Consider the following 72,089-nt stretch of genomic DNA (forward strand, 5'->3'; position numbering starts at 1 on the left):
AATTTAGGTTTCTCATTCATTTAACACTGGAATGTCTTAACTTTTCTAGATACACACATCCCTTCTCTCTTCATAGGGGCCTTTCCCTGTCTTTTAACAGTGTAGAGTGAATGTGGATGCATTGCACATAATTACATGCTTGACACATGCAGAACTTTTTCAAACAGCTGACAGGCTTCTTAACAGATTGCCTACTCCAAGGAGAGAATCTTATTGGTTGTCTTAGGTCAGCTGACTATGGTAATTCAACCAACAGTATTGCTCTGTGTGCTGAAATGAGGTGATGGGAAGTAGTAGTTCTAGAGAAGGAGAGGAGAGAGTGTCCCATGATTCGTCAGCTGTCTATTCAATTTAAGTAGACCCCTTCCTACATTTCTAATGTCTCAGTGCAAGGATGTTTGCTACATTATATTCCTTGTTGAAATAAACAGTAATCAACACATCTCTCTTTGGCTAAAAGAAACATCACTTCTTAAAATGTTTTGTTGATTATTCCATTCACTTATAACATTGCATTACATAGTTTTCAAACTTTTCTTTCTGACCAACTGTAGGATGATCTACACAAAACAGAATTGTGGCTCTTATTTCCATATTTAAACTTGCCTCAAACATCAAACTTGTATCTCTGTTCCACTGGGTCCAGCCTCCTTCTTCCCCCTACCAAGAACCTCTGGTGACTTCACTGGTGTCTTCCACACAAATCCACTCCAAGGGGAGGCTTTGTATTTATTAAACACCACCAGCACGCGTTATGGAGGTGTTAAAAATTCAGATCCTTAGAGAACACAGTAGATCGAAATATTGACTCCTGTTTCTCTTTCCCCATCTGTCCAAACATCAATAAAAACAGTGTGTAGGGTGCGGAAGCACCGGGCTAATGTACCTTCCTTCGATCATAATTCCAAAGTCCGCCTTAATTAAGATTGATTTTTGCCCCTATGTTGTACATCTCTTAACTAACAGAAAAGTCTCAAGGGCACAGTCTAAGCATTAAGAATGTGTAGATTGAGGAGGAAGTGGGATCAGGTCCTGTGCTTATGGAGTTGAGACACTGCACAACTTGTATGTTTGAAATAAATCCTCATGCAGATTTCTAAGGCACTGGCAGAGCCACTTAAGGGCACTGGAGAAATGAATTGCTCCTCTGAGTCACTACCCTACCTAGATGCTGCCTGGGTATGTTGTTTATGGGAGGGAAAAAAAGATACTTGAGTATAGGTAAGTGAGGGCCACAGTAGGCCAAGCTATCTGCCTTTTTTTTCTTAGACATTTTGAGAAACATCACAGTCATCAACAGAATTCTATTGAGTGCTCACAATACTGCAGGCTCTTTGAGATTACTTCTACACCACAAAGGGAAAGTGTAGCCTCTGCCCTCAAGCCAATTACAATCTAGAGTAGAAAGGAGCCCTGGCATTAAGGAACAGAGGAAGTGAAACCCTGCCTTGTACAGGAAGAAACACACAACGCAAAAGGGTTTGGATTGGTCTTGACGCTGCACCTCCACACAGCTGCTGAGAGAGTCTTCTTTGGGAAATGACTTTGAAGTCGTTTGTTTTCATTTTGAGAGGACTTTGAATAGGAACACAACAGACTGGGAGAAATAAACTTCCTCTAAAAATTGTTAGCATGTCATGCTAGAACTTAGAGCTTTCTTTTGACTATGAGTCACTATAGGGGTTAAGGGGAACAAAATTGTGTGTGTGTGTGTGTGTGTGTGTGTGTGTGTGCAGCATGCTGAATACTGGCTCCAGAGATGTAAGTTTCCCTGTCCCCAAATTTCAAATGCTCCTTTTATAAACATTTAAATGAAAATTGTGATAAATTATTTTACCCCGTATTTTTTCTTTCGTTCATATATTATAAATTTATTTGGCTTAACTTATGTGTGAGAAACATATGCCAACACTCATGAACCTCTTAATGCCTATCATTAGAAAATCCTCATGTGCCCAATAAGGGAATAAATCTTTTTCCAATTTCAACTTTGATTCCCTCTGACCACATGACATTTTCTATTTTAATTGTGAATTTTTTTTTTGTGATCACATCTTGATAAATTAGGGTGAGTGTGCCTTCAAAAGATGGGCACATTTTTTTATGAAAAGAGATATCAAAATGTTGACTATAATCAATCTATGTATCTATCTATCTATCTATCTATGTATCTATCTATCTATCTATCTATGTATCTATCTATCATGTGTCATTATCATGTTTCTTCATTTCTTTCTCTCTTTATTTCCTATCTATGTGTCATCTATATCTGGCTTTGTCTATTTTTTGTAGCTATTCCTGCCTCTGCTCCCTGCCTTCCTTATGTCCCAAAACCCCTACCACCCCTCCTCTGAAATTACAAGTGACTATTCAACCCCCCAAAATGACTTCTTGAATGTGACATTCTCATTGTATAGAGGTACAGTTACCAAGATACAGATAGAGATATTTTTAGTTATCCCATCACTAACTATTTTACAGACCCTTCATGATCCTATGACTGTTTTCAGGAATCTGTGTCATAAAAGACACTTTAAAAAAGTTATATTTCAACTCCAGGTTTGTACTGAAGGCTGGGGCTAGGGTTTTACAACAGATGATCAAATTGCACAAACAGTCCTCCGCCTCTCTGTAAGAAGTTTCTTTTCCCAAGTCAGCTGGTTTTGTCTATCTTCTGTTTGCCCCTACAAAAGCACATACCACTTTTTTTATTGCTGTTACCCCTATCTTTCTGGTTGTCTGCTGCCAATGCTTTTGATCAGGAAGCACTGTGAGGAGAAATGTGAAGGATCCAGTGCCTTAGAACACGTATCACTGATGACCTCCAATGATGCTGTGACCTACACATCCCTGGTCCAAGGGAAATGACCCCAACTCTTCTCCAACTCTATCATCTTTATATTTAAATGTCATCTTTTCCTTTGGTCCAAACTACACTTCAAATGTGTAGCAGTTGTACATTTATCCAACTGCAACTAGTCATTTGTCTGCATTAGACTTTTATTGTTACTGTCATTTAAGTAACACATTTTCTTTCTTTAAATAATACCACTTGCTTTTTGATGTTAAGGATAATTTTTGTGGATTTGGTCTGGTAACAAAATTCTTTAAAAAGCCCACATGACTGTTGACATTTTTAGTGATATTTTAAATAAGACATACAATTGTTATTTTTAAGATGTAATGGTATTACACATCTAGCTTACTAGAGATTAGCATAAGCATAGTTTTACATGGAATGAGAAATATGAAAACCCCATGACTTTTTATTGTGACTTTCTCCTTTACTATAGCCATCTAGAACTAAGCCAACAACATCTTCCAGGAGCTTTTGTCTTTATTTGCCATCTGTTAGTCAGAATTCAGAAGCAGGTATTTCTGACCTACATCATGATAGCACTAGGAATAGATTCACAAGAAGCTGGAGAAATCTATTTTCTTGTCTTTGGGTTTTTTTTTTTTTTTATCTATTATCTACATTCCTTGCTCATTGCTTGTTCTCTCTTTCAGTTCTACCAGATGCTAATTTCTCAAATTGCTTTAACTTTAATATTTAGTCTCTCCCTAACTCCTGAGGTCTCCCTCCTCTCCCACGATCATATATAACGCCCACTAGATAAGCTAATATAAGTTAACTTTTAGCTTATCTCATTACCTAGCAGATATACCTTTATCTACAATCATATATAATATGTTTAGCATGTCCATAGACCCAGAATATCAGAATGAGGGCATCTTTTAGGAAGTGTTTCTTTCATGCCTAACAGACTTAAATTTTTCCCTCTGTTACCTATAATATTTGGCTCCTAATGCCAAAAACTAACCAGCTCCAGCATAACTTGACAAATGTCCTTGATTAGCATCTGCTAAAATAACATATTTTTATAATCAACATGCTTTCCTGACTCACAAAATGCTTTGATCTATCCTGATCAGAATAACTCTTCTGGTTTCAAAACTCACAGCCTGTAGGATGCCCTTGACAAATGAACTTGCTTCTGCTAGTTTCAGATTTATCATCAGTATCCTATTTATTTTTTATCAAAAGCTCATTGAATATCCATTTATAGCCAATAACTACCACTGATAAGCTGCTTAGTTTCTCTGTGCTGTATTTGATTAATTTGTTCTGTGTTTCCTTTACCCTTAATAATGCTGTTGATGGCATCATACAGGCAATCTGAATACTGGTTTTCTTGTTCTCAAAGGCAACATTTTGCTCATCTTTGCCCAAACATGCTTCTGAAACTTACTTTACATGGGCAGGGCTGCTTTGAAGAGAAGTTTCTTAGAGTACTTTATAATTAGTAGTGTAATCACAAACATTGGTCAACTACTTCTCTTCTCATTACTTCCCAATCCTTTTAAAGTGAATCCTTTGATAAAATTATTTCTTGATCATAAATAAATAAATAAATAAATAAATAAATAAATAAATAAATAAATAAATAAATAAACCAACTATTCAATATGGCATTTTCACATGTTGGCATTTTTCAAGGGTTTACTATAGTGATCTAATGTTGTACAAAAGATTTCTCATTTTCTCTTATTACTTCCAGAAAAAAATGTGTTATTCTTCTGTTGTCTAATTTACAGGGAGAAATGGAAATAAGGAAGGAGGTAACATTTTTAATGAACAGGAAGTAAGGAAAAGCTGGGCTTGACCTCAGCTTCTAATCAGAGACTCTAAAGTCTTGAGTATGACTATCTTGGGACATAGTTTTCCTGGGTCTCCCCTTATTCACTCAAACATCTGTTCATACAAATGCTGTCTATTACCCCACAACTTGCCTTTCCAATTCAATTCAGGAAGTGTTTATTGAATGCATGCTGCATTCTGGGTGTCATTTATGTGGGACTGCACAATGTTTATGCTAATTCAGCTTTAGAGGATTAGGCACTTCCTTCAAAGGTGGCCCTGTCTCAAGTATGGAAAGCTGATGTCAAGGGCATTCCTAAAATTGCTATCAATGCAGAACTTCTCCGAATACTTCATATGAATGTTGATAAAATGAAAACCCTGGAAAACAGTTGTACTTCATGAGGAGCAGGATGTCTCAGAGATGTTTGCATAAAGAAAAATTCATACAGGAGAGGCCAGTTGACTCCTTTGTAATGGCAAACAGAGAGGAAGGAAAAGGAAGAAAGAAATAGAGGAAGGAAGGGGGAGGACAGAGCTGACAATGGTCTGGACAGACTTTATTTTTCTCTATCCCTCTCACATGTACAGACATGTAGTTTGTATGGTCTGGGGATCATGTTTCTAATACAGTGCTGTTTCTCCTTTCAAAAACGCATCTAATATTAATTCAATCCTTTGGCTTCTGGTCACGGCTTCTAGAGATGGAGCAAAAGACAGAGAGTGAATACAAAGGAACAAAGGAGCCAAGACGTACCGAGGACAGAGTTCCTGTTACAAACACAGAGCCCTAGGTATGATTACTAAGTGTCTGTGGACTGAAGCTGGTCATTGAGAACGTACCCTAAATATCTGGTGGGAGGAAGCAGCCACAGAATACTTGAACGCACATGTCTGGGTGCTCATTTTTAGAAAATTCCCCAAAATTGTTTACACTTGTGAATTCTATTAATTTCATCCTCTGACTTTTCTCTCTTCATACCTAACAGCATCCTCCAGTAAGCTATAAAAATCTCTAGAGGTCCTTGAAGTAATGAGAAATTTGATGGTTTTTTTTTTTTCCTCTCTCTCTCTTGTCTAATAATTATCCTTTGATTTTTTTTCTATAACCACTTTAGGTTTTTAGCCAGGTTGTCAGCAAAACTTTTCTGAGCTCATGTCTCTCAGTCAAGTACCCTGCCTTGGAGTTTGAAGTCCCATCATCCCCCTTGGACCAGTCTTTTTTCCCCCTGTCTTCCTGGATGTGACTTGTCCACTAGGTGGAGATGTAACAATTTAGCTTAAGATCACAAAGAGAGACAGATTAAATTCACTGACCATTGTTCAGTACTCTGGGGCAGCTTGTTGCTATGGGCCAGAATTGCAAAGCAAGTGTAGAATGGGAAACTGGACAACAAGTCTGGTAACAGGAACACAATTGGAGGTACCATATTCCATAGGACACATGCTCACTGATTCCACAATTGAGTCTCTGTTGCATTGGGCCTTCTAGAACGTACTTCCCTAGTTCCTGTTTAGTTTGTGCTGGATATTTTTTAAAAAGAGGAAGAAGAAAAGAAAAAAAAAAAGAAGTAAAAACAAAAACAAAACTTTGTCCCAGAATCTGGAATCCTTGTCCTAGACCTAGCTGTGACATTCTCTTGGTATATGCCGTCATTAATTTGGGGATCATTTCCAAATAGAATCAGGATTTCATTATAAAATAGAAATCAAACTGTCACAGCTTTTACAAGAGAGGAGAAAGTACGACTATCAGACTCTGCTTGGGCCATATTTCTTCTGAGATACAAATGAATCTATGATTGCATATTGCTTCGTCTGAACAGCAGTGTTAGGGAAAGATGAAGATTATCCTCACTTCTGTTCCATTTGTATGGAGTAAGAATTTCATTAGAGATGTGCCATGTTGACTTTCTAAGTTGAGAAACAACACTAGCCTGCTGAGAAAAAAAAATATTACCCATTACCTGCTCCTCTTTCTGTAAGTTTCCCCACTACATTTGATCTTGGTTCAGTGCATCCTTAACCTTTATTTTTATAGGGTATTACATTTGAATGACCTTTAGATTGTGGTGAATAATGCCAGTGGGTAGGGGATCAAAGCTTAGAGATTTTCTCACTGAGAAGTTGATCATTCCATATTCCCTATTTCTGAGGGCTTTTCCCTGAGCTAGTTTTTCATGCTAAAGCAAATTGTTTCATTACTTTTAGCATTCAGGGGATACTAAACTTTATCTTCTCTATCATAGAACAAACAAGTATACACACACACACACACACACACACACACACACACACACACACAAACATGTCAAGAGAGGTTATATGTTTGATTAAACAGTGAAAACTGCTCATTCAGTCTGCTCTTGGGGAACCGTCAGCAGCATATGCAGAAACATACATGACCTGATAGATAATTTTATTTGTTTATTGTTACTATTTTTTCTGGAGGAGTGTTTGGTTAGTATGTATATCTAGGTAATTTATGTGCTCCTTGTGCTTTTGAGGTCAGAAGATGGTGACAGATGCCCTGAAAGTGTGTGTGTTTGTGTGTGTGTGTGTGTGTGTGTGTGTGTGTGTGTGTGTGTAATAAGAAGGGCATGAGAATCATCCTGACTAGCTTCCTTATTACATCAGCAAGCAATTGAAGACTCACATGTTAAACAGCTTTCCCAGATGCATGTGAGCATTTGCATGTGCATACACACACACACACACACACACACACACACACACACACACACACACACACACCCTCTCCTGTATTAATTTCAAAAGGAGACTTAAACCATCCTTTTCTCTACCCAAATATTTTCAAGAGTGTGACAAAACAATGATTTTGAGACTGTCCAGTGGTCAGCAAGCGTGATATGACCAAAGCAATTTCTCTAGTTTGTTGTGTGAACAATAGACATTGCAACCCAAAGAGCAGAAGAGGCCAGACTTCCAAAGATATCCGATGAACCTCTTTCAACAAAACAATAGACCAACCCATCTGTCCATCATATAAACTGTCACTGATGCCCTCTGAGGATGTTAGGTTTTCTGGGCTATTCTCCTGAACACTCCCCAGGCAGAACCGTGTTCTTCTCTGCTGACCTTATGGCCCATTTTAATCAAGCATCACTATGACAGTTCATATTTCTCCTCATTCATCAAAACCTCTATGAATATTTTTTTTAAATATACTGATAATTCCCCACCCAGGTTCTGCTTTTTGACTGCTTTTGTTTTATTGGGAGGAGAACACAATCATTTATTTTGCAGTCTGCCATGTTTTATTAATTACTCCCTTCCATTTTATTAGCTATCTGAATAATATTTCTACAACAAAATAAAAGAAAACCTCCTATATTTTACTTTACCAGGATCCACTATCCATGTACACTAACATCTTCTTTCTTATTTTCTGTATACTTTCTTCGCTGGTGAGAACTATGACCATGTTCCAGGTCATTGTCAGCAGATTCTTGTTGTCTTAGATTTCGTAGCTATGAGTGTATGATAAAAGTAGCCAGAGAAGAAGGAGAAGACCTCTGGCTGCACTTTTGAGGGACTGCTAAGCTGCCCCCACTGAAGCAAGCTCTGTAACACATAATGACTCCTAAGGAAGCACCTGTGACCAGAAACAGCAAGTTTGTTAATCAGTTGTACTTCTTATATTATTTGAAGAACCAATTGGCTCCCTAGATATATGTAGAATCATGTTTCTTTTCAGTAGCTTGGTGAAATGTCCATTTCAGATAAATAGGCGATATGATTGCAAAGCTTCTGATGTTAATAAGCACAGAGACATTCAGATCACCGAGGAAGGCAAACCAAGCTGAAGAAAAATAAATGCATTTAGACTGAAATCTGGAATGCAGTTTTGTACTCTGGTTCCTTTTAGGTTCTGGAAACACCTCATCCTAAGACTCATAACATGAGCCTAATGGGAAGAATTGGTTCTTCTACCTCCATGTCTTTACATTCAGAAGAACTAGATAAGAAACTTGGGAACAACACCCCTAAATTTTACTCTTCATGTTCTGGCTAGAAGAAACATCCAAATGATAGTCTCATTATTTCCAAATCTTCTGCCAGGTAGAGACGTTTTTTTAACATTCAGGTGAGAAAGAATTAGTAACCACACGGGGTTAGAAAGGGGGCTTTCCTTAAAATTAAATCAGTAAACAGCCAAGACAAGGATTTGTAGATAAGCACTACCAGCTATGTTGAATGAACTATATGAAATTGTCATATTCTCAAGACAAGAATCCTTACACGATCTCATGGATCTCACTATATAGCAATTTTTTTTTTCTATTTTATCATAAACCCGGCTACCATAGAAATGACCACATGGGATATCTTTAAATGTTTTATTTATCAAACCTTCTTGTCAGATTTAGTAATTTCTCCCTGGTTCTGTTCTGCCTCCAGTGTGTGTTTTCCATAAGTGAGCTGCTAGGTTTCTGTCTGAGGAATGGGACTACTTCTCATTGATTCAGAGAACAAAACCTACTGCCCGATCCACTCAGTGAGCTTGGAGCATTGGACTGGTTTTCAGTATAATCTCATAATGTTCACACATGGCACCATCCTATGTTGGAAGAGAAAACATTGGGGTAGGAGAACGTTCATTCAACTGATTCTTCTTTTTCTTTTTAATAGGATGCGTTCTCTCTTGAGGACTGAGTATAGATTTTATGCCCATTTGTTTTCTGGAGTTTATATCTAATAGTTTCATGAGGGAATCATGAGCTACTGAGAAACTTAATAAGAGGCTAGACAGACAGGATTGATCAGCTTTGGCCATAATTGACAAGCATTCTTTGAATACAGTTCCCATGATTTAACTTAAGAAGGACAACACAGAACTACAGTATAAGGAGAAGAAAAACTCTGCTTAAATTCTTTGTATCTTAAAATAATTTCAAGCACAGAGTTTAGCATTACTGAAAAAAACAGAAGGAAAATGCAGTATCATTATTTACTTTTGTCACCAATAATGTTCTATATTTAAATAAGCAACTAAAATGTCTAGCAGGTTTTATTAAAGATAGAATCTCAACAATTTCTAAAATCCTAAGTATACCATACCTTCCAGGACATGATGAGTCAAATAACTAAAAGTCATTGTCATATTTCATTCAAAGATTCATATACTTTTCTTTTTAGCATTTATTATAAAACAGTTATTAAAATATATTGACATGGGAGATTTGAATATTTAGCCTTTGGATACAGAGTAATTGTTATTATTAATAGTGATGATGTCATGTCCCTTGAGCCTAAGAAAAGATGCTCTTTCACTATGCTTTCACAGGTTTTAAGCTGTGGATTAGGATGCACTCCAGGACTGAAAGATACATCTAATGAGCACTTCTGAACTCCTAAGGTCAGCCAGGAGTTGCAGTTTAACATTGAATTTGCATCCAAGCAATAGTAGTTTAGTTTTGCTGTGGTTTTTATTTGTTGAACTTTTTGATCTGTTCAAATATTACTCTTGTCTGGGATGAAAACAATTCAGAATACAAGGTTGTCTTAGGTTCAGATAATGAATGACTTAGGCTATGATTACTATAACTATTGTATTGATGTTTTAAACTAAACCTGGCAAGCACCCGTAATTAAGGCTGAGATTCAGTTTGATCTGTTAGCATAACAAAACAGATGTTTTCTGTTGAAGAAACTCAGTGTTGAGTAGAGGGCAGGCTGAGGATACCTGGAGATCCACAGTATTGACAACTCAACCAGACAAACCCTTAGTGCTATGTTTGGGCTCACAATATATAATTACTAGTGGAGACACTCCAAAAGCCATGTAATCTTTAATCCATAGATCGGTAAGCATCTCAAACAAACAGACTTATTATGTCTGGTGTCTATAATAGTAATGTTTAAAAGCCACACTGCCTGGCTGCTCTGTGCAACACACACACTGTTATGTGCTGCTGTATCTACATGACACTGAAAGAAAAAGCAGAGGCAGTCAGTTTGTTAAAAAAAAAAAAATCAGTCAAACTTGCTCATTGCATTGTGTCAACTTAGTTAATTGACATCCTGTCCATCAAACAGTGAGCGCCTTGGCTGATTTCCTCCCTCCTCTTCTAAAGGAAGTGACAGGACGCACAGACTTCATGTGACAATCTTTTTGTCCTGGGTATTGTTTCTTCAATATTGGAATTTTTGTAATCTTTTTTTTTTTTTAGAACCGAGATTGACTCTATTCATTTAATGTCTACTTCTTAACAATAATTAATTTTTTAAAAATAGCCTTCTATACAAATAGAAGAGAGACAATTAGTGCTGAGAGACTTAGACACTGTAATGTATTACTTGAAATTCTAGCCCCTCTTTAAGGTGTGAGGAATCCAAGCGATAAAAAAAGTACGATTTCTTAACGCGGCATGTTATTTTCCAATTCAACTGAGTTTTTTCATTAGAATGAAACAAGCAGTAAGTTTCAAACTAACTCTCAACATAGAGTTTTTAGAAGCTCCTCTGATTTCCCTAAAGATCTGAAAAAGTCACAGTTAAAATACCGGCGTAAATGTTAGGAATTACCAGGATTCTAATTTTCCAGCTAGCACTCATCTTTCTATATCTATAGACACATAATTACAGTGAATCTATAAAATCTTAATAGAAACAAAAAGTGATCTGTGGCAATTGATCTTTGGGTAGAAGGACACCCTCTAGGAAGAATTTATTTTTAATCAAGTATAAGCACAAATAGTCTGTCTGGAGCCTCTGATGAATCTGTAGGAGGCCTCAGGATGAAATCCTTTGCATTACCTTAATATTAATATAACTAATATTTAGTAAGGAGGGGCTTTGATACTGCTACCATTAATGATCCTTCTATCTGAAGCTGTGAGCAAATGTCCATATCTAATGAGACGAAAGTCTTCAAAGTCTAAGCTTAGAGACACTTGCTTAATAGAACTTAAAAGGATCCAAGGCTGCACATGTTTCTGTACATCTCATTTTAAACCTGATAATCACAATCTACAGAGCCCATGATTTAAAGCTTGTGTCTCTTACAACTTACTGTTTTGTTTTTGGTTTATTTAGAATTTTTAAATAAAAAAGAAATCTGCAGTGCATTGTAGTAGTAATATGGGCAAAAGGAAAGGATACATAATCACCGATATTGGTGATCATAATAGTTATTGTGACTGGTATTCATAAAGAATTTTGTCATGAAGCATTGCGTATTACAGATGAAATTTCATATTTTACATAGTAGAAACTGCTTGAAATACTTCACTCAAAGCATGGGCAGCAGCAACTGGAATGGTAGACTGATACCCAAGGCTTTACCATGTCAATGTTCCCTGACGTTTGCTCTATGGTGTTGTGACTTCCTTCATCACTTGTCATTGAACTATGACAACCTTTAAAGCATTTTTAATTTTTTTCTTCCTTTGTGTTTTATTTCATGTGAATCTTTCTTGTGTTTCCAGAATGTGTATCTGAGAAACACATGATGCTCCGTGCATGCAGAGGCCAAAAGAGTTCATTTGGGGTTCTTTGAGACAGGAATTAGAGATAGTTGCAAGCTACTATGTGGGTGCCTAGACTCAAAACTGGGTTATCTCAGAGAGTAACCCCTGCCAGGCTATCTCTTGAGCTTCCACCCAGGTTTTCTGTTCTTTGTCTGTTTGCCCTTTTAAGACATGGTATCACTATGTAGCCCTGGCTAGCTGAAATTTACTGTGTAGACCAAGCTGGTCTCTGGTTCATAGAAATCTTACTGCCTCTGCCTTTAGAGGGTTTAGATTAAAGGTTTGTGCTACAATTCTTACAGTATCATAATTATTTTAAAGTATTTTTTTGATATTATGTTTGATAACGCATTTGACAATATGATATCACCAGAAGGAAATTTGGGCCATTCCCAACATGTTCCAAACAGGATGGACAGGGACAGACAGGCATATAAGCTAACCTTGGTAAGACTTCAGACGTTTACAGTTAGTGTTATATCAAGGAACTGACAGTATCAAAAATATTTTCATTTTCAATAAAGTAAAAAAGAAAAATAGAAGCCATAGATTTGATCACTTGTAGTAAACAGCCCAGACACTCCTGGAAGTTTCTGCAAAAGCTCTCCCTTGAATCTTCACACATGCTTACTTCTGTAAGTTGCTTACAGTTGAAGTTGACTCTCCTTTATCTTTCAAAGTAATTAGTGTGACTTTGGGAGAAGACCAGCCAGACACTTCCTAGAAAATTATTGTGCTATCTCTATGTTCCACCCTTGCAGCTCCCCTTCAAGAGAGAAAGAAAAATAATTTTCAGAATTGGCATAAAATGTAATAGTTTGCTATAATATTTCTAACTAAAGTGGTAGTTAATTGGGTCAGAGGTCCTTCTTCCTCTTCTATCCTACTTAAGCTGGTAGAATTCTCTGAGTTGTCAAGGCTTGCCTCTGCATCCTTCCATCTCTCTACAGACTGTTCTGAGACCCACCCTTATTCCACCTACTCTTTCCTGAAACTTAAGTTACTGAGATAAGCATGGTGGGCGTGTGGAGCTTGTCTCCTGAGCCTTCTATTCCAAAGATGCAGATAAACCACAACAAATAGAACAGCAGAAAGGCCGTCTATATACAATGAGACTGAGACTTCCTAGTTTCTTCTTGACTTCTTTAGAGCCTTACTGAGAGGAATAACCTTCACCATAGTGCAAACCTAATGAAGTTACTAGTATCTACTTGAAGCAGGAAAAGAAAATCCCCATCTCCCTTAAGACGAAAGTCAATACAGTTCAGAATTGTATGTAAATTATTTCCACAATAATGACCACAGCCCCAAGATTATGATTGTTCCCCTGAAAATATGTAACAGAAACATCATAACCTCTCCTGTTTCCTCGATAACCCACCTTCATATTCAACATGGAACCTCCTCCATTAAACTGAGCATCTGCACAATACAGTTTATTTTGGTCAAAGAGGGAGAATGGGCTAATAACCCCTGTGAATACACATGAGATCAGTTAAAGAGTATATGTAATTTTTAATCGTCCTTTTCCTGGGAGTTGTTAGATGTTTGGTAATATTAGCCATTGCTATTCTAAGTCTTCTCCAGACCCATGAGCCACAATCTCTTATCTCTCTGTCATAAGCACATTTAGCTACAGTATTGTAAAGATTAAAAGTCACATATTAAACAGACTGGTCAATTGAAGCCACGGTTCCTGAAGTAATATAGTCCTAATTCTCTTCTGGCTACAAAATCTTCTTGTCTGTTCCATAAGTCCAATTTGGTGCAGTATCTTTTATACTCCCATCTGAAAACAAAGAAAAGAGTCTTCTATAACTGGGTTAACAATGATATAATTATGTAATAGTGGCTGGATCCACAAAGAATCACATTTGTTTCCCCAGGACACTATGAGCCAGACCCTTTAGGAGTTTCCATTTTATAAGTGGATACCTTGTGGACAATATGAATTGACAACCAGCTCCAAACACAGCGTTATTTGCAGTACACCTGCAGTGTATGAACTCCCTACTTGTGACATGATGTTATTTCACAGAAAACAGATAGAGGTACATCTGCTGACTCTGACCATTAAATTTTGTTTTCTACCAAGAAGCTATAAACATAGGGCTCTGCCTGCCTTCCTTCCTTCCTTCCTCCCTTCCTTCCTTCCTCCTTCCTGGCAATCAGCATTGTCTTCTAAAAGCAAAATAATGTTTTCCTAGTGCTATCATCTAGTTTTCTTAAGGTGCTGAAATACTTCAGGTAGAGCAGCATTCAACGAAAAGGTTTACTTTCCACTTTTGGAGGTTTGTTTTCATCTCTGGTGGGGGGGGGGGCAGCTCCGTATGGTGGAGTACATTTGTAAAGAAGCAGTATATATTAAAATAAGAAGTCAGAGTGAGATTCATTGTCATGTTCAAGGTTTTATAACAACACACACCAGTGATAATTCAATGAACGAGACTAGTATTTCCTATTGAGGGCATGTTCCACATACCCTACTGTCTTTCTATCAACCTAGCACACCTGAAAGATTTTAGAGCACCTGACAGATCATGACTTCTAGAGACCGTCTTCTGATGCATAAACTGTTAAGAGGGCCAACAGCTTTAAATCCATAGTTTTTCAGTCTATGCAGCTGTATAGCTTGATGTCCAAGCTTCCTGTTCTTTACATCTTTCAGACCTTTCCTGCAGGTACCCTTAGATACCTTGATTATACTCACCTCACACTGCTGATACTTAACTCTGTTATACTCACAGAAGGTTGTTTAGTGTAAACTGACAAAGTTGCCATTCAGTTCGAAACTTGTCACACTCAGAACACCAATGACTTAGTGGTCTCTGTAAATTTTAAGAAATGCCTGAAGATTCAAAGTGACTCTTATCTGTTTAAGACAGGATATGATCTTAAGAGTTTGGCATTTTTCAAGCTGAATTTCACAGTTCAGTCCTAATTTAAATGATCTTTTTTTTTCAATTAATATATACTTAACTTTCTAGAAAGGAAACACACACACACACACATACACACATATACATACTCACACACACACATACACGCACACACACTCATACATACCAAGACTGATACAGGTGTAGTTTAATTGTTTCTCACCATGTTTTATCTCCCTTCTAGCGACATGACTTATCTTTCTGCTAAAAATATGAAACATGCAACTTCAGAGCTCCCTTAACTAGGCTGTGTTGGTTTCATGAAATAAATTAATAACAGAAAATCCCCAATTATGAAAAAAATGGATGCCCAATCACATACTGAAGATGATTGCCCTAGAGCTGTATGGTTTTCTTCTCTAACTATTTCTAGATGGTCCTCCCAAAGGATGTACCTCAAAGGACTCAATTCTTAAGGGTTAACATCAGCACCATCGAGCCAGCCCTTTACCTGGCAAATTCTATCAGTCTTCAGCATATGTCACTTGCACAACTTTTCAACTCTTCCCTTCCTAAGATAATGGGCCCAGAAGCTGGGTACTGCTGCGTGGCGGCACCTGTCATTTTGACATTTCATGCTTTCTTTAGAAAAGAGAAGTTGGTGGAATGTGAGAAAAGTGAGACTTTGACAGGTTGTCAGGGTATCTTGCAGCACAAACCAACCTGCCAGCCAGCCTGTTTTCTGCTATGTTTCAAAGTCTCCAAGCAAACGAACTGCCGCTACTGACTCAAGAACTGCTTGAGTCTGAAGAACCTTTACTTTGTGCAAGGCCGAAATTAAATTATTCTCACCTGAAATTGCTTTAAATAACAGGCTGCTGATGTACAATTGCCCATCGAACAAAACACACAACACATGAAAACAAAATGAATAGATGCGACTTAGCTGTCTCTCTAATGAATTAGATATGTGTGTGTGTTTATATATGTATATTCATACATACATATATGGATAAGACAGCCAAAAATCCCATATAGTTTATGAGACAGCCTTGTTTTTGTTGCAAGCAATGAATACTTTGTTTCTCCTTCCAAAAGAAATGATGATGGTATACAGATATTGGTAAGGGAGCAAGGGAAATAGGAAAGCAACCAGCGCTTTAAGGATCCCCTAGAAATGGATATGGAAATGCACCATCCCTGCAAGAGCTGTAAGGATGAGTATGTGGACACCTGGCCTGTATACAATCTGTCACCAAGAGCCAGGGTTCCTACAATCTCTCTTTTGAGATAAAAATGTTTCTTGTCATATATATATATATATATATATTCCAAAGGAAAATGATTATTACAAATTATTAATTGGGTGAGTATTTGATTTCACCTATATAAACCGGTCACCAAAAACATAGAAAAGGGGGAATAGCTTGTGTAACTGCCTTAGCAGAGAGGCATTTGTAAATTACCACCACATGTAACTTTTAGCCCTTTATGTCATTTCCCCCAATCACAGGCCAGGAACTACAAGTTCTTCTTTTATTCCCAATTTTCGGATGATGCACAGGCCTCTCAGTGAGACTTCTTTGTAAGTGTATTTTAAAAATAGAATAGTATTTGGTTTTTGTTTAAATGAGATTTTATGGCCTCCAAGGAATAATTAGAAGGAAGTAATGTTCATATTACTTCTGCAGTAAACGCTCATTTTCTCTTGTTCTTGTTGTTGAGGACTCACATGGATTAAATCACTATATTATAGATGATTCAGTCTCTGTACGAGTGACATGCCTAATGTTCTTAGCTTAGTTTATTTTTTACCAAGCAAAATGTTTAAGAAGTGTAATGTACTGCCTTAGATACACTGGATTCTCTGGGAATCTTCTTGGGAAATTGGTCTTAGACTCTAAGCAGGCATATTCTTTGGATTTCAAGACACAAATATAACTGTCCAGAGAAATGGCTGTCTGGTTGACTGTACTACTGCTGTACCAATGGCTAGCAATATACTCTCCTGAATGAAAACAAATATAGCAAGGAGTTTAAGCTGTGGGGGGCTGGAGAGAAGACATAGAATATAGAAAATATCAGTACTTGTTGTTCTTGTACATGATCCAAGTTCAAGTCTCTGTGCCCACTTGGTGGTTTATAACCATCCATAATTTTAAATCCAGGGCATCCTACATGCTCCCCTGACATCTGTGGTTGCCAGGTCTACACACAGCTCCCACTCATACACACTGGAAAATTACTCATACTCTTGAATAGAAACCCAAGAAATATTTTTAGAGGAAGTATGAGTTGGTACCATGTACAGCAAACACGCATGTGACAGAGAAATAATAACACAGAGGAAGTGGAAACAGTTGGAAATAGAAGTAAGGAGAAACACTGAATTCTACCATGCAAGCTTTAGAGGTTATTAGAGAAAATATATCTTGTGCCAGGGATATGGCTTAATGCACGAAGTGCTTGGCATGCTGGCATTCCGAGGACCTGAGATTAATCCTTGGTGTTCCCATGAAAGCTGGGTGGGGTAGCTTGGATGTGGGGCACTCACAGAATAATCCTCAGAACTCAGTGTCTTGCCGGCCTAGGAGAGATTCAGTGAGAGCCTCTGTCCTGGAATGATACAGGAGAGAAAAATCAAAAGGGTATTCAAGGTCTACCTCTAGGTCTGTGTGTTTGTACTTAACTTCACACACATGAACATGCATATTACACACACACACACATACACACACACATATACACACACACCCAATTTTCCTGAATGACTTGTGTAGATCTGTTCTTAATTTCAATAACCCTCTACAATAAAGCTTTTGACACAATATGAATCCACCCATCATATCATTGTCCTGGCCACTTGAGGAGTACCTTTCTGAAGACGCCACTCTTAATTTGATGGCCCCATCTGATTCTCTGCACACCTACCATATTTTTTATGTGTGTGGGCTGTGTTTTGCCTGAGCCACCTCTTTCCTCTTTTTCACGTCTGTGCTAACTCCTTAATTGTTTTGTGTCTGTGTATCAGCAGATAGACACAGATATTTTTCCTGTGAAATGACACACTCCATCTCTTAAATCTCTCTCTCTTTTTAAAGTTTTGTTTCTTTCCATGCAATTGTTTTCTGAATGAGGAGTATTTATGTCAGAAAGTTCTACCCTGTGATTCAAGGAACCTATAGCTGATCCTTTTTACAAATATGGGACTTGACAGCAATCAGCTCACCGCCCTCAATAGGATTGTTTTTCCTCTATACATGGGAAACAATATCACAAGCTTACAGCATCTCATTGTTGAAAAATCTAAATGAAATTGCATGCATAAAATTTCTTAGTACATTACCTGGAAATTGGCAGATGCCTAATAGCACGAAAGGAACATAAATCTGAGACTTTATTCACTCTTTGAGCTATATCCTCAGGGAACCACATACTCTCTCCATTACCTCGGTTACTGAGCATATTCTGTCAACACATATTTTATTGAATACCAGTAATAAATTACCACACTAATTTTTACTTACAAATTCTGTTAGGCCTCTTTTTTTATTTTTAAAGATGCTTTTTAAATCGAGTGATAATTAACATATATTAGACACCTTATATGCTATTAACTTCATCTACAAATTCTCTCAGAACCAGGGGGTCAAAAGTCTCTTCTCTCTTTCTTTAGAAATAAGGTAACTGAGGCAATTTGCATTCAAGTAACTGATGCAACCAGGAGTTAATATGACAGTTAAGATTTGGATTCCAGCAGAATTTACTCAAGAGCCTGAAACTTCAGCCACTAGGGTCCTCACCTTCATCCATGTTAAAGTTTTCTCTCCTCCTTCACTACCATACTACAAATCATTTTCAAAACTTTTTTTTTTCATGAGCACAATGAAAATTCTGTTTTATAGAATAGGTATCTTTAAAGTTTTCGACATGTCTCTTTAAAGAGAATATATTGAAACAAGGAGAGAGGCCATGTTTCAACCTGTGTATGTTAGTAGCATGACATGGGCGTAACCTTCAGGGAGCGTGGCCTTTGTCTGTACTATGAAACAGAAGTTATTCTCAGACAGAATATTGTTGGTGTTGGTGTGTGTGTGTGTGTGTGTGTGTGTGTATAATCTCCAGCAGGTCTATATCTTCATTGTTCTATGATATTCCACATCTGATTTTGAAACAAGGTCTCTCGGAGAACATGCAGCCCAAGAGTCTTAAGACAAGGAATGTCCCATCTCTTCCTGTTCACGCCTGGGATAACAGATGAATGCCCTATGCCCAGTTCTGAATGGGTCGTGTGGATCTGAACCCAGGTCCCCAATCTTCCATAGTAAGCATTGCTGACTTTACTGTTTAAAATATGCAGTTCACTAGTGTCTACTTAGCTCCCAACAGAGTAAAAAAAAAAAATATGCTTCCTAGATTTTCAGGCATTTTAAGAAGGCATAATGCTTATTAGAAATACACCTTTTATTCTATGTTTTCTCATTGGGTGAAACGTAATTGATTCCTTCTCACCCAAGTAGGAGAACAAGATGAAAGGTATTCTACTTGGGGTGATTTTATGATTTCTAAAGAGTGATGCACTAAATAAGTTTTTGTCTCAGAAAACCACACTCCTTGAATCAATTATAACTTTCTCGGGCTTCCCTGATAGCTATGCCCTCTGTTACAATTCTTATATTTGTCCAGGTAACCAGTCTTGATCTTTTTAAGATCTAGATCATATATTTTAATTATAGAGAAGAGCTATTGAGGCCACTGGATGACCCTCTGCTGCTATGGTACTTTTGGATTTTGATTCTCCATCTTTCCAGTTATGATGGTTGAATACTAGTTTCAGTGCTTCATTATCATCAATATAGATTGGGCCATTCTTCTATGTTGCACAGTACACAATGTGTGCCTAGACTGCAGAGGATAGAGGATGAACTCAGGATACTAGTGTTTTCTCTATTTCCTTACACATGAACTTCTAATCTTGGAATTCAAAAGTCAGAAGGCTTGTTCTCATGCTTTCATTTCCATGTTCTAACAATGGGTTTCTTTGACCAATAGGAAGAAGTACATCTTGAGGTGATGGGGGATAAAATGTAGTAGAGATGAAGGAAGAGGACATACGTAGAAATGTCACAGTAGAATAAAATATCTATAATTCTAAAAACATAATATTGTGGAAAAGTCAGTGTGTGAGAATATTTTTCTTTTATTGGAGTTGGATAAATGGTCATGAGCAGTTTAGCATCTCTGAGCAAATCCTGACTTATTGCAGAGCTTGCGATCCTGTAATGGAATAAAATAAAAGGTAGAGCTGTGAGGGACTGCCCAGGTCCTGCGCTCTTCACTCCCTCACATTATCCTTTTCTGCTTTTCTCAGTACCATTGCTGGGTTATCATTAGGGCAAGGAAGCCACAGAGGTGGCATCTCCCCTGGTATCAGAGCATGACAGCAGACCTCCTATAGTAGAGATCAAGCTACCCTTCACCTAGAGAGTATGTTTGTTCCAGTCTGAGAGGGCTAGAGTCCCTGTGATGGGAACATCATTAAAAAGGAACAGGGAAGCTGGAGTTGACTTTTGGAGGGACTCAGTAAGTCAAAATAGGTTTGCTAATAAAACTCATCTTATTCTAAAGCATGCCGGAGACCAGACAAATGACATGTATGTAGCCTCAGTAGAGTGTTGGCAACTGAAGAGTCTGAAGTACCCCATTAGAGAAGGAGGGAATTTAGGCCAAGGACACAGAGGTGGTCCCTGTTCCTCAATACTGCTATTCAGTCTTTAATGTTCACATAGAATTTGCTTTTTTTAAAAAGGCATTATCTGAAAGACACATACTTTCTAAATTGTGAAACTTTCAATTTCTCTACCTTGGAAGGATGAATGGTTGAATGAGCCCTGCTGAGATCAGAGCCTAAACATCCAGGGACTCTAAATGTTTGAACCAGCTGCTGAGCCACCGTGTCAGCCCTCTACCCTTCAGTCGGATAGCCTCTCCGAAAAGGAGTCGACTTCAGCAGGCATTCTTCTTCTTCCTAATTCATTTCCAGTTCTCGAAATTAATGGCAGTTAATATATACAAGCAACTGAGTAATCTCCTCAGAGTTTCTACAGATCCGAGTGTCGTTAAAATGTCGTGTGTCATTTGCAAACATGACAGAGTCTTTGGAAAGGAGCTGGAGACAAACTTCATGCCTCTGTTAAAGATGAGTGAACACAAAATTAATCCACTCATCTATCAATAGTAGAATGCAAGTCTTGACGATTTTTGCTCAAATCTATATCGTTATTCTGCCATTGCTTAACACACATTTAATGCAAGCCGTTAATAAATCTCAGCGAATTAAATTTCCGAGACTGGCAGAGACACTCTTCTTTTTAAAATATCGTGTTTTTTTCCAGACCACATACAATCCCTAACATGTCTCCTAACTCTGCCCATGATGTACCCAAGCCAATTTTCTTGTCTACATTTTCTGCCACCTTTGCCACCCATTACAATGGAATGACTGCAAGTCCCTATTGCCACTCAAACACACTAGACTCACCTATACAGTAGAAACTAAGTAGCAGTAAATACCTCACACACCAAAGAACAATTAGGAGCAAGGATTAAATGCAGTTTTTGGTATATGGTATGCTTAGTAACAACGATAATGAATACAATGAGTTTTCCATGATGAGTAGTTTAGTTAGAACCAAGCATTGTAGCATGTGCTCTCAATTTCCGCTTCCAGGAGTCTGAAGTTGGGGGAAAAGAACCTCTAAGACTGCCTGGCACCAAAAGTGGACCCTGCCTCAATAAAGAAATAGAATATTGTAAATCTTAGCTAAAGAATTTCTTTGGAGGCTGGGCAAGGACTGTGCAAGGGCTGTTTATTTGTCTGGGCAAATGTATATATATATTTGTGTTTTGACTTTAAATCCCAAGGAGGATACACCACAGTTCTAAAGTGAGTTTGGGGTCATTATTTTCTGTCTCATTGTATCATCTTTATTTTTATCAATACACTTTTTATTAGTATTATAACCCTTTGATTTAGCTGTGCGTTCCTATTGCTTACTTGTGATTCTTACATGAAAGAATTAAGATTTCATTTCAATTGGCTCGAAGAAGTCGAAGTCTTTATGGGATCCTGAAACTGCTTAACCAGAAGACAGATAATATAGGATTTTTTCCTCCTCATTGGTCTTTCTTCCATGTTTTAATTCTTATATCAGGAAATATTAAAAATATACATTTACTAAGAGATATAAAATATGACTGTAAACAGCCTCAAGTCACATTTTTTTTTCTATTTGAAACCAACATTTAGATATGTGGAACCTTTTTTACACTTTATATATAAAACAGTAATACGAGTCTCTAGAAAGGACATTAGTTGAGCATGAGAAAGTCATGTGACCACAGATGACTCACATTCTGTGCCTTTGCCTAGGCCCCATCTCTGGGTGAAGGTAGAGAGGGAAGAGGGATTGTACATCATCAGAAGTAGAAATAAAACTGTCCTCATCACAACCTTTATAAAACTAGTTTAAATCCCTCCTAAAATAGATAACAAATGACCAGTATATTCCTTACATTTATTTGTTTGTAAGTTTGCTTGAATATGCATGTATGCTTTGTCATGTGGCAATTAGAACAGTATCATGTTAATTGTGTGTGTGCACACACCTGTGTGTGTGTGTGATATGTGTGTATAAAGTTGCCTTTTTAGAAGTATCCATCTGCTATTTCTTTGTTTCTAAGTGAGGCTATCTATCGTAACTAAGAGAAACCCTGAAATATTAGAAAATTCAGTCTGGATGTAGCTCTGACTAAAAGCTTGCTATACAAGTATGAGGAACTGAGTTTGACACCGCCCCCAAAAAACAACATTAAAAAATAGTAAGCCAAGTGTGGTAATATGCTTCTGTGATCTCAGTGATGGGGAAGAAGAGATAGGCATGAGCTAGAACTTGCTGGATAATGAGGCCAATCTACTCAGCTGGATCCAAGCCAAGACCCATTGGAAGGGAATGCAAAAGAGGAGCACCCAGATAGAGAGCATCTGGCAGTGTGCTTCCCAAAACTTGACTTCTGACTTCTGCATGCATCTATACCTGCATGTGCTCCACATATATCTAAGCATTTTTATAAGCAGAGGCAGATGAGGAAGAAGGAGGCCTGTTATCTATGGGGTCCTTGGGTAGGATTTTGTTGATTTTGTAAAGAAAAATACTCTCCCTCACCTTCCATTGTCAGATCCATCTTTTTACTAGGATTAGAACTTGAAAGCCTGAAGATCCACTTGATAATATTATGGCTGATAAGACTTAAAGACAAATTATCTGATGAGTATGGCAGTTATGCAAAGTCACATGGTTTTCATGACAATCCTTTATGTGAGAGTGACCATCCCAGCCTTACTCAGGTTCAAGGATGCTCCTACTTCCCTTCTTTCTGGAAGCATGGAGACTTCTACCTAGATTCCCAGTAACTGAGACAGCAAACAAACCAAGATGTATGTTCTCAGCATCACCATCTCTGCAGGGACCTCAAAGGAAACTGGGACAGGCATGATCAACTCTGACTCCTCATCAATCAGGGAGATGATTTCATGTTTGCCATTACTGTGTGTGGGTCAGGGTGACAGCACTGAAACCTGAAATGTTACAATACTGGTCGTGTACAAAACTGAATAGAAGGCTTGTCATGAGTACTTTGCTTTCTAATGCCTTTGATTTCCATTTTCAGGCTTGGTTTCCTTCTTTTCCCTTTGCTTTTTATTTTATTATTTTATTTTTAGTACTGTATTTTGATGTATAATTTCTATCAACTGCTGTAGCCCTTCAAGAGCATCTTCTGAATTTTGAATCAGAGACTAAAATTGAATCTGTTTGAAATCTTCAAAGCCATCTCCAATGGCATACTCATACCACCATATAATAATAAATTGAACACAGAAGGAACATAACTATTAAGCTGATGAAATCATTGATTTCTTCTATGGGTAATGGTCACATTAAAAGCTGAGATTTTCAAAAGATATGATACTAAGTTACTCTCAGCCTTACCATATTAACAGAAAGCCTTTTAAACCTATAACCATTAGTGGAAAGTGTTTATTAGAATGTGACCATGAATATAAATTAGCCAAAATATTGTAGCACAGTTTTCCATAGTTTTCCAGAATGCTAATCAAACGAACAACAATAGATTGTTTACATTGTCTGCTTTTCTTCCCTAGAAGACACAAAAGATCATTAATGTAAAATCATATTTTTTCTTGGTTGTTCTATCTACAAAGTTGGAAAATGTTTGGAACACCTGGCAGAGTTAGGCTGCACTAAAACTGACTAGTATGCTCGAAAGTCAAATACGTAAATCCAAGATCACATGCACAACAGTGGAATGTAGGATGGGATCATTTAGCAGAGCTTCAGCTGATTTAAGAACAGATAGATTGAGATGCCATTAAAATACATAAGGCTGAGATTTGGTTCAGGTGGGAAGTGCCTTGGAGCTGATTTATTTCCTTGATCCACTTTGATATCCAACTCTTATTATAATATTGTATGCTGTTCTCCTTCTATGCACTGACCCTAGAAATTTTACAGTGAGCTGTTAAAATGCATGCTTTCCATTCCTGATCCCAGAATATTGATTCAGACTCAAAATATATTTACAAATACCTAGACTATATAATTAAACCCTTCCCCTGACTAACTAATAACTTAAAATAACCCATTTAAACTAATCTACATTCTACCACATGCCTGGTTTCCTCTTGTCAGGTACTATGTGTTTGTTCTCCTCACACCTTCCAAGTGACTCCACTTTTGCCTGCCTCTATCCAAGAATTCTTTCTGACTACTGGATATCCCACCTTCTACTCTACCCTTTCACATAGGTCATCATGGTTTTTAATTGACAGATCATACAATCTCACATTTCAAAAGATATTCTCTACAACGAGCTCAGTGTAACTACTTAGTTTGATTAAAAGGAAAATAATTTTAGTAGAAATACTTAGACATAAACAATAATGTCAACTTTGAGTCTGAAAACAACTACAATATAGAAAACAAAAAGGAAACAGCACTCTGGAGAATAAAACCTTAAGACTCACATAATGTAGAGCTCCAAGAGAGAAGGAGGGAAAGGCGGAAGAGGACGGGAAGGGGAGGTGGAGAGAGGGAGGGGGAGAGGGAGAGAGGGAGGGGGAAAGGGAGAGAGAGAGAGAGAGAGAGAGAGAGAGAGAGAGAGAGAGAGAGAGAGAGAGCTAGACTTCTGGCACATTTGTTGACCACACTCCAAGGTGTCCTGTACCCAAGTACTTGGCCAACACACACTGGATGGTTTTTAAAAGTCAAAAAGAGAGAGATTGGAGGTATTTTGAGGTGGTTAGGGAAAGATGGGTGGTTGTAGGAGGAGTTGGGGAAGATGATGAATATGATGGAAATATTTTGTATGGAATTCTCAAAAAATGATAATAACACATTTTAAAAATTATTGATATCTTGCAATCTTCCAACAAGCTGAGTGTGCAACAGTTCAAGGTCTGTAAAATGAAGTCTGATTTTGAAAGACAATCCACATATGTTCAAACTTTGATTCATACGTGGGTTTGCATAAAATGTCCACATTGATTTGTATCCCTACTACTGGTAATTGAACACACATGAGCATCTTTTCAGTCATCTATCACAAAATTTTAATAGCTCCACAGTATTCTAATACATAAAATGCACCATAAGGTCCTGTTTAAGGTCAGTACTGTAATCCATCATCAAAAGGTACCATACTCCATACCACTGCACAATTGATTTTAATAATTTGCAGAACAAATTGTGTTATGACATTTATTATATAACAAAACTCTATCATATCTCCAGGAAGCTTTCTTACTTCCACTACTAACTGAACTATTACACTTATGTCAAAATTACAAATGCCAAACATATTTGATGTTGATAATAAATTCTAAACATCTCATAAAAAAGACACAAGTTCAGATCATTTGGTTATTTTAGAAAAGTTGAATTACATATATGTATAATGTGAATATATATGCATCATGCACACACATACACACAAACAAACACAAGCACAAGTGTGTGTATATGTGTGTGTGTATGATGTAGAATAGGTAGAATATTGTGCTTCAAATAAAAACATGACTTGCTTCTTATCATTAAATAATGACAAAAGGCAATATATTTTATATAACATGAACTTATACCTGTCTACCTCTGTATCTACTAGACTATTTCAAAGTAAGTTATAATCTCATAGGTTAGCCAGATAACTCAAATTTTAGAAAGTAAAAATCCTCAAAAACATTTGAGTTAGGAAAGTATTCTTTGTAAACCTTCACATAGTGGATATGTTCAATCTTTAAGAAGAATGAACGCAGGTGTGAACAATCATAGAGAAGATAATTGATGGAAAATCATCCTTGCCTTGGTCCTTAGAAGGGAGAACAAAATACTCAGGGGAGGAAATAAAGGGACAAATAAAGGACCAGGAATTGGAAAAAAGATCATCCAGAGTCTGGCTCACCTGGGTATCCATTCCATATGCAGCCACTAAATCCAAGCACTATTGCTGATGCCAAGTAGTGCTTACTTATGGAAGCCTCCTCACAGGCTTTGCCAGAGTCATACTGATACAGAGGAGGAAGCTTGCAGTTAACCATTGAACTGAACACCGGGACACCAATGAAGGAGCTAGAGAAAGGACTGAAGGAGATGAAAGGGTGTGCAACCCATGGGAAGAACAAAATTATCAACTAAGGAAATCCAGCACAGTTCCATGAGACTAAAATACCAACCAATGAGTTATCATGAAGAGACCAATGGCTTCAGGTGCATATGCAGCAGAGGATAGCATTCTCTGGCATCATTGAGAGGAGAGGCCTTTGGTCCAGTGAAGGCTCGTTTTCCCAGTGTAGAGGAATGCCAAGGCTCTGAAGTGGGAGAGGGTGGTTGGGAAAGGGAGCACCTCCATGGAGGAAAAGGGTAGGGGAGAGAGGAGGGGAGTGGGGGAAAGGGGATAACATCTAAAATGTAAATACAGAGAATATCCAATTAAAAAAAACATTTTTAATGTAATCTGTTCTTTAATTTTAAATTAACCTCCACCTCCAAATCTGGAGATTATAAGCATGGTAGACTGGAGAAAATATAAAATGTACTTTAGAGAAATAGTGTATTAGAAGACAGAAATGAATTAACCATAAGGCATAGTTATTAGGGAGATAGAATGCATTCACCAGAAATGAAGCAATGATTTTAGATAAATAATACAAGTGGATAGGTCTAAATGTTTGCTCTAACAATGTGTGTCCTGTAATCGAGAACAAACAAACAAATGTTAATGGTCTAGCACTTGAGGAAAAGAGAAATTCCAATAGAGTTGGGAAATACAATTGGATCATCTGCCTCACTGAAAACCCCAATGGTTATTCTTTCCAAACTTGGCTTTGTTTTGTTTTTGTTATTTTTTAAATGTAAATACGAAGATATAGTTAACATGAAGAAGAAAGAAAATGTGATGAAGTGTAGTATGTGGCTTCAATCTTGACCCTCCTGATTGATTTCCTAGGCAACATTGAAGAGCCCACCAGTTAACTCCATGTTCTGGGAATAAGGAGAGAAGATTTAATGTATCTCTTAGGGATGTTAATTCATTCTCAGCACCCAGCGTGGTATACAGTGTGTGCTACCTAAACTGTTTCCGGAATCAAGATTATCTTAGTGAATGATTCCATTTCATAACGTGCAAGGGCTTTATCTTTAATTTTGTTGTATATTCTTGATTCCCCACCATTTCCCTCTTAATGTTGTATTTGCTTAATAATTTATCAACTTGGCTGGGCAAAATTCAGTGCGAACCCTGTAAAAATAAAAAGGACTTTTTAGATTCAGTCCACTGGGCTTTGGAATCCCACATATAGATCTGTATTCAGTTCAAAATCCAGGCATGTAGAAACTTCGAGTGGGTGTAGAATATTAAGGCTGAGACTGGGAATGAGCGGATCTATACGGAGTTTGTTTGAATGCTAATAAATCATGAAATCGCTTCTTCGGGGCCAGTGGGATTTGCAGTGGAAGAAACCGGAAATTCAACAAGGAGCTGGGTTCCCTAAAGAACTCCTGAGTCTGACTCTAACCAATACCTACTAAGTCGGAAAAAAAAAAAAAAAATCAAAAGAAACCAAAGAGATTTCAGAAATAGAAGGGTCGCTTGTTTCATAATCTTGTTTATAATTGTTATTTTAATACTAATCAACCTTAGTGGCAGAATTGTGGTAGTCCTGTAGAAAGGACAAATTACCAAAGCACCCCCAGCCATTGTTGGGATAATTTACTTGCCACCACCCTACCTTCTTAACCCCTGTAGTGTTTCATATTGTTTTCTTTAAGCACCCTCACTTGTATGTCTGTAGCGAAGTCAACCTACATCTCTGAATTTAATGTACCGTGACACGGGCATGTTGGAGCAGAGATGCTACAATCAAACACAGGGAGCCAGCTATACCTGTATCTCACCCCTGCCATGCGGTGGTGGATAAACCCCCTTAGAAGAGCTGAGGACAAAGGAAAGCTCGCAGCCCACCTGGGCTAAAGTCAAAACTACAAACCATCCTCTGCCAGCCGGTATCTCTACCTTTCTCTCCTCCTCAACAAATCCTCACCGTAGAGTGAAACTAATTTAACAAGATATCTGTGATTCCTCCGAACAGTGGTGGAAATATTCCTACAGGACTCTATTAAGACAGACCCCAAAGTACTCATCAGGCTTGTGAAAGGAAGGAGCCTGCTGTGGCCTTTCCTCCCCACAACACCATTGCAATTAAAGAAGAGGCCAACATAAAAGCGGGCCTGTAACTTTGTAAGCACACCAGGCATCTGCCCATGCCTAAGGCCACATTGTTAAAGGGAAGAGCCATTATTTTTCCAGTGGTCCAAGTAAAGGAGCTCCAGGACATGCAGGTTAAATTGAAAAGCCCTTCCAAGTATCTTTGGAGGTTAACAGATTTCACCTGAAGCGCGGTTCCCATCAGTTATGGATTCAATATTTGCTAGCATTTGATGAGATCCGTTGGGGATCTTTGCAGAGGGGAGATGTGATTGGCTCACTCTCCGGCAGCTGTTTGGCATCCCAAGCAGAGAATGGAAGAAGTTCTTTATTTTATTTTTCCATGGGGTTCCTGGCAGCCCTAAAGCACTGAGAACTCTGTGCCAACCTGAACTCAGATGTTAATTACAGCACTTTGATTTCGGTAGTGTGTTGTTTGGAAAGATGGCGGCAGAGAATTGCAAAGGAATAAGGTGATTATTAGAAGACTCAAAGTACTTAAAAAAAAAAAAAACAAAAAAACACGTGAACCATCGGTGAACGATTTGAATTTGGACACAAGTTATATCTAGTAGATTAGAGTGGCGCCTTATTGTAGACTGCAGACGTAATTTCCGTCTTGAGTCTTAGTACTCTTAGTAATCCAAGCCTACCCTGACGTCATTTCTCGTGGAACAGCCCACTTGACTCGTGTGGGTTTCATTTGTTAACCCTGAGTACGGTTTGGGACTTAGGACACTCCTTGTTCAAATAAAGCAATTTCCAACCAAATCGAAGCACATCGAGAGGGGCGTGTCACCTACAGCTGTGTTCTTGGGGCGGGGTGGATAGCAAGACCAAGCTCCAGGGCTTACTGTTCAATTGCACACTTTCTTCAACGCTATCACGGAACTTTGGAGTTCAGCAGATCAATTTCGACTGTGTATTTTTTCTGTCTTTACTTGCACTGTTCTTTTATGCAGCTGCAAGGCTGCCTTCCTCTGAGCAAAATGTCAAACGGTGTTGAATTTGCTCAATTAGCTTTGCAAATGTGTGTTTGACTTCCTATGGCATCTCTCTCTTCCTCTCTTTGTTGTATATTTCTTACATTTCAAAGGAGGAACATCAAATAAATTCTTCTGTTGAAAGAAATTAGCATTTTAATTCATAGGTGATAGTCTGCAGTTGTGTTTCTGATTATGTTTTTAATTAAAGGACAGAAACACAGCATTCTTCTCCCATTTGATTCACTTACTTGGGAGGAGGAAAAAAAATACTTAAGTCTCAGCTGTATTGAAGGTAATATTTTGACAGAAATAACTTTATTACACAAAGTAGCTTAATCAACGGGTTGTGCGTGGCCTCCAGAGGACAATATAAAGCTTTCAAATCTTGTTTGCAGAAGCCTTTATAATCTCAGTTGTAGGGACTCAAAAATGCATAAAATAATTTTTTAATTTTAAGAAGAAAAATGAAATAAGTCAACTTTTTTGTTTTGTTCTATAAGTATCTCGGGGTAAGGGCGATACTGTTCTCTAATAAGATGGAACTGGTAAAGATTATTTACGCGAGCGACATAAAGCCCGGATTTGTATTTGGAGAAGGAAAGAAGAGAGAGGCTGAGATGAGAGGGATGGAGAAGAGCCAGAGAAGGCTGGGGCTGCGCAGTCTCAGTCGCTCTTTTCTCTCAGTTAACACCCTTCACTCCAGCCACCAGTGATAGTTTATCCCCACGTCACCTCAGTCATCCCTATACCACATTCTGGTCTAAAGAAAAAACAAAACAAAACAAAAGCATCCCGATCCCGATCTGTCCTATTTTCTGCTTCACAGACAGGAACGGAGTAGGCCTAGTAGAGGAAATACAGTCAAAAGCTCTCAAAGGCCCATCAGACTGCAGAAGCTAAGCAGCTCTTATCTGCATCAGGATTTGGTTTCTTTGAAGTTAATTCAGAGATTAGACCTCATGCCTTTAAATATTCTTTAAATAAGAATGTGTATTATCTCTCTCTCTCTCTCTCTCTCTCTCTCTCTCTCTCTCTCTCATTTTCTCTCACATACATATACATACACATATAAATACACACACACACACACACACACATATATACACACACATATATATATATATACACACATATATACACACACAAATATATACACACACACAAATATACATACATACACACACATATATATGCACATACACATATATATACACACACATATATATGCACATACACATATATATACACACACATATATACACACACACATATATATATATACACACACACAGACACATAAACACACACACACACACACACACACACACACACACACACACACACACACACACACACTACTTTAATCATAACATGAAAAGGTAGAAAATGCTCCTGGTGGGCACGGCTTTCAAGAAGGAGCTAAATGATAACTGACTAGACTCTCCAGGTGTTGTAAATAAAGTTATGTTTGAAGCACTTCTGATAGAATTTTCTTTCTCAGCTTCCCGGGATGGATTTGGTCATGGGTACAGTGAGGCTGAGCTGCTAGGAGGTAAGTTCGCTCAACCCTTTATTTTGGAAGAATGTTCCTTTTTTCCCTCTACAGAGTTGGCTGTTGCGGGAAGTAAGAGGGGTAGGGTGGGAAGCAAAGCTATTTGATTTGCTGAGACTGTGAGTATTCAAGTTGTATTTGACTTGAAGGTGGGTACAGGAAGGGCTTTGCATGCTGGGAACTTGTGTCATTCCTCCCAGGAGAGCTAATTGCCTGTTTAAAGACTTTCAACTGGAGCATACTGCTTAGCAAGGGACTGAGGCATTGAAGCAAATGAACCAAGATGACAGCTGAGGTTGTGTTCAAGACTTCCCTGACAAGTTGGGAGAGGGTTGTGGTTGATGTTGTTTTTGGTTTTTGGTTTGGTTTGATTCATTTTAGTACTTGAATTCCATAGCATTAAATCATGTACTTAAAAAGTAAAGTGACTGAAACCAAAGAAAATGGCCAACAGGCTCAAATATGCATTCTGTGTGCCTGCTGAATAATTTCATATGATACAGTGGGAATGTGAAGACCATACTTTATTTCTTGCAGCTTGCACTGTTTTAAACTTGGCTTAAGTGAGAAATCAATTTAAAGCACATATTGACTAAGGTTTGTTTTGTGACCAATTAAATGGTCAGTTTTGCAGAAGGTACCATGAGGTGCTGAGAAGAAGGTGTATTCTTTAGTTTAAGGGTGAAATGTTCTGTAGATTACCTATTAAATCCATTTGGTTCATAATCTTTATTAGTTTCACTGTGTCTGTTCAGTTTTTGTCTCAATGACCAGTCCATAAGTTCAAGTGGTGTGTCATAGTCTACCCTACCTTTATTGTGCATGATTCAATGTATATTTTTAGCTTTAATAAAGCTTCTTTTATGAATGTGGGTGCCCTTGCATTTGGGGCACAGATGGTCAAAATTGAGACTTTCTCTTGGTAGACATTTCCTTTGGTGAAGATGAAGTGTCCTTTCTCATCTTTATTGATAACTTGGTTGTAAGTTTATTTTGTTGGATATTAAAATGGTAACTCCAGCTTGTTTCTTCGGACCAATTCCTTGGAAGACCTTTTTCCAGACTTTTCCTCTGAGGTAGTGCCTGTCTTTGTTATTAAGGTGCATTTCTTCATGGGAGTGAAGACACCTAATATGGTGTCTTCATGGGAGCAGACTGGTTGGTGATCTGTTTTTATTAAACTATTGGAAGTTCTTTGATTTAGGCTTGTGTCTGCTTTTAACACCCGAGGTAATGTGCTACTGATTTGTATAGGTATATGTATTTGTATTACCAAGTACTATTAGATAGCTGTGCATTATCAATTATTAAATGCACTACCAAGTGTTGATATCTTATAATTGCCTCATCAACTATTAGGTATCCTGTAGAAAATTTAATCACACAGGGTATAATAGAAATAGCAAAACTAAAATATGCTAATATCAGTGTATTCAAGTTTCTGTTGCAGGTACCTGAAAATAGAACTCATTGGGGGGCAATGTGATGACATATAGCCATGTTTTGGTTTGGTTGGGTTTTTCATTTAACTTAATTCTTATCTGAGCATGAATTGTGAGGATGAGATACAGTACATTTAAATCATCAAGTACTTCATGGGTTGGAAATCCCTATGTCAGATTAATGTGAACCAAGGAGGAAATTTGTGAGGGATCTGGAAAACAGTAAGGGAGGGTGAAGTAGAGAATAAGATAGGAAAAGACAGGGTCTACCTTTCTGGAAATGTAACTTCTGACCAAAGAGCATGAGTAGAGAGGGAGGGAGGTAAGCAAACCACCAGGGAAGAGTGTTCTCTGAGAATGCACCAAGCAGGTGAGTGTTTGGAATGGTAAGTGAAAAACAAGCAGCCCCTCCAGCCCCTTTGATAAGCATTCTGATAAGCCACACCTGGAACATAAAGGCATCATTAGGACAGATGGTGCTGTTTCCATCCTGTGAGAAAAGCAGAATGCATCACAAGAAAGGATCAAAGAGTAAAACTTTAGTTTCATAAACAGTTAAAAGTCCAGTGTGGTTTAGAGGCCCTGACCATTTTGGAAGTAGCTGGGTGCATGCTGGGAGGCAAAGTTCATGGTGCCCTGGCTCACTTAGTACAACCAATGCTTTGCCAGTGTTGTGCCCACCTTTGCCAAGAAGAAGGGTCCCAATGCTAATTGCTAAGTCCTGCTGTGATACTGCAATGCTAATAAAGCCACTTCCCTCAGCAAAAAAAAAAAAAAAAAAAAAATCTTCTGGTTAAATATATCTGCCTCCACTCTGCCTCCCCTTCATCTTTCTCCCTCTTTCCTCCCCCTACAACTTCTCTTCTGTCCTTCCCCTTTCTTCTTCTGGTCCTCCCTCCTTTACTCTTTTTCTTCTTCTTGTTCTTCTCCCTTCTCTCTCTCTCTCTCTCTCTCTCTCTCTCTCTCTCTCTCTCTCTCTCTCTCCCTCTCTCTCTCTCTCTCTCTCTCTCTCTTCTCCCTCTCCCCCCCATCCCTCTCTCTCTCTCCTTTTCTCCCTTATTCCTATAGCCTGCCTCCTGTCCATGCCGGCATATATCAATATGTAGGCATCAGGATTAGGGTTAGGGAAGAAATGAGAATGCATTGTTTGAAATGTTTGAAAGCATCATAGACCTCCTCATAGAAGTACAGAGTTCTTTTGTAGGGTAATGAAACTTTCAGATGGATTGAATATAGGAAGTAAAAGAAAGGGACCCAATGGTACTAGGGATCAGAAGGATGGTATTTACCTTCTGAGAAAGAGGTGTCAATGAGACAACCACAGAGCATACATGGGCTGGACCTAGGCCTCCCCACACACATGTGGCAGTTGTACAGCTTGACTTTCATGTGGGTCCTGAAAAACCAGAATTGTGGTGGAGGGATCACAAAAGCTGTTGCCTATATGACGGTATATGTTCAGTTAGCTGGGTTGTCTTGTCAGGCTTCGGTGGGAGAGGAAGCATCTGGCCTCGCAGAGACTTGAAGTGCCAGGGTAGGGGATATACACAGGGTGGTCCCTACCCACTCAGAGGAGAAGGGGAGGGGAATACGGAAGGATTCTGGGATTCATTTGTTTACAGTCCAGCTGTTGCCCCTGTTCCCAGTCCCCACTCCTTCCCACAGTTCTGTATCCCATTCTTCCTCACCCCTGTCTCCAAGAGAATGTGTCTTCCTGACACCTACCAGGCCTCCCCAATTCCTAGGGCCTCAATACTCTCAAATGCTAGGCTCTTCTTCTCCAGTGAAGACTGACCAGGCAGTCCTTTGCAGTATATGTGTCATACTAGCTCCTGTATACTCCTGGTTGGTGGACCCGGCTATACCACTTTTGGGCATATACCCAAAAGATACCCAAACATACCAAAATCACACATGGTTCTCAATGTTCATAGAGGCCTTATTTGTAATAGCCAGAAGCTGGAAACACTCAGATGTTCCACAAACAAAGAATGGTTACAGAAAATGTGGTTTATTTACACAATGGAATACTAGAAATCTAGGTATCTATTAAGAATGAAGACATCATGAGTTTTGAAGACAAATTGATGGAACTAGAAAATATCATTCTTAGTAATTCAGACCCAAAGTAATTTTTTAATTAAACTTAAAAAATTAAAGAGTAGGTGTGGTCTGAATCCAGAAATTTAACTTGGAATTCATAGATGATTTTGTCAGATAGTGTTGGTATTTGGAAGAACAGTGTTTGAGCTGTAAATCCCCCCCCCAAAAAAAAAATGTGACTTCACCATGATATTAGCAAAAAAATTAACCATGATCAAACAAACATGCTAGATAATTCTAAAGGATGAGTTCTGGACATTGGAGGCGTGGAGAGCTGAGCAGGGAATTTATGCAGTGGTGAGGCTGTATTCTGAGATGGTTCCTAGAAGAGAAAGAACCCAGATATTTCCTCTCTTCCTCCAAAAAAAAGTCATTTCTTGTATCTAATGGAATTACCAATGAGAGGAAAAAGAATCAGTGTTGGGTATAGATGAACTTGTAGGATCACAATGATTTGGCCTTCACCTGTGCCATGATAGAGTCAACAGGGATAGTTGACTTATCTCTAATAACATCTAGAAAGTAAACCTAAATGGGAGCACATGATTAGACAGGCAGGTGTTGTATTTTAGAAGAATCCCATCCATTGTCATCCGTTTGTACTGAGCAAGGTCATGATTCAGAGCAATGATCAAGAACTTGTTAGGGCTTTAAACACTAAAAAAAAAAAAAAAAAAAAAAAAACAAAAGATAATTATCCCCAAAGAGAGAATACCACATGTTCTGAGAAGCCACATACACTTGCCTGTGTGAGGACTGAAAGGATCTTGAAGCTGAGGCACCACAGGCTAAGAGGAAGTTTAGGCTGAACATATTGAGTCAACATTATGGACTGCTTACATTGTATGCTGAGTGAGCCCTAGCATATTTTCCCTTGATCCTAACAAATTTGTGTGCAGAAGTCCTAAGTGTCATTTCCCCAAAGGTCAAATGCAAACATGGCCTAAGTTGCTAGGAAGTTCAAAAAGCTCAGGGCAATGTTTATTCTTTATAACTTCAAAATCTTTCTTATAATCTGATTTGAAGAAATAACTCTGCACATCAAGTGTTTTAGGACACACAATGATTTGTGCTTGTTTCTTTTTTATTGAGATTTCACTGGAAGAATTACTACTTTAATCACAGAGTTGAGGCTTTATGACTATAATATTAATTAGAATATTACTGTATTTATGTGGTTTGTAAATGGTTGCAGCAAAGTTATGTTGAGCATCTTAAATAATATACCATAAAACCAATACTATTATTTTATTAGAACAATAACAAAATACATTTAGACAGACTCATGGGAAATGCTATATTGGGATAATTGAAGGACATCTCAAAACTAACTCAGTACTGTGTAATTCTAATATTATAGTTTTTGAACATTAAAATGCATTTTGATTTGATTTGTAAATCTCAGATGTGACTTGAGGAGTGGATTATAATTGATATTTGCTTGGAGGAGGGAGAAAGAAATTGCCTGTACATGCATATGTGATATATATGCAGAGCTGCATGATGGGGAAGAGCTGGAGTGAGGTGGCAGATGTCACAAGCAGCAGACCAGAAAATTATAGATTTTTGAAGCCTGGTGATAGATACATAGAATGTTTTCAAATTACTCTGTCTATAAATGCGTTGGAAACTGTTCACAAGCAGATGATTATAAAAGCTATCCCTAAGTTACTTCATATAGGCCAGCTCCTTAATATGAAAGACATTTTCTCATTTGTACCCTAACTTATAATTATAGGAAGTCATGTTTAACTGAATGAGGATGTTTAACTGGCATTGTATGCTGAAATATTCTACTGCCCTTATATGAATACATTTTAATGAAATATAGCCATTTCAAAGACCACAAATTCACATAAGAATTCCCTCCTCATTTTATCCATTGCCATATATTTACAAATGTCTTAGAATCCTTATTCTACTATTGATCCTCTATCTTTAAGCCCTTAGAATATCTTAGGATTCCAGACAGAAGAAGAAATGCATGTGAAGATGAATGCTGTCATTTGGGCTACGATTGATTTCTAAAAATGACAGGCATCATTTGGGGGTCCCTTTAAGTTGATGGTAGATTAATACTGTATTACATGATGACAGTGACCATCAATATGATTTATTTCCTGGGAATGAAATGCTTTCTCACCTGCTGTAGGTTGAGGTCAATACTCAACCTACATTCTGTTGTTGACCTCAGCTTACGTACTCAGATACTCAGATGCAGGTTATTAAACTAAATGTCTTCAATTAAAAAATCATTTGCTTTAGTTGGGGCAGAAAACAATAAATAAGGCTCATGGGTAAGCATTCCATTTAATTTATATATATATATGTTTCACAAACTTAATAGCTAGTCATTTTACTTGAAAGCCTGAGAAAGTACCTTATTGATTTGAAAATTAAACATCTGACAATAACTAGAGTGTACTTTATGTAACAAAATGATAGAAATATGTTTTAGCCATTTAATTTGAAATTGCCCATCAAGACACTCTTCAATGTGTAAATTTTAGTCTACTCAATAAAACACACAAAATGATGAGTGAGTTCTATAGATATAGGACATTTAAAAAAAAACAGAAAAGCTTTATAAACATACTTGTCTCCATTCATTGCAGCCATGATTTTTGAAGGAGGAGGTTTTCATCTATCTAGTGTTGTAGTTTACAATACATTAAGATGTCGAGATGTCACTTACACACCAATGCCCAAATTAAATTTTGTCGTGTTTTTTTTTTTTCTCCTTGTGGCAAAGGGTATGGTGAGTGGAACACATACTTTCTATGGTTCGGGGAAGTATGTTGACTGAGTTGAATGTTGCTCTGTTATCGAAAAAAGTGGCCCAGAGGATGAGGAGTTTGAAACTAGCTCCTTTGAGTGTTAAATGAAAATTCAAGCAAATTCAGATTCATGCGGTCCCAAAGGACCTGTGGATCTGTAATCACTGAGGAAATAATTGTTGGGTGTATTGAATTATGTTTTTCCCCCTCTCATCTCTCCACTATTTCTGTAATTGGAAGTTATCTCTGTATAATTACATCTTCAGGAAAAGTAATTAGAATTCTTATCATTGGCTTCTAAATGAGCTTTTTTCCTCTCTAATAAATACTATTTTTTATACCCCATCTAGCTATTCTGATAGGAGTAGTGAGGATAGGAAATTCAAAGACGATTTCAAATTTCCAAACTGGTTAAGTAGGGGAAAGTTTATGAAGTTTTATGAAGCAAATGCAGTGGTTATTACAGAAAGCAGAAGAGAAAATTTCTGAATCTATGTTTCATAGGAACTGAGCAGAAAAGGGAAACAATGTATTATTTTCAATTTGTCTCATGTTCTCCATCTCTTCTTCCTCCAATTCATTTTTCTTCTCACTGAAGGAGTTCAGTCCTAGTGACTTAAGGACCATTTGCTTACCAAATACATGAACATCTGCTATCATGCGACAAGAGACAACTCAGTGATCTATATCTTTGTAACGTTAAAATAAAAAGTACCTAGCCAATTTTCTTGGAAGAAAAATGAGTATGGAGATTATTGTTTAGAGAGCGGCCATAGTTCACTGCAGAAAGCAACTTGACATAAATCTAGACTCACATAAGAAGAGAGAACATTAACTGTAGGATTATCTTCATTACAGTGGTCTGTGTCCATAGCTGTGCGTCTTTGAGACTTTCTCTTTATTTGCTTATTGATGTAGGGGGTACAGCCCTCTGTGAGTAGTGCCATCCCTTGGACAATACAGGTAGATAACCAATATAAGAAAGCTAGCTGCTTAAACCAATAAACAGTACTTTCTCCACACTTGATTCTGTTTTTGCTTTGCTGGCTTCCCATGGAAACATCAGTAAACTAAGGGCTGAAATGAATCCTTTCTTTCTTTCTTGCATTGTGTTTTTTTTTGGTCAGAGGTGCAGCAACAGAAAGAAACATTAACCTTCATGTGTACAGTGCTCATAGCAACCCCTGAAAAGAGGTTCTCGCTTTAGATTGCTCACAACCACAGACATCAAGCCATAACAATGCATAAGGGTGTGTTCTACAGGGCATGGAAACTGTGGGACAGTCATGGGCTGATGATTTGCATCCTGATATTGGAGGCAGCATGGTTGGCCACTCATAATATGGACTGGATAATAGGAAATGGCAAGTAGTTTATAAAACAAATTGCAAACAAACAAATACTGAAGTAATAGGAACTATACCCTGACTCCGTTCCCTCTTTATGTGCGTGGGTTTCCATCTGAAAAAGCCTTCAACTGCAACCTTTACAATTAACAATGAAAAAGGAGCCAAATATATTGAGGATTATTTCAAATGTGGTCAAGTTAAAGGGCTGTCTTGAAAATTGTAATGTCTTCTGTTTTCTCTCCTAAGAAAACTGAGTTTGAGAGCTTATTACATTAAATCTAGATTGCATTGTCATAGGTAAGAACTTAGGTAAATTTATGTATAAGTTGTTTATTATTATATATACAAAATTTCTTAAAACTGTTATGCCTTCTTCAAAGGAAAAATCCTAATTTTAAGGCAATGATGGTTCATAATTGTTAAGTTACTATGAAGATGCAACGAGTAAAGGCTTGAGGGCCTAACGACCTGAACAGTGGAAAGCTGAAAACAATAGAAAGTGATATTTAATTCAAGTTTTTGAGACCTCTTGGATGAGTGTCCATTTTCTTTTATTTATTTCTTTTATGCATAGGCACATATCTGTGCCCATGTTTGGAGATTAACAAAAATATTGGGAGTCAGTTCCCTACTTCAAGTACATGAATTCTGGGGATTAAGTTTAGGTAACCAGGCCTGGTGCAAAACAAGTACCATCATCATCTGACCCTTGTCTCTACCTTCATGATGACACCTTGAAAGGAGAAACAAAAATTTCAATGTCGAGTAATTAAAAAAACCTAGGAGAATTTTGGGATGAACAACTATAATTCAGAAAGAAGAAAGAAGTAAACATTCATTGCCTCACATTCTCTGGGGGCCCATTATTGTCACACAATAGAGCTGGAAGTAAGAAACCAAACAAATCCTTCCTTACCAGATCCATTTGATGAGTCAGTTAGTATATTTGGGATTACTTACAGGAATTAGAATTAGTCGTATAGCTGTCTTAGGAAAAAATACAGCCTACATTTTGTCCCAGGAAAGCTGCATTTATAGAGTTGATCATACAAATTATAGGATTTGATACCACCAAAGAGTTCTGCATCCAACATTTTTCTTACCTATCTGTACATTCCAAGAAAGAGGACATGTGAATCCTGTATATGTCATGGAAGTTTCTAGGGAAAACTGCAGTACCATTCCTCTGCATAAACATCATTGCCCATGATTTCCAGAATAATCTATATCTATGCTGTCTCCTATCAATAAAGTACACATACAGCTTAGTCTTTGAATGGCATATGGCTTTAGGGCAAGGGCTCTGAGCTGTATAAGAGCAAAGTAGAGATCAGAGAGCTTCCAAGGACTCCTAACTTGCATGTGAAGAACATTCTAGAGTCCTCTGAACACTTGATGGAGGCCAGATTTCTGTATTCCAAGAAGTCAATGGCCTTCAAATGTGGGAAAACATTCACATAAAATTAAAGAATAATAAAAAGAGTTCTACACCAGGGATTCCAATATTCTTTGATATTCTAAGCAGTGATTACTTCTAGTTAACATTTATGCTAAGAAGTCTGTCAAGAAAGTATTTGAGAAACGGAAAGACAGAGAAACTGTAAGAGGCAGAAACAGTCTCAGTGGCATATAACCATTGCCCTGTCGATACCTAGCTTCCACCTGTAGCCATATCAATCAAAAAAATTCATTGCCACATTAGACCACTTGACAACTAGGAGACACAGTGACTGGATGGGGTACCAGTTGAATGCTAGCCAGTAGGCAGAGAAGGGAGTGCACCAGCAAGGCTGGCATGCTCTGTGCAAAATAGCCCCTCAACTCAAAATTAGAAAGCATTTACCCCAGCTGCCTGAACGTTGCTCTTCCATTATTTGAATAACTTGACTCCTCCTTTGGAAGCTCGAACACCAACACCAATGGGCTAGCTGCCATCATACCTGGGTGTGAATCACGAGGAAAGCAATTGGATCATCTGTCTCAGCAGATGAAGATTTACACTGGGATGGAAGGTTAAATCCTTTGAATTGCTCTGGAGAAGATCATGCCTGGGAAGCAGACAGAAGAAAGGGAACAATTACAGTTCCCCTATCCAGGAGATTGATGCCTCACAAAATTGTCAAGTGGATAAAATTTAATAATCAGGAGTGTTTTAACCATTTCCCCTGCATGTGAGAGTCCTATTCTTCTTTGATGCATTATTGCTCTTTCACCATTCTGTTCCCAGTCCCCTCATGGTTAGAATCTTGATAACTTTGTGTCCTGGCAGCAGCACTTTTCTGAGAGTCTTCCAGATTTACAGAATTTTGAATTAGTATAATTTTACAAAGTTAAATATATTCTTTTAAGATTTACTTATTTATATGTGGACACTGTAGCTGTCAGACACACCAGATTACGGCATAAGATCCCATTACAGACGGTTGTGAGCCACCATGTGGTTGCTGGGAATTGAACTCAGCACCTCTGGAAGAGCAGCCAGTGCTCTTAACCACTGAGCCATCTGTTTGGCCCTGAATAAGTCTTTAAAACTCTGATGCTAAATACCTTTTCTCTTATGCCAGAGGTAGTCATAACTCCCTGGACTGTGCTGGAAAGACTTATCCACATAGACAGAAGAACATGGTGCTATCAGACCCCTGGGCTGTGGCTGCTTCTCCATTTTCCTTCCACAGCTCTGTCTGTTCACAAATTAGTCTCATCTGTGGCTGCTTCTCCATTTTCCTTCCATAGCTCTGTCTGTTTACAAATTAGTCTCAGATATGTTGGTCAGAAAAAGGGCTGCTTTAATTGTAATACATTGCAAGTCTATTCTCTCAAATGGAAATTTGCCTGACAAAAATGACCACAAGGGGTTTCTTAAAAACAAAACTGTAAATCTTTCAAAATAGAGGTGCTGACTCTTTAAAATTGCAAAGCACAGACTAGACCGATTTGATATTTTTGAAATAAGGAAAATCCATAGTATCAGGATCTAAGCCCATCTCCTTGACAAGTCACTAACTTTCATTTAAAGCCTTCCTATTTCAGTTTAGTTCTTCTAAGAAAAAAAATGCACAAATGAGAAATGCAAAAGAGGGAGGCATTATAATCAAGGGCAAGAACAGCTAGTGTTTGAAGATGCATTCTTCAGTCTGTGCAGTTTACTGGGATTAGTTAGGCTAGACAAAAATCCATGAAGGTCATAATGACATTTTTATCATTTTAGACTGATGTGTGCCATCTTTTATATTGTCTTTGCAATGCACATTAAAATTTTAAAGAGTAAGCTGTTACATTAAAAAGCTGTGATTTAAAAATTTATCAGTTTCAGCCTTCTGTAGTTTATCCAGATTTGTTCCCTCCATCATTTAGGGATCCACCAAGAATCTGTTTTGATTAGTGATGTGTATTCTACTGATGAAAAGTAAGAGGCCACACTTACATATTTTTGCATTCTGTGAATTTACAGTTAATGAGCAATAAGCAGAAAAGTAAAGTTGAAAAGCATACACAAGAAGCAAACAAGGCGAGCACCTTCTGTTATATAGAAAGATATGAAAGCATCTACCGGGAAATTTAAAAATACTTAGGAATTGGTAAACACGCAATTGTCTTTATTGAATGCTTAATGTGTATGTCCAGCATCTCTTATCTCAGCAAGTACATCAGTTCACTCTTCAGCACATTTTGGAAAGCCAGAGGAAGTTTTGAATGAAAGGAAGGAAGGAAATGAAGGAAAGGAAGGAAGGAGGAAGGAAGAACAGAAGGAAGGAAGCAAAGTAGAAAAGAAAAAAAGGAAGGAAGAAAGGAAGTCAGAAAAGAAAGAAGGAAGACAGACACAGACATAAAGAAAGAAGAGAAAGGGAGGACGGAAGGAAGGAGGGAAGGAAGGAAAATAAAAGATAGATAAGTTCTTCACTAGTGTCATTGGTAGGCATTATGGAATGACTCTCCCACTTTTGTATAGCTAAGAGAAACTTTTAGCGATCAAGGAATTAGTAACAAAGGGCATGACACTTTAGAGGCAGAAATTAGCTATAACAGCAAATGTAACCAATGATAAATTTGATGTACATTTGCCTGAATGTCTCTCCAAACTTTACTTCATTTGTATTTGGCACTCTTAAAAAAAATGGGTAGCTAGTTGTTGGATTCAGACATGAAGATCTATCTGAAGATTGATGTAGTAACGCTGACCCATAGACTAGAAGCAACTGGGTTTTAGATGAAATTGATACAATGGGATATGTTAAAGGTAGTGATTTTATAAAGGTGGTGATGGCATCAGTAGATATTGGTACTTAGTAGTGAAGTTGAGTCAGTAAGCCACAAAGCATGACCATGTGGGAAATAGTGAGACACTTTCCTGTGTTCCCCTGTTGGTTCTCATTCTGTAGCACAAGCCGGTATAAAGCCACAATGAAGAAAAGTGCTGCCTTTTACTTACTCGGTTGTTAAAAGGAATAGGGAAGCATCATAACACAGGAGATACAGGGATGCTGGGCTACAAATACATTCTCTTAAAAGGTATGCATGCTTGAGCTGTATGAGCCAATGGAAGGACAAGATGGAAGAGAAGCCAGGAAGGGGGGATGGGTAAAATAAGCCTCAAATATGAGAGCAAAGAAAAGTCAAATCGCAAAACCCTGTGGTGATAAACAAGGAGAGGAACTGCCTGGGGTTGGCCAGGATGTATCCATCTTAAGCTATCCAAGCTCATCTTCTCGCTTTTCCTAAGCCCAGAGTGCTGACCTCTGAGGGTCCAGCTGCAGGTTAGTGCTTCTCTCAGCCTTACTAAGGAAACCTTTCAGGAAGCCTTCAGTATCACTAATGTGTTCAGTCTCGCTTTCCCTTCTCTACTTGTCCTTCTCTATAATACTCTCATCTACAAAGCTCTTAACCAAAACCACAGTATGCTCTTCACATTTACTTTGGTCTTGTCCACATACAAGTCTTATCAGAAGGAATGGTTTCTTCTCAATTTTTACATCAACCCTCTGACCTCTGGCAGGCAGTAGCATAAAAAATGCCTTTCAACTATACTTGTTCATTTCATCATTATGCTTCTAGACAGACACATAAACTGTCTTTTCATTTTTCTCTCTCTCTTCCTTCCTCCTTCTCTATCTTTACCCCTTCCTCTGCTGCTGCTTCTACCTCCTTTTTCTTCTCCTCTTCTTCATTATTCTCCTTTTTCTAAGGGTTCCCCTCCCCATCTATTCTTCCTTTTTCATTATTCTTTCCAATTACCACTCTCATCCTGAACAAAGTATAACACAATGGTTTCCTATTTTCAGAATGGTAGCACCACACTGACACTCTCCCTGACTCTGTGGGTGTTTCTGTAAACATCCTTCCCAAATCATTTTCCTCATCCCTTTTGAAAAGTTGTATTCATGGGGTTCAGCTCAGCTCAGGCCTTACTTTTCCTCCATGAGACTTTGTTTATTGGTCTCGACTCTTTCTATAGACATTGTATTCTAGTTAACTGCATCCTGTGCTCAATTCACCTCGTGTTTCAAGTCTCTATGATTTTTTTAAGATTTATTTATTTTATGTATATGAGTACACTGTAGCTGTTTTCATTCACAACACAAAAGGGCATCAAATCTCATTACCATTACAATGGTTGTGAGCAACCATGGTTGCTGGGAATTGAACTCTGGACATCTTGAAAAGCAGTTGGTGATCTTAACCACTAAACCATCTCTCTAGCCCTGATGTTTTAATTTTTTATATTTATGTATCTTTCTTATGTCTATGTATGTTCCAATATCTACATTACTTTATTATTTGCATTTGAGTTTCGAACATATTTAGGTCTTTATGATTATTTATATCCCTTTCCCTGCCTCAATGCTGCCTGGGACATCAGTATAATCTTCCTTTTCCTACAATTCTTCCTAGCTCCGTCATCCCCACTTACTGCACAATGATTGCTGTATCACCTTCCCCATTCTACTCAAATCTGCCTTGGTAGAAATTACTCTCAATATCTGAATCTGCCATCCCTGAAGCAAAAGACCATGGAGATCATTTAGTGATGTGTGTTCAACTATATTTGTTCCTTTTAATTAATAGCCCTGGGATGCCAGCAGGAGGGCTGGTACATCTGGAAGGAAAGGAGAAGTCACGGGAGGTCTTAGTCGTTTATTTTTAGTAAAATTGCCATTGCAAGGATGGAATTAAAGTCTGGGTGCCTAAAGGCCAGATGTGCTAAGGATTAGTTACAACCACTTTCGGTTTTTGTTCAATGTTCCGAATGAGACAAGGAATGCAGACTGAGTCTTGCTGAATTCATCTCAACCCCGAGCTGTAACTCCAAAGATATGCTTTGGTTTGACAAGAAATAAATACATGAGCAGGAGGGGAATATAATAAGCTGTTAAGAGTTAGGTCGTAGTTGTTCAAAACCTTCAAGATTTCCAATTTGTACTTGTTTTGCAATAAAAACCATATAATTGTTTTCACAAGATAGTATTTGAGATGATCAACTCTATAGTTAACAATTACTTTAGGAAAAAATATTCCTTTGGAACTTCACAGAATTTGAAGAGGAATAAATGTCAACTTTATGCAAAGATTCCCATCATTAGTTGGGTGTGATGATTAGAATGCTAGTGTAAACTTTATGAGCCTGGCATTTTGGAAATCAGATTCTACTCTGATTCACTGCACTGACTAATGTGTAGAACAGGCGGAGATGCAGCAGACTGTAGGATATATGTGTGTGCAGCTGAAATATGCTCAAGGTGGCTTTTGCTGGAACTGCTTAATTCGATATTATGACATATTATTTACTGATCTTATATGTATGTGACTATCAGTAAAACACAGCATAGGCGTAGGTTTCAAAAGACCACTTGCTAGAGTCTGTTCTCTCCTTCTACTGTGTGATTTCCGGGGCTGAAACTGATTTTCAGGTTTGGAGACAGTTGATTGCCTTTACCCATGGGATCATGTCAGTGGCCCTAAACTATAAAAGCAGGTTTGTTTGCCTGCCTTTGTTAATCTCTCCAATTTATCCAATACGAACGAGTGATCAGCATCTCTGTAGTGTTTCTATCTTAGGATGATGATTTTGACTTGACAGAAGGAGAGAGTGAGACAGATAGATAGATAGATAGATAGATAGATAGATAGATAGATAGATAGAGAGAGAGGGAGGAAGGGAGGGAGGGAGGGAGGGAGGGAGGGAAGGAAAGAGAGAGAACATATATGAACAGGGTACTACAGGCACACCTCTATCCTATTAATGCACTAAACACATATATTTAAAGCCAAGAATTTATCATTTACTCAAATTACTAGAGAATTAATAAGAACAAAGGCAGTGCCACTAACTGATTTATTGAGCATGCAGTAGGACCTGGGTTTACAGATTCTCTACTTAAGTGTGGTTAGAAAGTTTCTTTTTTGACTAACAAAAGCAGAGCAAACATTGCTATCCCTACTCGCAGACAGGAAAAAAAAAAACTGTATATGTATGATGGCAACTTTTTTCCAGCTACTGTTTAGTTGACTTTTAAAATTCGGAGTATACATCATTGAATGTACACAAAGAGAAGCTGAATTCGGCAGAATTTTGATGAGTAATTTCTTATTTTACTCACTTAGGCAGATGATATCTTGGTTGTGTATTGGCATTATGATTTATTTTATGTTAAAGTGTTAGAATCAAAATGTTTTCATGAAATTTCACTTGTTTGTTGGATCTTAGAAATAGACACAGAAAACAAGGGATCAGATTTCCAAACCCTTCAGTGGTCTTAACTATGCTTACAAAGATGTATCGGAACAATTTCTAGGACATTTTTTAATAAAAGTTGAAAAGACTATCCCATAACATACACTGTCAGTAGTGAAGAGGTCTACCTTGATTGCTGCTGTATCTGTAGAAGAGTGCAAGCAAAAGAAGTTATGTATAACAACACGTGCAAAATGTCCAGACATTTAATAGACAATAGAAACAGAGTTTCCATGAAGACTCAATCTTGTTTTAATATTTCATAGGCATCTGTGCAGAAGACCCCATTAAAATATTCTTGAAATAAATACTGTTGCCTGAGAGTAAATTAATTTATCAAGATTCAGTTAAATAAGAACAAACATGATGAAACCATAAGTTTTAACAGAGATGAGTGAATCAGAATCTAAAGCAGAGCTTTGTAGAGATACTTTAAAGAGAATCATTGTTCAGCCCACCAATTCAATTAGCATTCTCAAAAATGAGATATTAAAACACATTTCATTGTTTAGGGCTATAGCTTAATTGATTAAGGATTTGCTTTCTATGTGTGAAAATTTTATTCCATGCTTAGAACCCACATACAAAGCCAGGTACACTATTGAGGACAGCTATGTGTACTGAAAAACAAAACACAAAACACAAACAGATTCAAGCAGATGGAGACAATAGCACTAGATCCCATGGCTAGCTAATGAGTTACAGGCCAAAAATGCACCATGTTCAAACCGATAGATGGTATTCCTGAAAATAACTGTGGGTGCGGTCATTTACCCTCAAATACACAGGCACATACCTGCATATAATAGTACCTTTACCCCACTTCTCAAAATATGTGGAAACACACATTTTCGATGCATACACAGAGACACCCTGAAGAGTAAAAGAAGCATACAATAAAGAAGTATAAGAAAATGAGGGAGACTTTACAGAATATCCTAATACTTCATAAAAACTTGTTTTTATGTGCTTAATCAATCTTGACACAATGCATTAATTGATAAGGGCAATATAACAAACAATTTCCTATTGGTTTGGATTCATTTATGTGTTACATATTTACTATGAAGGTAATATTGAGTTAGTCAGCAGACAAACAGAAATCAGACCAGTTGAAAAACATGGGCTGTTCTAAAAATCTCAGAAATGCCACATCCAATTGGAGGCAAGGCACATGCGCTCCTTTATGGAGAAGTAGATAGACCAGAAAGGGAGTTGCTCAGCACAAACTCATGGAGAATCTGTACATATAACTGCCATTGGCTTACTCCTATGTTAACACCCCAACAAATCTCTCTATACTTACTTTAAAATGAAAATGCTGAACTAGAGGCAACCCAGGAAAAGACCTTTGCCCTAGAAGCTGACCAGTTAAGCAATCTCTAGCAAACAATACTTGAAAACTACATGAAGTAGTTTCTAAAACAGATTTGTTTTTGCCAGGGTAACATAAATCATGGCACACACACAGGGCAAATCATATATAGTATGAAGAAAGGAATTTGTTTAAATGCCCATATATTTTAACATCTTCTACATTTAATATTTAAACAACCAGCAGATCCTTATGAATATGGAAAAATGGAGGACTGTTTATATCAGAGCTGTCGTGAAATATTTGTAAGTGAAATGAGTAAACAATGCCTACTCGCGAGTACATTGTGCTGGCTTTATTTTCTGTTTAAAAATGCATTCTCTATTATAAAACAGGACTTAACTGTTAGGGTTTTAAGGTGAATCTAAAAGATGTCAGTGGTAGTTATTGTTAAATATTTAAGAGCCCACTGGTAAGGACAAATCATTTTCTTAATCTATTTCACTAATAGAAATTATTTATAAGTTCATCATTAATTATTTATACTTTCCTGGTATTATGTTTGCATTAATAATTTAAGTCTATATAATTATCTATTAAATCATCTAAATATGATTTAACTTCATTTGTCTTTTGTAACACAAATAGCAAGTTGATCATTTACCATAGTCATATAAAATAAGGTGTGCCACTATAACCAATGTCTGTTGGAAAGGAGTTGGAACAATAACCTGCATATTGATAATTTCATTCAATATTTGTGTGACATAGTAAAGAATCTTCTGGAAGTCTCAGGATTCTCTGCCCAGCAAGTCTTTTTCCACTATTACTTCAGAGTCTGCAGGTCTCTGCCACTTAGAAAGTAAGTTTCTTTCTCCCATTTGCCAATTCATTAAAGGCCCTCAGAGTCAAAAGGCAATTTATACAGCAGGTAAAGACTGATCTTGTTTTCTGGGGAAGCATTCTGCATCTTATTCGAGAACAAGATTTACTGCTGAAACACATACTTCTCGTAGCAGCTTTTGCCTTCCTCTCTTATTGATGTTACAGAATACTTTTCAAGTTACAAATCTGGCTTTGTCACCAGAAATAGGACATGTTCCAACTGTTTTCAGATGCAAAATGGGGGTACAAATATCCTTTTTGCGGGTCTATTGAAAAGGTTCTTAACTATACAAGAGATGATACATTACTGGGGACATTGGGAAAGCTGCCCAAACTATCACTTGATTATTCTGAACTAGAAAAACATTTATATGTCCTTGATAGTAAGGCAAATGACATGAAAATCTGTGGCAGTGTGAATTCACCCAGGCTAACAATCTTTGAGTTGTAATCCATTTCCACTACAATCCTGTGTGCAGTCCACTACTGACCAAAGCCTATTAAAAAGCTGTATCTTTCCAGCGTAACTACTCTAAGTGCAACTGTATTTGGAAAAAGGCTGTTTGCAGAAACAGTCAAGGTCATAAGGTACTTGAACCATGTAAGGATACTGACCTTTACATGGAATGGGAGGACATAGATCTTGACAGAAACTCATACATGAAGAAAGACCTAAGGAGAAGGTAGCCTTGACCAAGTCAAGGAGGTAGGTCTGAAAAAGGCAAACCTATGTCCAGTTTGTTCTCAGAATTCTGGCTATACATCTATGAGAAAACCATTTTTTTTCCTGTCTAGCTGGGTGGTTTATTTTTATTTTTATTAATTTTACTGGAGATTCTCTGCATTTGCATTTCAAATGTTATACCCTTTCCTCTGACTCCCCTCCCTACCCCCACCTCAATTTGCTTCCATGAAGGTGTTCCCTATCCCAATAACCCTCTCTACCTCAGAGCTTTGGTTGGTTGATGATGCTTCTCATCCTATGAGGTTGCAAAACTTTCAACTCCTTCAGTCCTTTCTCTAGCTCTTTCATTGAAGTATCCATGTTCAGTCTGACAGTTAGCTGTAAGCATCCTCATCTGTATCTATATAACTCTGGCTGAGCCTCTGATGAGATGTCCATATCTGGTTCCTGCCAGTAAACACTTCTTGGCATCAGCAATAGTGCTTGGGTTGGGTGGCTGTGTATTGCTAGTTCTAAGCTACTTTATGTGAGGTACTTGGTAATAGACATTGTAGTTGTATGAAAAGCCTTCATCTCAAAACACAGCTGCTCATTCCTGGATCCTAACTTCCATATTTAAAGCAAGACCTAAAGACAGCTATTGTCTTTTGTCTACAAAATGCTGATTCTCAACTAGAATTGCTCATGATTTTTACCTTTAAGCAAAAAACTTTGGAATGACCTGACAAATACAGATGAGGATGCTCAAAACCAACAATGATTTCAATGGAGAAGTTAGAGTAAGGACTGAAGGAGCTGAAGGGGTTTGCAACCACATAGGAAGAACAACAATACCAACCAACCAGCCCCCCATCCATGCCACCCAGAGCTCCCAAGAATTAAACCACTAACCAAATATTACACATGGAGGTACCCATGGTTCTAGCTGCATATGTAGCAGAGGGTGACATTGTCTGGCATTAATGGGAGAAGAGGCCCTTGGTCCTGTAAAGGCGTGTTTCCCTGGTGCAGTGACATGGGGGTGGGTTGAAGGAATGAGGAGCACCCTTGTTGCTTCAGTAACAAACATTTGCCATGCTTTCTTGATATCCTGGGTGCCTCAGGCATTCCAACTGATCTTAAAATTAATCCACCCTGTACAATTCTATAAGAGAACTTTTACATTGCCACACACTGGAAACCTCAGTGAAAATTTGTAAGAAAACAATTCTTTTTAGTAGTTTTAAAAATAAAGTTGACATGAGATATCTGTATGTATTTACCTGTACGATCTATCTGAATTCCATATATAAATCCATTGCACACTCCCAATTAATGCTGTTTCATTAAAGTATGTTTTGTGTACGTATATGTGTATGCATGAAAATCTTGACCTTCTTGCTCCCTCCTACAACCTGAAATTAATTGTACTTAGTATGCATGGCTATTTACAGATTACCATTAAACAATGTTAGGTTACAAACATGGGGGAAAAAATTAGCTGTTTCCATAGTAAGATGACCCAAGAGGACACTTTAAGACAATAAAATTTACTGTGCTTAAGAAATGGGGCTGATGACAACATGTATATCTTGCTAATTTTAGGATTATGTAGGAAATGAAACATAATCTCCAAGGTGAACAAGTGCCTGTGCTAGGGTACTTAACCCTGAGTATGAACCCAGCATAAATTACAGGGTTGTTATTAGCTGGAATTTAACTTCTTTGCACTGTAACACTTACTGTATTGGAGAATATTTTTAATCTGCTTCAGGGTGATTAAAATGTTCTTTTCTTTCATATTTAATATTGTAAAATCATATGCATTGGGAACTCAGCAACACATCAATTATTTAGCCATTAAATTGTGGGGGAGAAGTCATTATGGTAATAATTAGGAATAGGCCCAACAAGTGGAAAAGGAAGTTTCCTAAATTGCAGTGAAGAGCAATAGAACCATTAAATTGTCCATTTCAGAAAAAAAAAGAAGAGTTTTATTAACAATTTTCTGAACAAGATAGTAATTCATAGTTCCCAGCATCAGAAAATATGCTTAGCATTGGGCCATTTGAAAAATCCTTCCATTTATCAATCAAAAGTTCTACAAAGACTCGTGCAAATTTTGAATAATTGGTCCCTAACTAAAATTCAGTTCATATGATGGAGTGATTAAAAAGATTTCTCTCCCATGGAAGACCCAAATATCTCTCAGAATGAAATATATCAAGCTTTCATGTCATCATCAGATGTAACATATCAAATCAAGTACTGTGACAGGAAGAGAACCACTGAAGAACTGGCTTTATTAGTGCAGACAAACTAACATGGAGTTGATTCAATGAGACCTCCCTATTTTTAACAGAACAGTATGTTAGTTACTTAGAATTCCAATGACTTTCTAACTCTCACCACGGCTGTTCATTTACCTTGAGTTTGTTTCTTTATGATTGCCATTATGTTTTTGTTTTATTTTCTAGTAAAATTAATGCAAGTTAAACGCCATGCGAATTGAATGGCTATAGTTTGCTTATTGTCCATGTCATGGGAATCATACTATGGTACTTTCCGTGTTCTGGAATAGTGAGATAGTATGTAATGTTATCACCATCCTTTACAAGTACATCCATCCATGTATGTACAGTATGAAACACAATATACCCGCACTCATTTTTTTCTCCAACACTTCTTATACCTCCAATCACTAATCACTTCTAACTCATGTACACCAGTAAGTCCCGTTAGAATTTCCTGTGTGTGCATGGGTGTGCATCTATCTATTAGAGATGAGGAAACTGCCAATGAATATATTTTGAATAAAAAAGTGATGTCACAGAAGAATAGACATAATATGCAGTCACTGAAAATTGGATACTAACCCCAGAAAGCTCTGAACACACCAGAAATAACTCACAGGCTATGTGAAGCTCAAGAAAAACAAAGGCCAATAAAAAAAAATGAAAGCCTCCGTCCTTCTTAGGAAAAAAATAAATGTATAGCACTCTCTCACAGTGTGGTACACCTTGACCTTAAATCATTAATAATCCAAGAGCTAATATAATAGCCTTGTGGCAATGTTTGGTATTCATAGGTCATTATGCTTAATCTATACTCAACAAGAAATCTGTTTCCATGTTACGTTCTGTCCTACATGTACTTCATGCTGATGGTAACTAGTGGGATGCCAATGCATGCTATCAAATCTCTAAAAGAATTAAGTACTGGCAAAAATATTCACATAATGTTATGCCAAAATGTCTTTAAAAATTTGTATATGTATCCCTCTTTTTTTTTTAAATAAAGTGGTAAGAAAATAAAGGTATAGTCCCTTCCAAAGCAGCTATCAACTGCCACTGACTCCTTATTAAGTAATGTGTCCTAAGGATCAAATACCCCATCACTATATCAGGATTTTGGTCAGCTTCATCTTGTATCAATTTTATTCACATAATTGTACCTCATGTAGGTCATGACCTGACAGCAATGTTGTTCCATTCCTTGGTTCTCAAATTCTTCATTCCTCCTCATTTTCTACCAGGTAACCATGACTATTCTTGCATTCTCTCCTCTTATGATACAACTGTCTGTTACAACAACCGTTGTTCCATGTGAATGGCATATCACTGGTTCAATCAAGCACTGGGCATTATTTATTTCATCTAAAAGTTTAAAATGTAAATTTTAATGGCTACAGAATTTATTGATGGGTGTTCTAAGGTATAAATCAGTCTCTGTGCTTTATTATTTCACTAGAGAGTTTGTTTTCTTTTTATTGTTTGCTTGTTTGCTTTTCTTGAAACTCAGTTACTTATTTGGGAGAACAATTTCATATATTATTTGGTCATCAGAAACTGTGAAATTTTTGACCTATGAATAACTTTGAGCAAGTTGTACTTGGGGCCTTCATCATCACCACCTCTAAGTGTATCTGACTGCTTCAGAAATCAGTGTGTGCCTACTCAGTCCTCTTCCAATGCCTCTAGTTTCTCTAATCTGTGACATGTAACTAGATGTCAAATAATAGAAAAACCCTGAATCACACATGGTATCAGATAGAAATTTGTTTCCCAAAAATTATGATTCTGAATAATATCACCATTTGGGTGAAAATGAGTGATGTTCTTTAACTATTCTATGTAGGTGACCAATGAGAATTTGGGGTAAATAATTCTTATATAATTCTTACATAAACAGAAGACAGACATGTGACTTGTTCCTATAATTTGGATTCAAACATAAATTTATCAGTCTTACACTGTGCTCATCAAGACTATGTTTTTTCAAAACTAGATGGTTGTAGTGTATATATAAAGGAAGTTTGCATTTGTGCACATGCACATACTTTGAATGCTTCTGGAGAATGTGATGATCAACCTATAGTGGTGTGACATCCCCCCCCCAGAAAGTTGTCAATGCACATATACTCACTCCAATATCAAGCCTATGGAAGACTAGAGTAAGAATACCACTAATATTCAACAAGGGAGATTATTGAATTGCAATGCAGTTATTACATGTATATTGGTGAGGGGTAACTTACAGGACTAGAAATGAGTTAAATACAGCTACATCATCATACGCCCCCCGTGTGGATGGCAGCTCACAAGAGCCAGACACCTGGAGTGCAATACACACCTTACAGACAGCTTAGTAAGCTGCAGAATATTCTTTCTGGAATGCACAATTGGTCTTAGATGTACTTAGCAGGTCTCTGGTTCTTCCATTCACCTTAGCTGCAATGTGCTTTCCCCTGGCCAACTCCCTTGTCTGAGTGGCTCCTAGCTGCCCCTACTCTGTATCCATGATTAGAGCAGGATTGACTTAGTAATTCTGGTCAGGTACAAGAACTCCCCAAAACACTGGATGATATTCCCTACTTTCCGAACTTGAGAAGCTTCTCCTAAGGATAAAATGTATCAGCCCCTACCCCATTCTACCCTGTGTTTTAAACAGCTTCCATTAAGATGGAAGGTATCCATCTCAGAGACTACTATACAATACATGTGCATCATACTTTTCCTATGTGAGGCTTGAAGACTTACACATGCATTTTATGTTAATTGAGTTAGAACCAACTTGGAGAATCAGGACAAGATGTTTTATTTTTCTTAACTTTTCAATCACTTGGATATTAGAGCCAGCCAGCAGGAGTGTGGAAGCATCAGACAGATTGGTAACTCAAGTGTACTGGTTTCTCCTCGCTAAATAAAATATTACTGAGAACTAGAGGATGCGTAAAGAGTTAAAGAACGCCCCATTGTGCAGTCCTCTAGGTCAGAAGTCCCTCTGTGGGCTAAATGGCCCCTGTTCACAATTTCTTCCCACCACAGCCAATGGGCTGGTTGAAGTTGAATTTTCATCTGGGACTGAGAACTCCTTTGCAGTCTCATTGCCTGTTGGCAGAATTAATTTCCTTTCAACTGCATCAGTGACAAACCTGCTTGTTTGTTAGTTGATCTCATCTGTCCCACATTCCTTTCCCTGTGTGCTTTTCCAGAGGGCTGTGTCTACAAAGTCTGAATGGTATCCCCCACATGACTCCGTGTCTCTGTATACCCCTCTGATAAGTAACTTCCAATATTCCTGTTTTTAAAAGGTCATCATCAGGAGTGAAGTCACTCATAGTTATGGGAGGTGAATCCCACCATGGATTAACACTATGTGGCATAGACCTTGGAGGGTATACACACAGAGAAGGTAAAATGGAATTGTGTCAAACATACACTAAACACATGTAAATGGTTTCTTTCTGGCAGGCATAAAATGGAAGAGTATGTGTGTGTTATTTTATTTTATTTTATTGCCATGGTAATCTGTCTCACTGATTTGGGAATCTAGAGAAATCAGATTTATTAATTAATTTATATAACGATTTATAAAAATCCACTGTGCCAAAATTTAAAGACTATTTAACATTTTATAATAAATATTTCCCTACCCAGATGGCCACAAAATTTAGCTCTTTATTTTATATCATAAATCTGTAAATTTTACTAGATTGGGCACACACACACTTCTGCATAGCAATATTCATCACAAATTGGTTTAAAATAAATGTTTCTAATAATTTAATCATATATGACATGTAGAATAATGACTATTGATTTTTATTATATTAATAGGTATAGTTACCCTGCCACAAAAATATTTATAATGCTATAATTGATATGACTTATACTGTGCCTAACACATAAGTCTTACAATTTCATTTTTGTAAACATAATTTATCAATAAGTGTAACACTATCTAAGTACATCTTAAATCTTAACTCCATAAAACCATCCTGTTTTCTAAACACAAATTGGCAACTAATACCATTTCAAAGGGCTTTGGACAAATAAAATATCTATAGTTTTCCCATACACACACTTAGAATCAAGCTTAATATTTTTGTTATTATTTATTTCTTTTGTTGTCATCAGAATTGTCTTAGATAAGTTTGTAAATCATTGGGACTGCATCTAGGTAGTAGGTATTTAGATAGTTGTTATTTTAGGATTTACCATGTGATCATGTACAATGTAATTATATTGAATAGCAATTTCTGACAATCAATGCTTTCTGTCTGGGTTTGGTATACTATATTTTTGTATAGGGTATATTTTAATTGGATATTTTATTTATTTACATTTCAAATGATATCCCCTTTCCCTGGTTCCCCTCCAAAAACCCCCTATTCCATCCTTTCTTACCCCTGCTTCTATTAGGGTGCTCCAACACCCACCTACCCACTCTCACCTCAATGCCAAGCATTTTATACACTGGGACATTGAACCTTTAAGGAACCAAAGACTTCTTTTCCCACTGATGTCCAACAAGGCCATCCTCTGCTATATATGTGGCTGGAGCCATGGGTTGCTCTGTGTGTCTCTCTCTCTCTCTCTGTCTCTGTCTCTGTCTCTGTCTCTGTCTCTCTCTCTCTCTCTCTCTCTCTCTCTCTCTCTGTGTGTGTGTGTGTGTGTGTGTGTGTGTGTGTGTGTGTGCACACTCTTTGGCTGGTGCTTTAGTCCCTGAGAACTCTGGGAGGTCTGGTTGATTGATATTGGTATTCTTCCTACGGGGTTGCATCCCTTTCAACTCCTTCAGTCCTTTTCCTCACTCCTCCATTGGGGTTCCTGTGCTCAAGCATCCTTGTCTATATTTGAATGCTATTTTATTAGTGTCATAAAAGGAGAAAAAAGTAGTAATACGGTATTTTAGAATCACTTTGAGTTCACAGGCATAATCCTACCAAATATCAAACTCATTTAGGATACATAAACATAAATATTGTTTATGTATGATGAATTGAACCTCAGATTCTTTAAAGGAGAAAACTTCACTGTCCAATGGAGACAGCTTTCTTGAAGTTACTAACCCCATCTGGCTGCAACGGACTGAATCAAACATAGTCCCCAAATTGTTCGTTGATTTTTATCACTTATTTCTTCTGGTGATCCATACACATGGCAAAACTGTGTATTTTTTTAAAAAAGAAAATGTGCTTTCTTTATCCATTATGGTTGAGGAAAACCTAAAACCTCGGTTGTTTCCAGTTTTGTGAAAACCTGAAACCTCGGTTGTTTCCAGTTTTGGCCTGTCATACAAAGCTGCAATGAACGTAGTTGGGCAACTGTTGCATTGATAGGATTGAGTGCTCTCTGGGTATATGCCCAAGAGCAGTACAGCAAGGAATAGTGGTAGACTGGTTACCAGTTTTCTCAGGGACCACTCTATTTTTTGGATGTATTGGATGAGTGATGAATCTATTTTCATTAAAAAATGAGCTTTACATGTATTGCAAATAAAAAGTCACTTGCTGAAACAACCAAGACGGAAACACTACACCGTTCTGAGCCTCTGAACTTCATGTTTGATTTTATGCTTTCACGATTGAATAATCTTTGATGCACTCATCTAGAATCCAAATTAAAAAAAAAAATCCATGACAATGTTAGAGCTAAACAAATCAACTCGTTTTATGTCCTCTTTCATAACTTGCATCCTTAACCTGCAATTAGCCCTTCCACATTCCTTACCGTTGAGAATTTCTTGTTTTCTTTACTACAGGCTTTTCGGTACCCTCATGTAGGTATGGAGTTTTAATACAATGAGGTGTCTAAGAGGTTACAATCACAAATGTTTGTCTTTAACTCTTATTGTAATGCAATTTGTCAATAATCCATTAAGTGACTTTTTGAGCCAATGATTTTGCCAGTAGTGCTGTAGATTTCAAGTTCTAAAATAGATGTTTGGGCATGAAATTGAAGTTATGCATGGTATATTCATTTTGGTTCCCTTCATACGTTTTCATGGTTGGTAGTTGCAGGTCAATTAGGAAACGGTAAAATAATTAGTTATGAATGAATCACGATCATTAATATTCCTACTCTGAACACCGCATCTAGTTTGGCTTTATTTTGAAAGTCTATTTAAAAAGAATATTTTAGAAAAAAAAACCATGAAAGAGTAGGAAATAGATAAAGTTAGGATTAGTCCAAGTGCCACATGAGATGTGTGGTGTCTACATGGATGTATTGCATGTGCGTTGAAAGCAATAGAGATAGAGCATCAATGATGCACTTTCCGAAATCAAAGAAAAGCCCAGAAGTTGAAGAAATGCTTATTTCAAGCAAGGCATGGAAATAAATTGCCAGGCAAGTTGGGAAATCCATATACAACTAGGAATTTAAAGAAATGAATGATTCCAACAGGTACAAATGGAATTGGTGAAGAAAATGTTGAAACTGTCCATTACCTCAGATTTATGTAGTGAGGGTTGATTAACTTCAAACAAGGGGGATTCCTACTAAATTTAGTAAGACATCACAGAGCGATGCTGTCCATTTTCCATGTGTTCTTCAAGGTGAACACAGCAGGAGAATGAAATTACTTCTTTTGCTGGAATTACAGCTTCTTTTGTATAAAACTTTAATCATTTTATATATGACAACCTTATGCTTGATGTTTTTAGAATACTCTTCATAAAACATTATTTAGCAAAATCATTCTCTCCCACTGAGCACATTGCAACTTGCAATGGCTCTGCTAATCTAGCTTGAATATATGCGGCATTTAATCTTAATTATGATGCTGAAGTCTATACAATGTTAATTATTCATTACACATGCTCCCTCAACTTCATTGTAACTCCTAATTTGCTTAACAAAATGTAGCTTTTAATTATAACTATGAGATGGTTTGGGCAAGGTAGTATTCCAAGTGTTCACATATGTACAAGTGTGCCTTTGTACGTTTTATTGGAGTGAAAAGACACTGGGGGCTTGGAGGAACTTAGGTCAAGTGTTTTTAATTTAAAAAGAAACAATCTTTAGTGGTTCCACCTTTTTTTCTTACTTAACTATTTCTGAGTTCTAATTTGGCATGGAAAGCAGAGAAGCATAGGCCATCACCATTCCCATTGTCAAATGACTGTATGTGATCCCTGTGTGTTGCAGAGCCTGTCCTTGGCTCTTAGATCATCTTAAATAGAAAAAGTTACACTAGTCGTTTTAGCTTTCCTTATAGAAAACACTACGTGCACTGTTGTTGCTCAGTCGGTGACTTTGTTTTTAACCAGGAAGCATTCTTCTTCAAAGGAATACAAAAGAACATCCTTTGTAGGAAACTTGGGAAAGTAATGGCATTGCGTACAACTGAATACCTGGCTTCTCAAATGTGAGCTGAGCAAGGAAGACACCAACGGGCATGCCAAATGGGCAAGGGAAAGCCCATGAGGGCTCACTCTTACACAAAGCATCATATCTTGGAATGAGAGGGTTGTTCTTCTCCAGGGAAGAACACACTGACTGGTTGTCAGGTTCCAAAAGTCAGTCCTAAAAACTGAAATGTAAATATCATTTCACAAGTGAAAGTTTAGATTTAGAAATATGCATGTATACACATACACACAAATGCATACAATAACGATTAGTTAAAAACAAAATAAGCCATTGATGTGCAGGAGAGTGGGGAGGAGAATATGAGTGTGTTTAGAGGTAATAAAAATTTTTTGTAAGTAGAATCTCAAAAGAAATTAATGCGTGGTATATTCTATTTTTACTACTTTAGGTTAGGGCTAGCATTTAATATTTATTTTACATTTAAATGTTTGCTAACATTTGTCAGTTTACATTTTAATAGCCCTTGAAACTTGATATTTTTCAATAAATTTATCATATTGAGATATAAATAGAAATTACTAAATATTTTCTTTTATAGTGTCTATCTGTCTGTACTCTACAGAAAGATTAATACCATATATTTTTAACAAAGCATGCAAGTTTATAACTCTAGGAATACAGCTGAAAATCGCTAAAATATATTTGAATAGAGTGTTCGCAGAAGAAATAAATTATGACTGTTCTATTTACATTAAATACAAATTTAAAAAATCATCATAAAATAACCTAAAACACATGAAATTACAATGATCCTTAGAACACAGGCACATTTCCCATTATGGTTACAAAATAGAAATTTTAACTGCATTTAAATGCTGTTTCAAAATTCATGCTAATACATTTCCTAAAAGAATTAATTAAAATTAGATTGTTAGATAAATAATGATACAAGGTTCCTAGTAGTACAAACTTTACTTCATTCGTGGTGAAGGAGAAATAAATTAAAACCAGAAAGCAGCTTTCTCTCTGATTACCAGTGAGGCTGAACATAATGTCTATGTTTTCATATCTAGTCTTACCCTGTGCTCTATCTCCTTTTTAATAAGATAGATACAGTTTTCAATACCCAATTCCTAACATTGTTACTGTTTTTTATGAGCTGTTGGTCAGGCCTCTCTACTGACCTTAGGATACTTAGGATCATTATTGGTACATTACAAATGAAAAAAAATGCAAGTCATGTAGTTAGTGGCATCTCAGACTATGTGATGGGTTTGTTCCCAAATTTCTCTACTTCCAGTGGTCATAACCTCACCTACATATTTCTTCTCTTCTCCTGGTTGCAATGTGCTATTTGCCTCAAACTCATCTTCTCTGAGACTGATTTTCTTGGGTCTTCACATCAAGGACTCATAGGTAATACTTCCATTTAATTAATTTGTTGAAAATAACAGTTTGGTTAGTATCAGCAGCTACAAGTGTGAATGCAGACTGGTGGGAGATGGGGACATCGTCTTGGAGACAGTGGAGGAGGCATGAGTTGAGGAACAGTTGGAGGGTGAACTGGGAGGAGCATATCAACTGGACTGTAAACAAAGATTAAAGAATAAAAAACACCTTGTGATCATGAAATACTCTCATATAAGAAAGGAAAGAGGTTAACTATTAGTAATTATTGTATTTATTATTATTTATTATAATTATTAATATAAATATAATTAATAAGAGAAGCATCTGCACATTCCCATTTCCCTAAGTAATTACAAAACTCTGATTTAAATTTTGGTTATATGTTTGTTTGTTTCTTTATAAATCACCTAAGCCTATCTTCATTGAAAATTTGAAATCTGGAAACAATGTAGATAGGGTCACATCTTCCCTCATCCCCATTTCCTCCCTTCATTTGCTAAAGCCTCATCATAAGCAAAACAGAAACAAAACACGGCTTCTTCACCTCTCACCCGGGCTGCGTTCGTTGCTATACCCACAGGCTTCTCTGTCTTCTTAATGACTGTATAGGTTCTTTTTTTCCTCTCTTACAACTTTATTTTTAAAAAGAGAGATACAAATACAGATTTTTAAAGGAATTTTGGCATTACACTATATGAATATTTTTGGTCAGTACTTAATTCTTTTAGAGGTTTGATAGCATGATTTGAAATCCCACTAGTTACCGTAAGCATAGAGTACACGTCGGACAGAATGTAACATGGAAACAGATTTCTTGGTGAGTATAGATTCGGCATAATGATCTATGAATACCAAAAATTGCCACAAGGCCATATCCTTAGCTCTTGGATTATTAATGGTTTAAGGCCCAGGTGTATATGTTCTTTTCTGGTACTTTTTCTCCGCCAAATCGAATCCCAAACTACTGAGATCGGAGCTGAAACAGGATACCCAACTAATCTTGAGAATTTCATTCAGTTAGTGCAGAGTACATTAAGCTAAGGTTTATTTTTTTTTCTATTGAACTTTTGAACCCAAAGGAATTCCCAAAGTCTAAGGATCTCCATGCAGCTTTAAGAAGCATGAGCCAGCCACCCCTTGTCCCACTCTTTGAAAGGATAAGCTCTAGCCAGGATGTAATTCTATTCACTATTTAACCAGCACCCTGAGAGGCTTCTGATGTTTTCCTCCAAAGCAGTTCTGAGCCTTAAAAGCTACAACACCATCCCTGCTGCTAACCCCACTCTTCTGCACCCACACCCTGCCCATCTCTTTGGAAACCTCCCTTATGTCTGTTTAAATTCCAGCCTCCATGGTTCTTTGTGCAGGAATCTTAGAACACCTCTCCTTCTTTACTTTTTTTTTATTGGATATTCTCTGTATTTATATTTCAAATGTTATCCCCTTCCCTCTTCCCCACCCCTTGCTTCCATGAAGGTACTCCCTCTCCCAGTGCCCTCTCCCACCTCAGTGCTTTGGCATTCCCCTACACTGGGCCTTCACTATTCTCCCAGTGATGCAGGACACTTATCCTCTGGTACATGTGCAGCTGGAGCCATGGATTTCTCCATGTGTGCTCATTGGTTGGACACCTCTTCTATCTGCTTCTCTCTTACTCCAGAGGGTCAAGAGCAGAGGTTCTCAACCTATAGGTTGTGACCCCTTTTGCAGAACTTGCCTAAGACCTTCATAAAACACAAGTATGTGCATTACTATTCAGAACAGTAGAAAAATTACAATTATGAACTGGCAACAAACTGATTTTATTGTTGAGGGTTCACCACAACAAGAGTAACTTTATTAAGGGGCAGCAACATTGGAAGGTAGAGAAGCACGCTGCTCTAGACAATTTTGTTGCGAGATTTGCAGAACTATAAAATCCCTTGTCTTCTTCTGCAGCATGTCAGGAGGGAAACAGGAACATTGTGTTCAGTCATTTTTAGATTTGGTCTTGCCTCATATGTTCCTCATAAGGTGACTTTTAGTTGTCACCTTAAATGGACTGAAATTGACCTAGAGGCTCTCTTTATGACAAAAGGCTACCATATGCTGTTCTTTCTCTCCAACATAGCCCTGCTTCTTAAATATGCCACTTTCTGTTTGCCCAGCACTTAGCAGATTGTGGTTGCTGGATAGTAACTGTTATATTCCCCAGGTTTAAAGTAAAAAGCACAAGAAAAAGAAAAAAATAAACTTTAAAAAAAGTTTATGATTGCTTCTAAATGATAATCTTTACACAACTGGAGAAAGCCATGTTTAGGAATGTACAATTTGTTTGTTCCACATAGGCATATTTACTATTTATGCCCTGCAGGTCAATGGCCCTGCAGAGACATTAAGGTGGGAGGTTTCTGTGCTAAACAGTTTTCACTCTACTAAAGGAGCAATCAGTGATCAAACTAGGGGTATACCTCTTGTGCCTGTACTGAGCTGTTTCTAATCAAGAATGTCATTCAAAGAGTATTCTACTGGAATGTGTGTTTCATATTGGAAATAAAAATGCTGAGAACTTTGGACCACTTTATTTACAGGATGTATTAGTGAAATTGTTCTGCATGTCACACATGAATATACAGAAACACAACATACAGCTGCGCTGTGTGCTACAGAACCTTTTTAGTGGTGTTTAGGTGCTGATAGTTGTACATTTGGGAATGTGGGGTTTAATGTTTGATAAGGTAGTTCTGCCTCCATGGGGTACATTACTTGAATAAGACTCATTTTCCTCACCCATATAATGGGTCACAGTGTTCCTGGTGGGAGGTGTTAAATGAAGGAAAAGTGTTTCTCTTATCCTCAGGGACCAGTAATGGCATGGAATTAGCAGTGTTAAGCAGGAGAGAACGTGGGTATAGAAGTCATCCTTATCAATATGGATTCCAAGGCTGCTCCTAAGTGTGAGCATTTTTTTATCCCCCACCTCCTTATAGCTGTGGAGCACATAAGTGATAAATAGAATCCGAGCACTTCATATCAAAACAATGTCTTCTTCATTGACTTTGTAGCATTATCTGAGAAGTGAGAAATAAAATCCAATTCTTGGGTCTTTCTGGAAGCAGAATTTCTATTTTACTCTGTAGTAGGAATTCCTGGTTAAAGGTGTTTTGCAAAGACTTTGCTAATTTACTTCACTTGGATTTGAATGGTCCCAGGACTTATCTTAAGAGACCACATCACCTAGTTTGGTAGCTACAGGCAAAACTCAGACCATGCCTGCTCGGTGTGATGGTCATCAGATGCTACCAGGGACAAGATGAGGAGCGTATGTTCTGTTCTTTATAAAGCATTAACAGTGAGCTATTTGCTGTATTCAACCCATATGCTCTCCCAACCCATAGTGTCCTTAAGCCTTGATGAAGGTCAGTGCAACCTTATATGCTATGTGTAAAGTGATGCTAGAAGACTCTTCACTGGTAGTAATTTCTCACCCAAGCCTGTTCAACTCCTATTCAGACTGTATAGGGGAAATTTTAATATAAATCTTAAACATACTCTACCTTAATATATTTCAGCCCATGTATCTTACATCTGAGAATTCCATAAGTTTTTGGAATTTTGTAGGTTTTTTTTTGTCTTTTGTAGGATGGATTCACAAAGGTGTTAAGTTTTAACCATAGTACAGTTTATGGCATTATTTCCTCCTATGATTATAAGAACTATATTGCGTTTGTTAATTTTTTGCCAAATAGAATAATATTTTCCCAATGCCACACAGGTTCCATTACCCAATTATAAAATATATATGAATTAAGTATATAATATTTAAAAAAAAACTGTGTGTGTATGTGTTTGTGTAATACTTAGGTCACTAAAATAAGTTGAGGTAAATTAAAAACAAAAAAGGATTACTATTGTTAACAAATAGGTAAAGCCCCTTGTTCTATGCCATCCTTCTCTGGTCAAAGAATATTTTTGTTTGTGTTTAGTCTTACAGAAAATAAATGTTAAATACATCCAAGAAAAAACTATTTCAGGATATTTTCATGTTGATTTTTAAGAAAGAGGTAAGACTCTCTTTTATTCTACCTAAAAATTAAAAGCACATATTAATAAACCTTTTTTCAGATTCCATTTTTTAATCGAGCTATGGCCTTGGGAACTGGTTATCAGGAAGAATGTAGGATTATGCGGCCAACATGGCAAGGTCCAGAAAGAGCAAAATTACTTAACAACCCCTCAGCGCCTTGCTTAGTGGTGGTATAGGGGTTTTCTCTACGTGGACTTAAGGTTTTAGGACTCATTTGCCAACTTTGGACCTTGTACTGGATAGAAACACACGTGGTACACAAGGGACACACTGCCCACTGTGACGGAACAAGGAAAGTGTAGCAAAGAAGCATAGCATACAAAAGAAAGTTGTTCTACTCAGCACTGTTTGGGGTTTAAGACAGAAGGTTACTCTTGTACAATGGCAGGTGGAAATTTTCTATTAATAAATATGAATATACCTCAAGGGGTTGAAGAATGCTGGAGCGAGCTGAGAAGGGGCACTAGAAAACAAGATGAAATCTCATCTCCTTCGCGACGTCTAAAATGAACGTGGAAGAAGCAAGTGAATCCATCAAGATGTCACATGGGCGGGCAAGGAGTAGTGTCACATGTCATTAAGACTTGGGGATAGCCCTTTCACATGCGGCATGAATGCTCAGCAAAAGGAGACTCCTGAAGTAGGCTCCTGACAAACCTACTAAAGGTTATTGCTACATGAGACATGGCTTAGGAAAACATAGACATAGTTTGCATTTGTAAAAGTGATAAAATAATTGAAACTGGGAAGAAAGTCTCGTGGGTACTCTTGTGTTGAAATGGAAAAGTTAAAGTAGATTCTGTTTAATTTTGACTTGAGAATCATGGTGAGCTTTTTGAAATAACTTATAAATATCTAATATGTCAGTTGTACCAACCAACCAAACCCTCCATGCTCCCAGGGACTAAAACACCAACACATGGGGAGACCCATGGCTCCAGTTGCATATGTAGCAGAGGATGGCATTGTCTGGCACCCATGGGAGAAGAGTCAAGGTGTGTTTTCCCAGTGTAGGGGAATGCCAAGGAGCTGGGGTGGAGAGGGTGGTTGGGAGAGGGATCATGTTCATGGAAGCAAGGGAAGGGTAGATGGATGGGAGTCGTGGGAAAGAAGATAACTTTTAAAATGTAAATAAAGAAAATATCACCCCCACAAAAAGTCTAATCTGCTTAAGATAGTTTGTGTGGTAGTTTGATTCTTGGCCCAGAGTGGCATTATTAGAATTTTTGAAATAGGTGTGGCTTTGTTGGAAAATGTGTATCACTGTAGGTGTGGGCTTTGAGACCGTCTTCCTATTCCTGTGGAAGTCAATCTTCTCCTAGGAGCCCTTTAAACAAGATGTAGAACTTTCAGCTTCCTCAGCACCATGCCTGCCTGGATGCTGCCATGTTTATACCCACGAGGATAATGGACTAAACCTCAAAAACCAGTAAGCCAGGCCCAAATAAATTTTGACATTTCTAAGTATTGCCTTAGTCTTGGTGTCTGTTCATATCAGTAAAACCTAACTAAGACAGTTTTGAAATATAGGTACACTATGACAATTACAAATTTGAAGCAATCACTTTAAAAACCTTTGACCGTCATTATCCTAAGCGACTTATTCAATATTATTAATGATATATTTACCTGGATCTGTGGTTCTACAAGAAAACAGATCATGCTGCTTTATAAACAATTTAAATGATAACATATACATTATTAATTTTTTAATTAAAATTTAAATATGCTGTCCAGAAGCAGGAAAACTTTTGGCTAATAAATCAGAATTCAGTTTGTTTAAAAAATCAATTTCTATAGAATACATGCATTCTATGTTAATTTAAATTCTGGGATTCATATAAATACAGTGTTAGAACTTCATTCACTTCTTCTGCATAAATGAATAATAGTACAAAATTATTGACATATTAGTGGTTATGCCAAAGTCATTCATGTCTTCAAGCAAAAGACATATAACAATTGCCTGTATCTGATTTTCATATTTTTGTTTTAAATTAGCTCTAGCCTGACATAAAGCAGACATCTTTAATTGCATATATCCATTCAAAGTAACACAAGTTAGAATTCAGAGACTGGACAGATGATCAGTTGTTTAGAAATGGCAACAGAACACAGGAGAGAACTTTACAAAAATTACATGAATTTTTATAACGTGCTCTGATGATAGTTTGGATATGTAAGGGTTGGCTAGGGGTTGGGAGGAAAATATTCCCAAACTCTCATCTTGCCAGTATTAAAAGTTAAAGGGACATAGAACTAAACAAAGACTTCTCAACCAAGGAATCTCGAATGCTGACAAGCACCCAAAGACATGTTCAATATTCTTAGTCATCGGAAAAAAATGCAAATCAAAACGACCCTGAGATTGTACCTCCAACCTGTCAGAATGACTGAGATCAAAACCTGGAGAGTTGGAGCTGGTGAGGATGTGGAAAAAGAGGAACTCTCCTCCATTGTGGAATAATGAGCTGATTCAACCCCTTTGGAAAACAATCTGGTGGTTCCTCAGAGAACTGGAAATGGTTCTACTTAAGACCCAGCTATACTACTCCTAGGCATATATAAAAAAGATGCTCCAACATATAAGAAGGACACTTGCTCCACTACGTTCATAGCAGCATTATTTTTAATAGGCAGGAACTGGGAACAACCCAGATGTTCCTCAGCAGGATTGGTACAGAAAATGTGATACATTTATAAATGGAGTACTACTCAGCTATTACAAACAATGACCTCATGAAATTTTCAGACAAAATATTATCCTTGAGTGAGCCAAACCAGATCCAAAAGGACACACATGCTATGTACTCACTGATAAGTGGATATTTGACCCCACCCTGAGAATACCTATGGTTCAACTCACGGACCATATAAAGCTTAACAAGAAAGAAGACAAAAGTGTGGATAATTGAATCCTACTTAGAAAGGGGAACAAAATAATTACATGGAGGTACAAACAAGGAGGGACCAGGGAGGGAGAGAGGAGGAGGAGGGAAAGGGGTGGAGGCAGGATCATGTATGGGAAGAGACAGGAAAGAAGACCAGAGAGTCAGGAGAATGAATAGAAATATGTAACAATGAGGTATGGGGAACAAAGTGGGGGGAGGGGACTCTAGAATGTTGCAGACACCAGGGATGAGAGAGGTTCCCAGGACCCAGAAGGTATAACATTAACGAAATTACCTAACAGAGGGTTGATAGAACCTGAAGAGACCACATCCAATAGATAGACATGGCCGCCTGTTGAGGGATGGGGCCACTCACCCATCTCAATATTTTAACCCAGAATTATTCCTGTATAAAGCAAAAAAAAAAATTAATTAAATTTAAATTTGAAAAAAGAAGCAGGGGTATCACACAGAACAATCCTGTCTTGAAAATCAAGGGGAGGGGTAATTTCGTTCATATTTGCCTCTTGATTTTCTAATGTAAAGGGAAAGGAGAGCCTTAAATGAATATCATTTTCCTTTGTATATATAAAGTATGAACAACGGAAAAATATGCCTTCAATTAACAACAGAGCTTAGCAGTGGTATTGAATAGTAGATGAAATATTGGAAATCTATAATCATACATTTTTAATTATGATTAAAGCATAATTACATCATCCCCCTCCTTTCTCCCACCTGCCTTATATCCTGCCCTCTGCCTCTCCAATTCACCGCTTTTTTTGTCATTATTACTTGTAAATATCTATACATGAAGTCATGTCCAACCCTTTCCTTCTGCTTAAGATAGCAATGTGTATCTTATAAAGATGGGTTTAAAATGTTTAGAAGTTTCATGAAGATAGATTGCTTTAGATGTTACTTATTGCCCATATAAGGCATTAAAAATTTGACCACATATGACCCAAGGGAAGGACTCTCAGCATGTAGTGGCTCTTGCCTTGAGAGCTAACTTGGGTTTTAAAAGTCAGGTTATCATAAAAGCAAAGAATTGGGTCACAGAGTTATCCTCACCTCTTGCTTCTGTCCAAACATATCACCCATGCATACAAGCGCAATAATAATGAATGCATCTGTTTTGATTTTAACTGGTATAGTGTTAACAGACCAACAGTTATTCCCCATTATAATATCCAGACACTGTTCTGTTAGTGTTTTTTTTTTTCTCTGATTAATTTAAAGGCAATTCTTTTGGGAGTAATTTTTTAACATGTAAAGATATAATTGGAATAGAGGTGAACTATTTAGGTGAGTGGCTCCATATTCATTTTAATTCTAGATATGTGTAAATTTAGAGATTAAAAATGTATGGTGTGGAAAAATTAAATGAAGTGTGATCGAGAGAGAGAGAGAGAGAGAGAGAGAGAGAGAGAGAGAGAGAGAGACAGAGACAGAGACAGAGACAGAGACAGAGTCAGAGAGACAGAAAAAAGACAGAGACAGAGACAACAGAGAGAGACTAAGAGAGACACAGAGAGAGAGAGAGTGAGGGAGGGAGGGAGAGAGGGAGGGACGGAGGGAGGAACAGAGGGAGGGAAGGTTGTTTCATCTCTGATGAATCATGTTAATGGTTTAAAAAATCCTTGATACTCTTCTACCCTCTCTCTCAACCATGGCATGAGTACTGAGCACTGTAGGAGACAGAATCTGAGCCTAAGCTTTTCAGGTGTGCAATATTCTGCTCAGTTCTTCATTCTACATAGAGTCAGCAGAGAAAAGGCACCTGAAGGGTTTAATAAATCTGTGCATCAACATATAGATCATGTGATATAACTCAAGGGCTTCTACATATAGATCATGTGTTATAACTCAAGGGCTTTTATTGCTGAATAACATCATCAGTGACATTTTGCCATCTTGATTTATTGATAAAGATGTTCAAGTAACAAGTTTAGAGAGATTCCTAGGAAAATTAAGTATGTAATTGTTAATTCATGCACCTGTAGTTTAGCAGTTAAGCATAGTTCATATTTTTCTGATTATCTTTTGGTAGTAGAATTATTCATTTAACTAGTAAAATACAAACCTATAACCTCTTCAAAGAAGAACCATTATAGATTATTATAACATATTTAAACTATATTTGATTTTAATTAATGATTATGATGATAGCAACAGAGTTTCAAAAGGGGTTCTAAAGAGAGTGGACAGCCTAGGCACAGTTCATATAGTAGATTTTAGCTAAAGACTCTTTGGGATTTCCTGCAGGATCTACCAATATTAATCACTCAGGTATTATCAGGTAGTAAAATATCAATCCCTAAAAGAAGGTGCAGGTGCAGATTGTCAGTAACAGTCTTCTCTAGTGGCATTTCTCACAGACAAAATAGAGTGACTACCCGGAAGAACTCATTTTTTTTAACGTTAGATAATGACTCAAAATGATAGGCTTATTGAACCTCCTCAATATCAGCTTCTCCAGGAGCCCTTTAGAATCCAACACGTGCTTTCCACAATGAGTATTATCAGCCCAGTGTTACAGACGATGAAATGCAAGCTCCCATCCCTAACTAAGAAGCTATCTCTAATTGACTACTGCTTGTAAAAGATAAATGAAGTTCCCCCACTAAGAGCTCACTGGGAATATAAATACCACCTAAGTGCAGGTCCCATGACTAGCAGTACATGGCCAAGGTAAAATGAACTCATTCATATTTTTCTAGAAATTTTATTTCATATGGCTTTATGAGGAATATTCAATTTTTAGCTGAGTTGATATTTGTCTATATATAACCCCAACCCCAACCCCAAGCCTAGCCATAATAACCCTTTCTGATTATGTGGTTTTATGGTATTTTATGGTGTGGTATTTCATGTTTTTTTTTAATTGGTGTGTTTCTTGTGATTTTTCTTTGAATAAGAATAAAAGTTTATTTTTGTGTGCTTGTTTTTGTTTTCCCTGGAGAGGAAAGGAAGATGCAGAATTATTGGATGAGGATAGTCTGGAAGGAGATGCAGGAGTATAAGCCATGGGTAGAATATAAGGCATGAAAAATATTTTTAAAAATAGAAACTAATAAAGGGCTAGGGAGGATAAAATGAATAGAAAGTAAAAAAAAATATGCTTATCGGACTCAGTAATTGCAAATGCATTAGTGTGTGTACATATTCCTGAGAGTCCTTTCTCTATATATATAATATATAATATCAAAAGTATAATTTTTAGTTATGTGTACCTTTCTGCATTTTAATTTTTACGAAAAGATATATAAGATATTTGCTTAATTATTATTTTATTATTATTTACATTATGACTATTGGTTGTCTAGTTTCCATAGTCAGGCTAAAAGATACATAAAGATAGCATTATATAAGCTGACTAGGTTATATTAAGGGCATACACATACCTATACACATACACATACACATACACACACATACATATACATATACATATAAATGCAATAACAGTTAGTAAAATAAATGACCATCAATTTAAAGGAAACTGGGAGGAGTATATTGGAATACTTTGAAAAGGGGGAAAGAAAAAGGAAAATGTCCTGTAATTAAATTTTGAAAGGTGGTGGCAGACTATATTAACATTTTCTTAATGCCATTCTTTGAATAGCACATATGTTATTCAATCTCAGTATTTAAGGAAAATAATGGTGATATTAGGTTGATGAAATATTAGAATATGTATTTAACCAAGTCACTGATGCCTTCAAATACAAAAATATTGACATTAAGCCAGCTGGGAACTAGAGTGTATAAAAGATAGTTTTTCATTATAAAAAGGAAATAAAACTTCTTTCAAAAAAGTGAAGAAAGAAGAAAGGTATCTTTCAATCTTTTCCAGTAAAATGTATGCTTAGTAAACAAGAAGGACCATACATGAATCAACCTGGTCTCAGCTGGAACTTTCTTTCAACAATAACCTGTATTTAATAAGCTGGTACCCAGAGTGTGTGGCATGCTGGTTCAAAGTGATAGGAAGACCTCAAGGAAGATCAAAGGGAGTTGGCCATGGATCTGAACTGTTAGACCAAGAATGAGAAGCGCATCTGCATGCACATAGCTGCTTTTTGTCCTGTTTGAATTAAAAAGAAGGATGCACTCTCTTTTCTGTAACTGCTTAAGGATTGTAATCTGAACATTTTTCAGGCATAGATCAAAACCCCCAGATATTTTAAGGTTATGAAAGAGAGAGAACAGATATGCTGAGAGACAGAATGCTAGGGATTGTTTCAATAAAGTTTCGGGACTAATGTGGTTGGGATAATTCTACTTTGGTTATATTGTTTTACTTGTTTTTTTTTTTAAATCAGAATTTTATAAAATATATGTTGATCACCTCTTTCATTTCCTCCCACCTTCCAACACACTGACCTTTACACTCCCTCTCCTGTTTTTCTTTTTCAATATGAAATAAGACAGAAGAAACCTACACACAAACACCCACAAATGA

This window comes from Micromys minutus (assembly GCF_963924665.1).
Source record: "Micromys minutus genome assembly, chromosome: 31".
NCBI classification, from domain to species: Eukaryota; Metazoa; Chordata; class Mammalia; order Rodentia; family Muridae; genus Micromys; species Micromys minutus.